At 32.6% G+C, this 72,089-nt stretch overlaps 2 protein-coding genes across 5 annotated transcripts; both read left to right on the plus strand.

Annotated features, from left to right (window-relative positions):
* The first annotated feature begins 13,103 nt into the window (after positions 1–13,103).
* LOC108326327 (1-acyl-sn-glycerol-3-phosphate acyltransferase 2) lies at positions 13,104–29,688 on the plus strand. Its single transcript, XM_017559770.2, has 11 exons — positions 13,104–13,321; positions 13,589–13,711; positions 14,448–14,487; positions 14,662–14,735; positions 15,007–15,066; positions 15,381–15,458; positions 15,897–16,055; positions 26,843–26,968; positions 27,922–28,014; positions 28,225–28,311; positions 29,126–29,688. The coding sequence occupies exons 1-11, from the start codon at positions 13,250–13,252 to the stop codon at positions 29,363–29,365; spliced, it is 1,152 nt and encodes a 383-aa protein (XP_017415259.1). The 5' UTR covers positions 13,104–13,249; the 3' UTR covers positions 29,366–29,688.
* A 12,456-nt stretch (positions 29,689–42,144) lies between these two features.
* Positions 42,145–59,026, plus strand: LOC108326075 (DNA-directed RNA polymerase I subunit 1). Of its 4 annotated transcripts, XM_052874280.1 has the most exons (22): positions 42,145–42,299; positions 42,391–42,560; positions 43,158–43,317; positions 43,437–43,718; positions 44,691–44,906; positions 45,064–45,234; positions 46,233–46,395; positions 46,836–47,020; positions 47,888–48,151; positions 48,518–48,606; positions 48,741–48,888; positions 50,801–51,019; positions 51,229–51,324; positions 51,436–51,546; positions 51,643–51,787; positions 54,113–54,321; positions 54,894–55,096; positions 55,361–55,559; positions 55,646–55,902; positions 56,604–56,744; positions 56,853–57,639; positions 58,166–59,026. In XM_052874280.1, the coding sequence occupies exons 1-22, from the start codon at positions 42,282–42,284 to the stop codon at positions 58,760–58,762; spliced, it is 4,830 nt and encodes a 1,609-aa protein (XP_052730240.1). In that variant the 5' UTR covers positions 42,145–42,281; the 3' UTR covers positions 58,763–59,026. The 4 variants fall into 4 exon arrangements, with proteins under 4 accessions (XP_052730240.1, XP_017414824.1, XP_052730241.1 ...); XM_017559335.2 differs by having other exon boundaries at positions 51,229–51,546; XM_052874281.1 differs by having other exon boundaries at positions 51,229–51,546; positions 54,113–54,147.
* Positions 59,027–72,089: the final 13,063 nt, after the last annotated feature.

The raw sequence follows: 72,089 nt of genomic DNA on the forward strand, positions 1-72,089 counted from the left end.
CAATTCATGACCGTTCGATTTTAAGTGTGGGTGGTCTTTCTCTTGTGTTCGGTCTTAACTGAGTTTTGTTCTGTGGAGTTCTCAGTTAATGACTGGACGGTCTTGCACTAGTACTCAGACTTGTATTAGTGTTTGGTCTTTCCCTGGTGATTGGTTCTTAATAGTGTTCAGCCTTTTCCTTAACCTTACCTAGTATGGATCGTTCGGTCCTGTTTAGTGGATAGTGAAAGACCGCTCGGTCTTACACTAAGTGTTTGGTCTAAGTTCTTAGTATTCAGTCCAAGCTCTAAGTGTTCGGTTGTTATAGTGTTTGACTCTCAAATTGTATTTGGCTCATGTTTGAGCCTTATTCTTCAAATTGATCGTTCGGTCATATTTATGGGTGATAGTCGTTACCAATCGATTCTATATTGGGATGGTGAGAAATCGTTCAGTCTCCAACATTCACAGGGTGTTCGGCCTTGTCTATAGGTTGTGTTGATCTTTCATGTTCGGTTGTGCTCAAGTGTGGTGGTGGTTTTACTGTTCGGTTTGATTTTACTTAAATGTGTTATGAGTGAAGAAATATGATGGCATTAAAGTATGATGTGATTTGTATCATATGGATATGAACGAGTGTTCCAAGGAGGAATATCTCAGGGATGGTTATTGAATGGTAGAGTATGAATGTGGTTATGCTTAGCTGGCGTTATCCTGATATTCTGTGATTACTCATTCTCAAGTAGAGAGAAGTAACTCGTGTGTGAGAATGGCAGGAGGTCCTAGTCCATCAGGTGAACTTGGGCGAGGTATAACGGACTAACCTCGGGTGGCAGCTATTGTGGGCATCCCAGCTACCACATCACCCGGGTGCAAAAACGTTGTAGCTACACAGAATTCATACAGTCCGGACAATCAGAGTAAAAGTGGTCGGTCATTGCATGTATTATATGTTCAGTCATTGCTGGAAATGTATGTTTGGTTGTTGCATGATTGACATGTTGGTTTTGTTTACTCTTATGTTTGTCTGAAGTATATGTTATCATAGTTAATTAAATTACACTTATTTTCCTGTCTTGTCATGTTGTCCGTTCGGTCGTCCTTGTCATTGCAATGATCACCCGGTGGGTGTGAGCAGAAGATATTGAGGGTTCTCTGGAACATGCACTAGCTGGAGAGGATGGTTTCCGCTAAGAGTAAGACCGTTCAGTCTTGTGCTTGTTTTTGCAGTTAGTATAGGACCGTTCGGTGTAATAAACTGTTTGTAGGACCGTTCGGTCGATACACCTCTTGTATGACCGATCGGTCTGTTTTTATAATTTGTATTAGTGTAGGTTTCTGTAAAGTTTTTAATTTATGGTTATTTTAGGATAACTGTAAGTTAGCTTTATTTCCTGTAACTGTTCTATCTTATTGTAAATGTAAGAACTCTTAAGTATAGTTTAAAGCTATATTTTTGGGATGTTACACACACACACACACACACATATATATATATATATATATATATATATATATATATATATATATATATATATATATATATATATATATATATATATATATTACTTATATATATATATATATATATATATATATATATATATATTACTTATGCATTATTTTTTTTTCTAATTGTTTGGTGTATCGTACCTAGGGTAGACCGAACGGTCAACATTCAGCATTGTTCGGTCCATCCGCTCAGGGTTGTTGGGTCCATCTGCTACGGTTAACCGGGTCAAAAATTGGGCCGCAATTGGGCCAACGCTTAACCTATTATTGGGCCAATAGTCCAGCAGATGATAAAATCAAAGAATATCTAATTAAAGATACTGATAAGCAGGTTATAAACAACCAACCGGATTTTTAGGTAAGTTTGTTTATATTTTAGTCTGTTTTTATTTTATTAGATCCGTGCTAGATTAGGTCCATGAGACAGCTTATAAATATAAGGTCGAGGCCAAATACCAGGTATGCTCAATTCATACTCCAATACGTTTCACTCACACTCAACCTATTCTCAAATACTCAAATAGTGACAATCGTTCACTAAGCATTCAATTAAGAGCCAACACTCTTCAAATCACACGCCTAACTTGGGCGTCGGAGTGCCTTTTGCAGGTACCTCCCCCCTCGTCCAAAAGGAGACCGATCGGTCCACACCAATACCGATCGGGCAACAACAGTAGACTGAAGGTGACTGAGCGGTCCAGATTGAAGAATGACAAGCGATCCAAACGTTCGGAAGCGGAAAAGACACGTCGATAGGTTAGTCTCTTGGTCTGAAAAATATTTGCAGAAACATTTGGTTTCTACTTACTTTTAATATTTTTTTCAACATTTTTTAATATTTTTTTCAAAGGAGAATGTAATCGTCATGCAAAAAAAAGGACTAACATCTGACATTGTCATTTTTACTTTTAACTTGCTTTCAGTTTCCAACTCCCACTCTCTTACCATTGCCACTGTCACGATAATTCTTTTATCTGTTGTTTATTATTATAATGTAAAATGTTATTATGATATTTTTATATAATTATTTTATTCTTTATCTCATTATCACATATATAATTTTATCATTTTAATTGTGATAAGATCTCGTTGATAAGTTAAGTGAATATTCGTAACAAATATGTTAATCTTTGATAAAAATCACAGTTATAATCCAAGAATTAAGATAATCATTTCTCTAAGAATGTAAATACATATAATATGACTTTAAAATATTTATATTAGTTTTTGGTATTTCTTTAACAAAACATAGAAACTCTAAAATAAAACTTAAGCGTATAAAAGTAACAAAAAATGAAAATTACATGAGACTTTTGTCTAACAAGACTCTCTCACTCAACAAACACAAATTTGCTCACCTAGTAAATTTAACATTCTACAAAATTAAAATAAAATTATAATTTATTTAATTTTCTAAATTATTCTTCAATTGTGCTCATGATCTTCATGTTTAAATTATTCTTCAATTAAATTCTCTTCATGAAACATTATAAGATTAAGTGAGACATGTTTTGATCTTGGACTTTGTCATAAATCCTTTGAATTGCAAATGTTTTTCCTCAGTCTTTGTCATATACGTTTCACGAAATAGTTATCTATTATACCGTCATTTTTCAAGAGAATTTATCCTCAAATTCATATCACTTGAAGATTTTTTATCAAATTATATAAAGAAATTTCATTTATTATAATATAAAAATTTAGTGTAATTAACATGAATTTCATTTATCACTTTTCAAAGTTCATGAAAAATTTTATGTTAAATTTTAATTATTATTAGTTTAATATTTATTATTTGTGTGATTTTGTTAAGTGGTATATTATAATTTTTATTAGTGTATAAAGAAAATATTTCATTAGAGTTTTAAGGAATAGAAATAAAAATACATTTAAAATATTTTTTAATTTAAATATATGTTTTGCTTTTATAACTTGTTTAAATATTTTTGAACTTTATCATTTTTTTTCATTAACATCTTAAAATTCAATAAATATTTTGATTTTCATTAAATATTATCATCTACTCTAATTTAAAATACATATAATTATAATATTTTTCAAAAATATTTGATATAGAAAAAGAAACGTCATTTTGATATCAATATATGATAATAATTTATTTTTTCTGTATTTTTATTATTTTATAAAAAATAATTAATTAATATTAAGATAGATAGAAAGCAAATATCAATATACTCATTAGATGGGGATGAATAGGTAATATAAAAAATGTTGGGATCAAAGCCAAATCAAGTCAACCATTATGTGTTTATTTTTAATTTGAAATTCTAAAATACATAGTTATTTTCTTGAGTTAATTACAAAAAATAAAAATTGTACAAATATAGAAAGCCTTCCTAAATGATAAAATAATAATATAAACACGTCACATATCTCCAAACGTGATAATTTATTCGAATTAGAGCAAAAATAAAGTAACTTGAGAACCAATAATTGTTTGCCGTACACGTGGCACAGTAGCATTGGTAAAAGAAAAAAGAAATCTCAAAAAGCGTAGCACAGTAGTATTGGAAAAGCAGTCCAAGTTAATAAATATAAAATTATTAAATAAACATTATTTTTCACATGATGACAATGAGGTCAATTTTGGGTTTTCAGTATAATATGCTCAGAATGAATCAATGATGTAATGTGTAACTAGGTTTCTTAACTTAAACACGTAACACAATTATACTTTCTTAGTAAAAAACAATTTTACCAACTTAAAAATAAATAGACATTATATTTATCATCTAACTCTATTTTAATAAGAATTAATTATTTTCTAGGACGTGGAATAAAATCTCGTAGAGCGTAACACTTGCAATTAAATATAACTTGTTAACGTCAAGTTAAACAAATTTAATTGCATGTATAATGACAGCAATAAAATGTTAATTAAATTATTCAACTCTTCCATTATTCAACTCTTCCATTATTCAACTCTTCCATTAATTTCTTCTTTCTTTTGAAGGAATGATGAAGATTTCAAATGTGTAGTTTCATTTTTCTGAGCATTGATTACGATAGTTCCAACTTTTCACTATAAGCTTAAATGTGTATACACTAAACAATTATATCATAATTTCTTATTTCTTTTAATTAAACTAAATATACGAGTGATTCAAACTAAAATTTAAAACCACGATATGTAAAATAAAAGTATTATATATTTAAGAATATTTATTACTATACGTGTGTGTGAGTGAGGACAGAATTATAATGTAACTTCTACTTTATCAATAAATTTATATAAAATATTAAATTTGTAGATCAAAACATTGAATTTTAATTTTTATAATTATATTATTTTAAAAAAATGAAGGAATAATCAAATAGTATATATTTAAAATATGCATGTGTGTGTATATATATATATTATTCTTAATTTTGATTTATATCAATCAAACATAAAAAATATTTATACTAAAATAATTTTCAATTTAACGCTAAATTTTTAAAAAACGTGATTTCAATAAAAATTATTGTAACAGTGTAACAATTAACAAAAGGTGCACTATAAATCAAAATAGGCATACTGTGTATTTTTAAAATATAATAAGACATAACAATTTTATTAACGGTTTAATTGCTTCCTTTGTCCCCAGTTTGGTTGAATTGTGTCAAATTCATCCTCATTTTTAAAAAAGTTTCATTGTCGTCCTCACGTGGTATAAAAGTGTCAATTGAATCCAAACATAGAATAAATTTGTGTCAAAGTAGTCATTTTTCCTATATCTCTATGTCTTCCTTTCATATGTCACTTCTCTGGAGCTATGAAAAGCCTTAAAGTGGATAAGGTAAAATGAATATCTGTACTTGATTGTATGAAAGGAAGACACAGAGATATAGGAAAAATGACTACTTTGACACAAATTTTTTCTATGTTTGGATTCAATTGACACTTTTACACCACGTGAGGACGACAATGAAACTTTTTTAAAAATGAGGATGAATTTGACACAATTCAACCAAACTGGGGACAAAGGAAGCAATTAAACCTTTTATTAACCTTTTATCACGGTTTACTTTTTGACAGGATTTAGCACGAGCAATATTATATTATAATTCAACAATTGACATTTAAAATTCACTGAGTTATACAAAATTATTTTTTATGAGAGGTAAAATTGATTTATTATGATGAATAAATTGACATTATACCTTTGGCAATGATAATAGATTTTAGCGAACAAATATGTCATCAGACGTATTTTTTTTTACCTATCATAAGTTTATTATGATAAAACTTCGTTTATCAATTATAATATGACAAATTTATTATCATGTATCTAGATTACTAGTCGTAATATTTTATATGTAGTGTGATAGGTAATTGTTCATATGTCATAATATATGTTTTTTAGAATTAAACATACATTGTAATGTATATTATAAAAGTTATTTTTTTAAAAAAAGAATCATGATTTATTTTGATATTTAATCAATTTATCTGTTTTATCATCTCATTCAATCAATTTATAATCAATATACATGAAAATGAACAATTCAATTGAACAAACAAAATGAAATTCATTTCATACATTAAATTATCTAATAATACTTAATACATTACTAATGACAATTTTACAAAAATATCCCTATGACATACAATTTTATTCTCCACTGTTACTACTGTTGCCCCGAGTTGTTGTTTCCATGCTCTAGTATTTTTTGTTTATATTTGAAGATGGATCTTTACGAATATGCTAATTGAGATAAATCTCCTCTTTTATTTGTGTAACGTATGAAGCAGGTCCTATTATCAAATCTGAAAATGAATGGAGCGCAACTTTTGAATGAGATCTTTACCTGTTTATAAATCTTTACCCGTTTATAAATCACAAAAGAGTTGTCACTTCTAAATACTTAGAGAAGGTAATGAAAGTGTCCATTTTGTTTGAGAACTCTCAGGTATGAAATTTATACTTTTTCATACCAGTTTTGTATGATTTGTTTCTTTTCCTGATGTTGAATAATTGAGACAAACAATTTTGCAAGGTACTAATCCTGATACTGGTTACTTGAAAGAAAGGAGTGAATCATTTCCTCAAAATAATCGTTCAAACTGTTTAGATGCAACTGCAAAAAATATACCTGCAGAAGACGTACCTGTAGAAGACATGGATGTACCTGCATAAGACATTATGAAGCTTAAGTGAGTAGGTATTTGAATATAAGGTGTATTGAATGATATAATGAAACCTAACTACCTTACCTTAAGTGAGTAGGTGTTTAAATATAAGGTGTATGGAATGATATAATGAAACCTAACTACCTTACCTGAATTCTATATTTATATTATTTGTTATGAGTTTTTACGTATCACCAGTTTAATTATGTCCAAATCATACCTTAATACATTTGTTTAGTTTATTTGTGTTAAATTATTTTTAAGTTGATTAATTGTATTAGATGACTACATGATCGGTCATCTCGTGTGTGCCTGATCACCATAACCAATTGATCTTACATTGGTCAATTGTTGCTTTGAGAGGTGAGAGTTTTATATTATATAGTAATTTAACATTATATAATTTGAAATATTCCTATGCTTATTTTAATCTAATGCAAAAACTGACCTCGTCACTTGTATACCAAGAAGAGCTCTTAACTATATTAATGATATCTTGGAGGTCACATTAAAGTTGTTATGTGCCACAAACCATTTTGACACACCTCTATTTCAAATGTGAATAATCTCATAGGATTTTATGCTTTATTCTAGTTTGGGTAAAAACTTTCTAACCTAGGCCTAATAAGTTGAGTGAGTTATTGATATCCTACTTTAAGAGAAAAATAAGCATCGAGTGCTTCTCTAGATTTATGTATAAATAGACTTGACCCAAGATGACGAAGAAGACATTCTTTGAAGTTTTTTAATGGACTAAAATGATTTGTAAGAAATAATTTCTTCAAGTTTTTACACAGTGAAGATTTCAAGATAAAAAAAAAGGTTAAAGAACAATAACGAATGAGAGACAATAATTTACCAAAAAATCTTCTTGTATTTCAAGCTTTCAGGAACATTATTCATGTGTGAGAGTAACCTAAATATGGTTTTTATCTTGTATCCATCTTAAAATGTTAACAATTCACTTATGTTTTAATCATACTCCTTGTAATCAAAGTATTATGAGTAGTTGTATCTTAAATAATACTTATGTTTTAATCAATAATAATTTTATTCAAATACAATCTTAAATAAAAGTGATTATATGTAAACGAATATAAGCATTTTAGAAGGTTTTAATACATGATTAAATATTTTTTCTTTATGTGTTTGACTTGATATTCTATCAAATATAGTACCTAGAGGTTGTAAGTATTTTGAGTAAAATTTAGTCATCCATCTACAAAATGTTTCCAAAATATTTCCAAAATATAATTTATTGTATTTTAATGCACTTAGGGAATCAAGGATTTTAGGTTCACAATAAAATAAGTTGACTTCTTCTATTAACACACATCACATGTGATCTTAATTGGAGAAGTATGAATTAAAAAATGTTTTTTTTTCTTCGATTAAGTGTACTACATAGAATTTGATTATAAACAAAATAGTGATTTTTGTTTGCAATATTGAAAACTCGGTTTCATCACTTTTGAACTTCTTGAATTATTTAAAATTTGGTTTGTTGGTCTATTCAAATTTTAGTGTGTTCCCCGTTTAAGTTTTAGTATATTTGCAAACCTTAATATAAAATAGGCTTTAAACTATGTCAAACTAGCTTTTTCAAAAACGACAAATAAACTCTACAAAATACTTTTGGCAAATAATAAGTTAAACTTTAAGTTTTAATTTTATATATATATATATATATATATATATATATATATATATATATATATATATATATATATATATAAATTTTGCTCAAAGGCTTTTTCTTTCTGCACTGTTATAATTTCTTGGTGCACCCCCATATTTTTCATTATTGCCAGTTTACCTTAAAAGTGAATTTTGGAATTTTCAAAATAAGATTTCCAAATGAGGTTTCTGAATTGAGATTTATGGAATAAAATTTCTAGAATGCATGAAATGCAATTTGAATTAGAATTTTCAGAACAAACTTTTCAGAATAAATTTTTCAAAACAAACTTTTCAAAAAAACATGAAATGTATTTGAAAAAGGCTTTTCTAAAGCCAACTTTTTACTGCAACGCCATTGTTTCTCTTTTCTTCCTCTGTATGCTCGCTCTGCCCTTGTTCTTTTGCATCGACGGTGGTGCAGCGCAACAATAATGGTGAGTGTAGAAAGCAAAAGCCTAAATCAAATTTGTTTAAACAAATTTTGGCCCAAATTTATTACCTATTTTTGTTTAGAGTATCGAACGAATTAATTTTCTTAATTGAATATATAATAAATTACAGAATCATGTGACAATGTTTCAACTTAACAAGTAAATCACGTGACAATGTTTCAACTTAACTAATAAACGAGTACTGAAGTTGATGTTGATACCATAAAGGAGTTAAACAAAAAAATTTAATTAATTAGGCACCTGATTTAAAAAAAAATTAAATACCATTATTTAAAAATCAACCATAGAAACTTATTTAAACCTATTTAAATAAAAAATTTGAATTTAAAGCATAATATTACCTTCCCAATTTCAATCTATATTTCGACAGAAATTTTAATTAAATATGTAAACATGTTAAGTTTTAATTTTGTTCCGCATAATTATGTAACCTAATATGCATGTTGTGCATACTAGTAAGCATTATTTTATATTATATTTGATTGTTTCTTCCATATAATAAAAAAACAAATAAAAAACACGCTATACACTATTGTAATTATAGATTAAATATATTTTTATATCTTAACGTGAAAATTAAAATTAGTTGAAATTTTAATTTAATTTACTCCTCGATTTTAAAATGTGTGAATTTAATTTTTTAACCAAATTTTGTTAAATTTATTTAATATTTTAAATATATTACATAATAATATTCAAGTTATTTATATGATATTTTTTCTCAATAGTTTGAAACGCATTTAAAAAACTTAAAAAAAAATAAATTAAACAATTACAAAAATAATAAACTAAATTAATTCAAAATTTAAAAAAAAAACTAATTCTAATTTTTACTAAAAATTAACAGAAAAAAACCTATTTAATTTGTTAACTATTAATAATTAAAAGTCGAAGTCATGATAAAAAAAAACATATAATTTCGCACAATTATATGTAACCTAATATCCACATGTAGTAGGAATTGTTTTATTTTATATTTATTGTTTATTCAACATAATAAAAAAAAGTTACATACTCTTTCAATTATGTACTAAAATATGTTTTTATTTTTTAAGTAAAATTAAGAATTAGTTTTTGTTCAAAATTTTGACTTAATTTAATCCTTCAATTTTAAAAATATATAGATTTAGTTTTTTTTAATTAAATTTTATTAAGTTTATTTGATGTAACATCCTAAAGTATAGTCTTTAATCATATTATAAACTATAATATAATCTATAAACTTACAATTATCCAAAACAACTATAAATTTTGAACTATATATACAAACTAGTACTCAAAACTATTACAATACTATTCTAAAGAAAACTAAACTACGGGATCCCCTCCATCCAGTGCCTACTCTAGAGATACATAATCTCTCCCCGCTCACACCCACAGGATGTTCATCGCAAAGAGAAGAACACCGCACATACAAAACATAATCATAAACAACAGGGTAAGCTAGTTTAAAATAAAAGAACAATCATTTTTTTTCATCAACTACACTACATACAATTATACATAGTCATTCACTAACACAACACACTTTATGCATGACACTACAATGAATTTACCGTCCGGACTTAGAATGATTGTCGAGTTATGGCGGATTGTGCACTTGTGGTGGCTTCTACTGCTTTGCAAATCCATTGCCAATGGATTTCACCCTACCACACTCACAAGGTTAGTTTGTTCCACACCTTGGAACATACTGGAAGCCCCCAAGACTAAGACCTCCTGCTACTTCTCACGACATGAATCAATCCTCTCTACTTGAGAATGAAAGACCATTGAAGTTTCAAGATAACCCCTAAGACTGAGCTCCTGCATTCATTCTAAACATACTTGAACCTCACCAAGAAGATTCACTTTGGAACTTACTTTCACAACTTTGAAACCACATACATGGACCAATCGCTCAACGACCACACTCGTTGGGCGACCCCATAGTTCTCTCGCTCAATGACCCAACTCATTGTGAGAATTAAAATGACATTAATCCTAGACCCCAACCTCTCACTCAGCGACCCAACTCGCCGTGCAGTAAACAGACAGTGATCCAGACCCCTAACCCTCTCGCTTAGCGACCCTACTCGCTAGGCGAGACCAGAAATAGTGGCCCAAACCCTTGAACCACTCGTCCAGCTACCCAACTCGCTAGGCGAATCCAAAGACAGTGGTTCAAACCCCTAAATCACTCGCTCAGTGGCCCAACTCGCTAGGCGAAACCAGAAATAGTGGTCTAGACCTCTCAACCACTTGCCCAACGACCCAATTCGCTAGGCGAATCTAAAGACAGTGGTCCAGACCCTTGACCTCTCGTTGAGCAACTCCACTCGCTCAACGAGTCTACATAATTATGATGTACGAAAACTGCATAATTATTACCCCAAACCACACTTGACCAAATTGATGTATTTTTTCCAAATTCTAACCCTCCTAGATCTTATGATACACTTAATTATGCTCAACCAAAGTTGTCTAAACAGTAAACTCATTTTAAACAAGTGGCTACAATATTTAGCCCAAAACTTACAAAACATCAACTTAGAGAGTCAAATTGAATTCTACCATTTGTGGCACAATTTCAAGCAACTTAGGGACTCTAACAAGTCCCAAATGACTTACCAAGACTCTCTAAATTGACCATTTGAACACAGAACTCCTAACTCAAATTTTCATTAGTTCATGCTTGAACATGACATCAAACAACTCATAACCAACCTCAATTGCACCAAATTAGTTCATCAACCATTTCTCACAATTTCACTACCTTAGACCTCATCTTGAAACAAAAATTGACCTAAAACCAAGAGTAACCATTTCCCTCAACAAGTTAATCAACACAATTCACTTCATCAATATCACATCCAACATCAATAACATTTATAAGCAAATCCAACATTGTTCTAACTATTCATCATCACACAAAGCATCAATTTCACCCAATTACTACAATTTTCACTAACACAAAACAACATTTGCATTCAAACAGTTTACTACTCACATTCCATCAAATTTACACCACATACTTCAATTAAAAGCAAATATCTATCTTCCCTTACCTCTAACAAACTTCTACAGTTGTAGAATTTCCCGACCGTAGCTTACACCACAAGGAACTCCTAAAAACACCTACAAATCACTGATTGGTGATTGGAAAGAGATCTTAGAACCTAAATTGAGTCAAGAATTGAAGAACGAACCAAATTGATACATGCAACAAAAACCCCTTGTAAGATCAATAATTAAGAAAATACTACATAAAAGGGAACAAAACTTACTTGCTCTACAACAAACTGATCGGTTTGAAAGGTAGCCCTTGTCGCAAGAATCACCTAAACACCTCCTGATCGTTGAACAAATTATTTAGAAATAAGAAATTGTAGAGAGAAGTGAGAAGAAACAAATAGAAAAGAGTTTAGAGAGATAAAATGTTCTTAAATTAATGAGACAATTAGAAAATTCTATTTATATTATAAAGTTATTTTATAATAAAATACTTGATCTTATTATTTTAATACACCTACTAACACTAATACTTTATTTTTTAGGTTCTTATATTTGATGTTTTAAACACATTAACAATTGTTTATTCTCTTTGACACATTTTTTTTTCAATATTAATTAAAAACGTGCTTAAAACCTTATCAACAGAAAAATTAAATTCACACCTATGGTAAACTAAATTAATTTAAAATATAGAAAAGGCACTAATTTTAATTTTTACTTGAAGTTAGAAATAAAAATATATTTCATTCTTTAATTATTAATAATTAAAAGTGTAAGCATGGATAAAAAAATCTTTACTTTAAGGTGTACATAGACAAATAATTGTATGGGTCTTGTGCATGTAATATTTTCATAAAATCAACAAAGTTATTTTCTTTACCAATGATTAATTCTGGAACCCCTTGTGTGATTCTAATTCTTTGTTAGTTGAATATGAAACTTTGTTTTGACAAATGATTGATTGTGAGATTACAGTTGGTCAAATTTCTCTCTTATTTTGTTTAGGTGGCTTGCGATCCTTATATTCTATTATTCTAATAACTTGTTTTTATTGGATTCATTATTTTTAAATGTCCTTAAACTATTCTAATTCCAATGCCGTATATTTTATCAATAAATCAATTTTAATTAATAACATACTATTTAGTGATGTTCATCTTTATCATCAATCTGATGAAAGTGACTGTATTGAAAAATTAAATAAAAAATCACCTTAATAGTGGAAAAAAATATTAAATCTAGAATCTAACATTTAATTTGTACCTATTTCATATGATAACATCGAGTTTGTATAATTCAATTATTAAAACATGTAGTTGTATTTGGAATTAAAAAAATAAAAAAAGTAACTAATAGAGAGCACGTTATCAGAAGCAGACACAGTGGGATACACGCACCTAGGTAGCCATAGCAAGCATCAGCGTAAACAAGATCGACAACAGTGCAAGCAACATCATCAATATCATCGACAAATCGAAGTTTCAGAAATCCGCTGGCTATGACTGCTGCTGTTGTCGTCCCACTGGGCCTTCTCTTCTTCTCCTCTGGTCTCATCGTTAACCTCATTCAGGTCATTCCTCATTTTTTTTTCTTTCTGTATAAAACAAAATCCCTATTCTTTCACCATGAGCCGACCCTTTTCTCACTGTTTTTATTTTTTTTATTTTTTGCATTTGCGGTTATTATTGGAGATTCGATTCGCCCCTTATTGTTGGAACCCTCTTCGTTTTGTTTAACTAGAGAGAAAGTGTTTTTCACTGTCTATTGTTTGTTTACCGGTTAATTGATGATAATTGGTACTATGGGGTGTTGACAAGTGGTGGTGTGATGCTCTCAGGCAGTATGCTACGTGTTTGTGCGGCCGGTGTCGAAGAATTTGTACCGGCGGATGAACCGGGTGGTGGCGGAACTGCTGTGGTTGGAACTCGTGTGGATTATTGATTGGTGGGCCGGTGTTAAGGTGTAGTTTCTCTTGTCTTGTTCATTTGATTTAAGGTCCACTAGTGCAGAGTGTTTAGTGCTTTGCTTGCTTGCTCTGCTAGATGATGTGGATTCGGAGTACTGAATGAGTTTACCTGGCATGCAATGCTGGTGTAAAAGTTTTTATAGTCTCAAGTAATCAGAGATTATCTTTGGTATGACTTTTAAAGTAGTTACTATAAATGATGGTTTGTGACTGGGTATGTGTTGCTTATTTTTGCCGAGTTATTTCTGGTCAGTTTCTTGAATTGATATTTGAATTTTTAAAGCTTGGTATTTATAGGCGGGTTTACAATTTGACCCTAAGATTCGTTTAAATAAAGGTTGTTTTATTGGGGAATGAACCTGGTCATGATGTATGGGATACTCAAAAGTGAAGTAAATGAGAAAGTTGATGCTTGGCTTGTATGATATGGACTTTCTACTGAAATGAAGCTGTTCTAGCTCGTGTTCATTTTTTTAATGGTGGAATTTAATGGAGCAGACAGAACATAATTATTTGTTGTTCAATGCTTTTGATCGCCCTGTCCCGGTTCTAGTCTTATTATTTCTACTAATTTCTTTGAAGCATATTACAATTGTGTAAAATTGATGTTTCATCTAAAAGAAAAAAAAATATAGTAATTTGAAAGGCATAATACGTGAATTTGAGTTAATTTTTCTTATTGTTGGATTTGGAATAATCAAATATTTCATTTGGAACTTTCTATCTTCAGGTCCAAGTATTCACAGATAGTGAAACTTTTCGTTTAATGGGTAAGTCTCCTGTACTGTGCATTTGTTGCTCTAGGCTTTCTTACCTCTCCCCTCTTCATTCTGTTTCTTCTTGTGTTGTGCACGTATTTTGGAAAGGAAAAGGAAATATATATGGTCTCTGCATTTTTCTTAATCTAAATCACTTGAATTCTGATTCATTCTGGAATTTGTCAGGTAAAGAGCATGCTCTTGTCATATCCAATCACAGAAGTGACATTGATTGGCTTGTTGGATGGGTTTTAGCTCAGGTGATTGTCTTAGTTAGTATGACCTCTTTCACTTTCATCACAAGAAATTTAATACTGGAATTTACATATGTATTGGAATCAGTTGCATGTTTTATTTGTCATTTTGAAATGTTTAATATTATCTTACTAGGACAAAAGTACTCATAGTTGGGGCCTACTTATAGGTTTATTTCACCATAAATGTGATATTCTTAGATTTAAAATGTGTTTCTAGACTCATCTAGGTTTTGCTTCAACTACTGAATGATTATTGAACGTTATTATTCTTCAGCGTTCAGGTTGCCTTGGCAGCACTCTTGCCGTGATGAAGAAATCCTCTAAATTTCTACCGGTATGTTATGTGAGAGCTTGTTGAATGGTACTTGTTTTCCAATCCTTATGTTTTAATGCTTTGATTAGGGGTGATACAAATGATATGATTTGAAATTGGAATGAATTATGAAATGGGGTTTTATTGTTTGTATATATTGATAATAATGGGATGGGATGTTCTGTTTGGTGGTTTGGTTTATCACACGATCTATGTCTGCTTCAGGCCTGGTTGGACATGGAAGCTTTTGAACCTACTTGCATTTTTTTTTGGCTTCATTGATAATATCAGCATTTGTGTCAATGTTGATCTATCATCTAAGTTCAAATGTGCAGGTTATTGGTTGGTCAATGTGGTTTTCTGAATATCTTTTCCTGGAGAGAAGTTGGGCAAAGGATGAAAGCACGCTAAAGGTATGAGATACTCTAATGTAATTGATATTTGCACATGTTATTGTTTTAATTATAGAAATAAGGAACATATCTTATATAATCAGTAGTACACAGAGTATATATGTATTACTAAGAGTGTTTTTGTTTATTCTTGTATCATATCTTTATTATTAACGGATATCAAATCTTTTCTATATATTGTATTAATTCCTTTCTCTCAAACAAATAAAACATTATTGTACCAGAAACACACTATATCAGTTTAATGTCTCTCTTTTTCGTATAGTTTAACTGTTATATTAATGTCTTCTCATCCATTCACCAAGACGTAAAGTTACTGTAAATTCTCTGTCTATCTCCTGTCTATCTCCTGCACTTTCATCATCCTCTCTCTCTTGGTGCATTAACTGCTTTTTTTATTTTGCATCTCATTTGAGTCTTGCAATATTGTATTTGCAGTCAGGCCTACAGCAACTGAGGGATTTTCCTCTTCCCTTTTGGTTGGCTCTGTTTGTAGAAGGAACTCGCTTTACACAGGCCAAACTATTAGCTGCTCAGGAGTATGCAGCCTCAGCTGGATTGCCTGTTCCTAGAAATGTTTTGATTCCAAGAACTAAGGTTGAATATATACATATACATACATATATATATATATATATATATTTCCTGATTTTTTTGTTCGTCTTTTTTCCTTCCCTTTTTTCTTTCCACTGTTTGAAAGTTCTGCATGATTCTTGTCTAGCTAATTATCTGTCTCAACTACATGCTAGCATATTCTTGGTGGGATTTTCTGTTAAATCATTTCTATTCTACTGCTTATGATTAGTTGTTATCACTCTACCTGTCAAGGGTGGCCAATGGGATTGTCTCAATTTTTAGTTTTAAAGTGGAGGGACTATATTAAAACAAATAAGCAAATAGAAGACAGTGTATTCAACCTACATTGTTGGGCTTGTAGTGATGTATATATAGGATACAAAGAAGAGTCAAGGCACTTGCCTAAAACCCTAACCCTAAAGCTGGGAATACACAAAGGAAAAATTAATAAAAATACTTGAGAATTAAACTATAAAATAATTCTAGAGGACTTGATTGATCCCTCTCATAATCTTCTATTATAAGAATAAATTGATACAAAAGTACATGATAAATAGAGTAACCCTAGACACAATATAATCATGATAAATAGGGTAATCCTAGACACAATATAATCATGATAAATAGGGTAACCCTTGACACAATATAATCATGATAAATAGGGTAACCCTTGACACAATATAATGATGATAAAATAGGATAAATATCCTAACACTCCCCCTCAAGTTGGAGCATACAAATTGTATGTACCAAGCTTGGAACAAATAAACTCAATCCGAGGACCCCTTAATGACTTGGTCAATACATCTGCGAGTTGATCGTTTGACCCAATAAACTCAGTACATATTTCTTTAGTCAACAACTTTTCACGAACAAAATGACAATCAATTTCTATATGTTTAGTCGTCTCGTGAAACACTGAATTTGATGCAATGTGGAGAGCAGCTTGATTGTCGCAATACATCTTCATAATATGGATGTCATAGAATTTAACCTCTTGAAGGAATTGTTTCACCCATATAAGTTCACATGTTAGCGATGCCGTTGCCCTATACTCGGCTTCAGCGGTTGATCGAGCTACTACATTTTGTTTCTTACTTTTCCATGAAATAATGTTTCCTCCCAGAAAAACACAATATCCTGTAGTAGACCGTCTATCAATAGGTGAACCTGTCCAATCTGCATCACAATACCCAGAGACCTGAATGCTTCCTTTATCTTCATATAACAATCCTTGCCCGGGAGCCTTCTTTACATACCTTAGAATGCGAATGAGAGCATTCCAATGGTCAACACATGGAGCCTGCATGCTCCAACTGCAAAGGATAGATCTGGCCTTGTAATAGTGAGATAAATCAGTTTTCCAACCAGCCTCCTATACGTCTCTGGATCGGAGAATAATTCACCTTCTTCTGTCCTTAATTTCTGATTTGGGTTCATGGGACTGTCTACCGGTCTACAATCAATCATGCATGTTTCTTGTAATATATCAAGAGCATACTTCCTTTGGGAGATTACAACTCCATCTTTTGATTGCGCTACTTCAATGCCTAAGAAGTATTTGAGACTTCCAAGATCCTTGGTTTGAAAATGTCTACACAAGTACTCTTTTAGTTGAGATATTCCAACATCATTTCCTGTAATGACAATATCATCAACATATACTATTAAGTAAACACATTTCCTGAGAGAAGAATGTTAGTAAAAAACTGAATGGTTTGCTTCACTGCGTTTTAGCCCAAATTTTTGAACAATGGAGCTAAACTTTCCAAACCAAGCACGTGGGGATTGCTTGAGGCCATATAGAGATCGATGCAATTTGCATACCATACCAGACTCCCCCTGAGCAACAAACCTAGGAGGTTGCTCCATATAAACTTCTTCCTCAAGATCACCATGTAGGAAGGCATTCTTGATATCCAATTGATGAAGAGGCCAGTGACGAATGACTGCCATGGCAAAGAAGAGGCAAATAGTAGTCATCTTGGCTATAGGAGAGAAAGTGTCACAATAATCAAGACCATAAACCTGAGTGTAACCTTTTGCAACAAGCTGAGCTTTGAGTTGATCAATTTCACCATCAGGGCCGACTTTAACTGCATACACCCATCGACAACCAACCGCCTTTTTGCCTGGGGAAGGGGCACCAACTCCCAAGTATTACTGTGGTCAAGAGCCTGCATTTTTGCAATCATAGCTTGTCGCCATCCAGGATGATCGAGTGCTTCTTTCACATTCTTGGGTATAATAACAGAGGACACTGAGGATAAAAGAGAAAAATAGGAGGGCAACAATCGATGATAGCTTAGAAAATTATAAATGGGATGAGGGTTTCGAGTGGAACGAGTACCTTTTCTGAGGGCAATAGGCCATGCTGAATCATTTTCACCAGGAGGCGTGGGAGGAGTGACGAGGGAGAAGAATCTGAAGTAGGAGATTCACCATTGTTTTGGGGAGGTGGACTATCCATTGGGGTCCTGTGTGGGATGATCTCAGTATGTGGAGAAACGGGTGTAGAAGGATTGTGATCGAGACTTGGAATGACAGAGACAGTGGAGCTATTTGAATCAGCCATTGGAATAGGAAGGACCTGTTGGAGGATAGAAACATCCTGAACAGATGGAGAGAAGTAAGGAGTTTGTTCAAAGAATGTGACATTGGCAGACATGTAATACTTCTTAGTTTTAGGAGAGTAACACCGATATCCTTTTTAAAGTCGAGAATAGCCTAAGAAGACACATTTGAGAGCGCGAGCGGAGAGTTTGTCTAGACTTGGAGACATGTCATGAACAAAACATACACAGCCAAACACTTGGGGAGATGTATGAAAGAGAGGATCATTAGGAAACAAAATGGAGAAAGGGACTTTATTATCAAGAGAGGAGGAGGGCATCCTATTAATAAGTGTTGTAATTTGAGATAATATCTTTAGAATCTTCCTAATTAGAGGAAATAGATATATAATCTTTATTTTATTTTCTTTTCCTAGTTTCCCTATTTCCCTTTTTAGGAGAATTAGATTATTACAAATAGAAAGTATCAGAATGTATTTTTTACGATTGAGAATAATAAATCAGTCTTATTTTCCACATGGTATCAGAGCTTGTTCGATCCGCTTCCGCTGTCTTTGTTGTCTGCCGGCAGCCAGCCACCATGGCCGTCAGCGGCCCCCTAAAAGTCTCTTCTTTAACATATGTTTTTAATGGGCTCCAATTGCCCTAGACAAGTTCTACCTTAGAATTCTAGCTTTTTCTCCAGTATTACCAACACGTCTGTCCTTCTGATAAATGCTACACAAAACTGTGCTTCCAGAATCTGGCCTAGCTATAAGCTATACTTCCAGAGTTCAATCTGACCTAGCTATAAGCTATACTTCCAGAGAGTTGAATCTGACCTAGCTATAAGCTATACTTCCAGAGTTCAATCTGACCTAGCTATAGGCTATACTTCTAGATAGTTGAATTTGACCTAGCTATAAGCTATACTTCCAGAATTTGTCTCACAATGGGATTCAAACCCATTCCCTTTCGGACCAGTAACTGAAACTGGTGCTTTAGATCTGTTGATACCCAATCAATTTTGGCTCCTTTTTGACATTCTTATTGGCTGCTAGTTGAATCAAAGAGACCGAAAGTCTCTTCGAAGAATCCAAAAAAGGCCATTGCCTTCGCTGCTTACTCCATTGTGCACCACCGCTATCCGTTGCCAGTCATCGTCTACCGCCGGCCACCGTCGCAGTTCCGACTGGTGACCAGCGGATCTGGATCGTCTCATCGAGCGCGACCTTACCCTGGTGGTCGCCGTCTCATACCCCTCTACACGCGCCTCCTCTCTCCGTCAGATCTCGTGTGTGTGTGTTTGTCACACGCCGCTGTTCCGGTGTCGGAATCACACTGCGTCGCTTCCGATCGACTCGTCGGACCTCCTCCTTTATGTTCTGACCCTCCATAGCAGCCATTGTTGTCATCTTTGTTGTCTCCACAACTACCTCCTTCAAAAACGCAAACCTCAAACCTTAAGCTTTCCCTCGGGTTCGGTTTTTATTTCTCTTTGTTCCGCGAAACCCTACGTCGTATTTTAGATCTATTTTCATCTCTCCTTTCCGATCCTCTTAATTCGTCTTCGATTAGCGATTAAGGATGGTGTCAGACGCTAGCAAGAAGAAGGCTCCTCAGAAGAAGGCTGCTGCCTTTGCCGTCGCCGCCGCTTGCTGCACGCTTCTGCATCGCTGGACCTCCCTCTCATTTTTGTATTCTGGTTTAGTGTGTGCGTTCTGGTTTATGCCTCACCAAATGACCAGGACCTTTCCTCCTCCTATCACCAATGGGTTCTCACTTCGTTTCTGTTTCTCAAGCAACAGTGCTTTGTTCCGCAGTCAGTTCGCCGTCACCGCAGTCATTCGTTGTCACCGCAGTCAGTTGTTGCAACCTCTGCAGTTTGTCGCTGCCACCTCAATAAGCTGCTTCATTTTCTTTGATCAAGAGTTTTCGCTGTTTTCCATGAGGGGAAATATTTTTCAGCCCCTGCCGGTACTTCTTGTGATACAATGTTAAGTATCACCATTTAGGAGTAGTCCAGCAGAGAACTTTGGACCTCCAACCTGTCTTTGGCCTTTTGATGCCATCATAAGTCCCAATCTTTGGTATTTTTGGTTTCCGCCAATGCCTTGTTGTAACAGCTCACTGAGAGTTGTTTTATGAGACCACCCGCTGATTTGGCTCGTTCGATGTTAGGGGTTTCAGATTTGTCCTCAAGTATGGATCAATTCTCACCAGTTCTTCCTCCTTCACGTTCTGTCATTGACGTGCATATGTCGTTCAGTTGTGAGGGGAAGAAAAGTTTCAGCCGCCGCAGGGTAGTTAGTCCCTGAAGGTTTGTTGCTATTTCAGCCGCTGTAGGATGGTTAAGTCCCTATAGGTTTGTTTCTGTTAGCCACTGCAGACAGTTCAGTTCCTGCAGGTTTGTTGTTCTTCAGGGCAGTTAAGTCCTTAAAGGTTCGTTGTTGTTAGGGAAGTTAAGTCCCTTAAGGTTTGTTGTTGTTCAGGGTGGTTAAAGTCCCTACAGGTTTGTGGCTGTTAGCCTTTTAGTGCCGCTGCAGGGTAGTGTAATCCCTGCAGGTCTATTGCTGTTTAGGGCAGTTAAGTCCCTGAAGGTTTGTTGCTTTTTAGGGTAGTTAAGTCCCTACAGGTTTGTGACTGTTAGCCTTTGAAGGCCTCCCATATGTTACTCATGGAAATCATGTTCTTGAAGTTTTGTTGTTGTTCGCCACTATTGATGGCAATCCAGTCCCTGCAGTTTGTTGTTGTTTGCCACTCAAGGCCCTTCATCTGTTCTTGTAGTTTGTTGCATTTTGCTGCTGCAAGTCATCATCCATTTTTGATGGAAATCTCCCTCGTCCATTGCTGTCCAAGTTGAAGTTTCATGGTGCTAGTTCGCCCTCGTCCATTGTTGTCCAATTTGGTTTATTGACGTTCTCTACAATTGAGTTTGATTATTCCAAGCTTGGTTCATACAATCTTGTATGATCTAGCTTGAGGGGGAGTGTTGTAATTTGAGATAATATCTTTAGAATCTTCCTAATTAGAGGAAATAGATATATAATCTTTATTTTATTTTACTTTCCTAGTTTCCCTATTTGGAGAATTAGATTATTACAAATAAAAAGTATCAGAATGTATTTTTTACAATTGAGAATAATATATCAGTCTTATTTTCCACAATAAGATAACATGCAGTTAAGATGGCATCCCACAGTGATGGACAGGAATATGGGCACCAAGCAAAAGGGTACGAGCAGTTTCAACCAAGTGTCTATTTTTTCGTTCTGCTATACCATTTTGCTGCGGTGTATGAGGACAAGTAGATTGATGTAAGATACCATGGGAACTCAAGATGGCAGAAAAGGAAGTCCCACATTGACTAGAGATAAGGCCAATTTATAGTTTATAAGTGGGTGCAAACCTCACCCTACAAGCCGTTTTTGTAGGGTTGAGTTAGGTTTAAAGTTCACTTCTAACATGGTATCAGAGTCATGGTTAGAGCCTATCCTAGCGATATTTGTTGTTTGCTGGGCATATTGTTCCACCCGCTATCGGACCACTCATTAAAAATGTCTAATCCCACGCTTGAGATGTATATACCTCGGTGTGAGAGGGTGTGTTGGAAGTCCCACATCGACTAGAGATAAGGCCAATTCATAGTTTGTAAGTGGGTGCAAACCTCACCCAACAAGCCGGTTTTGTGGGGTTGAGTTAGCCTTAAAGTCCACTTCTAACAAAAATAAAAATAACATTACATTTCAACACTTTTTAATGATTTAGAATGGTGATCCTTTGGATAATACCTCTGTCAAATATATGCTAGGTTAATACAAACAATTGGTCATTGATTTATCTGATATTTTGAGGATTATGAAAATTGTGTTTCATGTGTAACATAAGTTATTTATATTCCCTTGAATGTATAACCCTCTTATTTTGTGGAATATTCTTAGACGGCTTTTTCATCAAAGTTGATTTAATCCTAAATCAATTTTATTGCTGTACCACAATATAAAACTACATTTCAATAAGAAAACCTGAGCTGCTTGTTTAAATCAATATAGGGTCTCCTCATTTCAGTATTTGTTTCACATTGTATTATTGGCGTCATGATTTCTTGACTTTTATTGTAAATTTGGCCTATCTCCCAAATTAGACAACGTAGGGCAGAAAAATAATTAGGGTTTCTACATAAACATGTTTATTTGGGTTTTCTTGAAATGATCAATCATATAAAAACAAGAAAATTGGAAGTTCATGGGGTTTTCAAAAGGTAGGGAAATTCACATGTTGTTCGATGGGGGTTTAGGCTCAGTTGGTGAGTGAATTAATGCAAAAGGTAACGCAACATATTGTGAGACACTATTGTTAGAAGTCTCACATCGACTAGAGATAATGTAAAATATAATAATGGGTGCAAACCTCACCTTACAAACCGGTTTTGTGGGGTTGAGTTAGGCTTAAAAAGTTCACTTCTTAACATGATATCAAAGTCAGGTTAGAGCCTATCCTAGCGATATTTATTGTTTGTTGGGCATATTGTTCCACCCGCTATCGGACTACCCATTAATGTCTACTCTCACGCTCGAGATGTATATACCTCTGCGTGAGGAGAGGAGGGGGGGGGTTGGAAGTCCCATATCGACTAGAGATAAGGCTAATTTAGAGTATATAAGTGGGTGCAAACCTTACCTTACAAGCCAATTTTTTGGGATTGAGTTAGGCTTAAAAAGTCCACTTCTTAACAACTATGAGTAAAGGAACTACGACTATGTTTCCTTAATTGACGTGACTCACAACAATCTAGATAAATTGGACAAACCGGGAACAAGTTGCTTCAATTTGGCAAGACTGAGATGATCCAACTAAGCATGAAGAAGAGATGGAGACTCCATAACTATGCCAACATGTGTAGAAGGGCACAGATAACAAATGCCATGAGACTCGGTGCCAATTATTTGTCCCGAACTTCGGTCCTGTAAACAAATAAAATTTTTGGTAAAAGAAATAACACAATCAAGAGAACAGGTTAGACAAATAATGGATAATAAGTTAAAGAGGGTCCAGGGATATAAAGAACATTATCAATGGTTAAAGATGGAAAAAGATTAATAGCACCAACACCATGAGATAAGACCCTAGACCCATCAGCTATTGTAACCATAGTTAAATTATCCAAAGAGGATAAAGAAAAAAAACATATTTGTTACATAAATGGGATTTGTGGCACTTGAGTCAAGAATATAAGGTCCAAGGAAAGAAATTTGAGTTAGGCCAACAAAAGATATACTTGTGCATGCAAATGAAGCAGTGGAACTAGAGTTCTGACGATTCTCATACCATTTGAGAAATTCATTGAAAATAGCAAATTGGCCTGTGTTATCAAAAGAGGCAGCAAAAGAAGCCATGGAGAGAGAAAAACCCTAAAAAACCCAAGGTTCTCCAATCAAGGCAACAAGCACAGATCCTGAAAGAGAAGGAGGAGGCGACTTAAGTGCAGTTGTTCGCTATCCAGATGATACGTTTCTATCCTGGAAAGAGTACCCTCGTTTTTGAATTTGATAGGCTGTACCATAAACAAAGAAACTCAGAGAATAATGCGGAAATAAGATAGAGACTATCAAAAGCTTTAGGCTTTAGATACCATGTTAAATATAATAAAACTAGATATAGGATTAATCTCCTTTGTGTAAAAAATACACATAGGGTAATAAAAATGAGAATGTGGACTAAGTCCAAATAAAAATGAATATGTAAAAGTAACATAATTAACATAGGGACTATATTTCCATAATTAACATAAAACGCAATATATATAAGAATAAGCATCAAACTATATACATATGTGTGTGGGTGTGTTTTACTTGGGCCACGGAGGCATTATGAAAATATTCGCCAGTTTACCATTGGAGTTCACAAATAATGTAATGATTTCTCCAAAAAGAATATTTTCTTGGATTAAGGGAAGTCAATTTTATATTCTTAGTATGTTTATGAAATCCTGATTTGGAGGCAATGTGCAAAGCTGCTATATTATCACAAATGAATTCCATAATTGATCTTATTTCACAAAATTTCACAATATTTGAATTGAAATACTAATGATGTATCATAGAAGCAGCTATGTTAGGAATTGTGAACTGTTTCCTCTTCTGAATCATAAGATTCACGGACTTTAAAAAATTGTAATATACTTGAATCACAAAACTTTCATTTTACGTGTGGTCTATTTGTAGGAAGACTTTCATAATAGTTCCAAGTAATATCAGGCTCCCTTTTTGATTTACCCATTATAATGCAAAAGTCCAGTAGAAAACTCATTCAGCAGTAGCATGTGTAAAGCAAGGGAAGGGAGCAGCACTGCAGCACCACATTGTTCGGGAGTAGAAGGGAATATTACCAACGTTTATAGTTTATTAAATAGACACAAGGAAAAGACAAAGATAATTGGGTGATAGGTGTAGGCAGAGAAGAGAGATTATGGCTGAGAGTCTAGAAGTGAGGAAGAGGCAAAATAATAAGTGGATATGGCTGGAGGGAAAAGAAAGACCATTTTGCCTCTCTTCCTGCTCAGATTTGTGCAGAATTACAAAGCAGATATAGGGATTTTTCAAACTGGGTTGCATGACCCAACCCATTTCAGAGTGTGATTTGTGAGCCATTCCACCCACAATTCAGTGCACTGAATCAAACCAGAATTGTGATTCATTGATTCTGAAAGTGCTTTGAATGACGTCAGATTCAGGAGGAACAACGCTTATAGTTGTGATATGTATCGCAGGGGCAGAAAATGTATCATATCGTATGATACTAATAGTGTATCATATGATACTACCATGCAAAATTTCAATTGTTGAAGTAGTTTCTTCAACCATGTTAGTTCACACATATGACTAGCCAGAGCTAAGAAGAGTATCACTTGGTCCACAAGAGGTTTGAGCTAATCTGAAGCTGGAGTAGAGATTGATGTGTCAATGTAGGTTCTAGAATTTTGGTTTAAGGCCGAATTCAAGCTCTCAAAATTGACTTTGAAGTTGTGGACTACCTAAGCTTTATAGAGCTTTTTAAGTTATATCAATAATTAATGTAGAACTAAACCACCACTCTTTAGGCTACAATTCAAGGTAGTCCCCATTGAGGCCACAACTAAGGTGGGCTAGGAGTGATTGCAATCAAAGTAACTTTCGAACACTCTCCTTCACACATAGGGCTACCGCCTGGAGTGTGGCAAATGCATGTGGCCCAGCAGTGATCTAAAATAGGTCCTGATACCATTTTAGGATTTGGGTTTAAGATTCGATTTAACTCCACAAAATTAGCTTCAAAGATGAGAACTGCTCTAGCTTTATAAAATATTTGCAAGTCGTATCACTATATGATGTAGCACTAAATCACACCCTTGAGGCTGCAATTAAGATTCCCCCAAAGAGGCCATAACTAAGGTAGCTTAATAACAGTATGCTGAGTCAGTATTGGGCTTTTCTGGTGAGGTGAAGAAATGAGAGTCCTCAAAGAAAGTGACATTTGCAACATTTAAAAGCAACACATTGGAAGGTAACACACAATATCCTAGCTGAATCGGAGAATGTCAAGTTATGTTCACTTGTTGAACAGGCTGATAATTTATCAAAATCTGGAGAAAGATAATTAACAACATAGGTAGAACTAAAAATGCGAAGATTATCTGTAGTAAACAGAATGGAATAGAATATTTTATTATTAAGAAAATGAAAATTGATTTATCAAGTAGCCAGTGTTGAGAACAACGTTGCCCCAAAGTTTTAAAGGTATACCATGTAATAAAAGAGCATGGGCTGTGTCAAAATTGTTACAAATTTTCTTTTCTGCTATGCTATTCATTGTGGAGTATGTGGACAAATTGAATCATACCACATGTGGCCATAAAAGAATTAGCAAATGCAGAAAAACTATTCTTTTGAATTATCAAACATGTATAATACAACTTTTTTTTTTGTCCAAATTGGGTTTAAATTTTGTTGCTGAAGTTATAAAAAGTAATGAAAAACTATAGAAATTCTTCCGTTAAAGATACCCAGTTATTTCTTAAAAAATATTGAGCAAGTGACAAAGTAGCTGTACTCTTCGATGCAACTGACTTTAAATTCTAGTTGTTGCTGCCCTTTGTTTTATTTTGTTTTAGAAACATTTAATATCACATATATGACCTAATAATGCTATGCATTGTATTAGGTTTTGTTGTTCGTTTCTGTTTGCTCTGAAGTATTTACTCAGCTATGTTGCTTTCAGGGTTTTGTTTCAGCAGTAAACCATATGCGCTCATTTGTTCCTGCCATTTATGATGTAACAGTGGCAATTCCCAAGAGTTCACCTGCTCCTACAATGCTAAGACTCTTCAGAGGAAAATCTTCAGTGGTGAGCCTATCAAAGTAGACATTTAGAAAGAACAAAATAAAAGTAGATGCTATCAAACATGAGACTTCCACCAAGTTTCTCTTAATTTCATTGTCTTCATTATTCTCCTACAAGTAATTAATGTGCAGGATATTTTGATTGCAGAAATTAATAATGTCACTATAAATAAGAATTAGCTCAGGAGGCATAAAAAGGAGTGCATTTCCTGCTTGATGCGGGTCTTGATATATAAATGCCTTTCTGATCAATGTGTGCTTTGGTAATTTGGTAGCCATGAAGAAGGCGCATTAAGATTAGGAGTCCAATGCATGTGGATAGAATTGATTTCTTTTTTCTTCCTCAAATTGTATGCTATTTCCAGAACATATTTTTGTAGCATGTATGGAATAAAATTTCATTTTCTTTCTTTTGTTTTTGGTCTGATGGTATGTGAAGGCTAACAATGACTATAGTCAGAAAAGTTAATCAAATGACCATTGTAGGACACCTGATAATCTTATTTAACAGAACTTTATCCTGGAGATTTTGAGTAGGCTTATTTGTATTTATGGAAAACCATGGTATTGCCGGGGAATTTGGAGGCACTATTCTTGGTTGTTAAAGGAACAAGAGTTTTGACTTTGCAATTTGGTACTTCCGTTTTTACTTTAAAGAATAGCAGAGCTTTTAAGGATCCATAGTTTTCTATGTAGCCACCTAAGCGATTTGGTGCGTATGTTTTTAGCTTTTACTTTTAAGAATAAAGAAGCTTTTAAGGATTAAGAGTTCTGTGTAGCTTCCTGACCGAACAATATGCACTACTTCCTTATCTGTTTTTTCCTCAGTTTGCTTTTGTTCCGCAAGAGGATTTCTTATCTTTCTGACATAATCTTTATATATATATATATATATATATATATATATATTTTAGAATATATAGTTTAATTAAAAATTTACTCATTTTACCACCTTAGGTGCATGTGCATATTAAGCGACATTTGATGAAGGATTTGCCGGAAGAAAATGAAGCTGTTGCTCAATGGTGTCGAGATATATTTGTGGCTAAGGTGTGTTATTTGAATTTTTATCTGTTAATTGAAGCATGAAAGCCACTCTGTAGTTGTCCAAGTTTTTTTTTATTGATAACTGTGTAAATAATGTTACCATATATTAGTTCCCATTGTCTATTTGCAAGAATGTTTCGGTATATTTTGTAGCTTCTAATTCTCGTTGTACACTTTTGCACTTTTTTCGCCCTTATTCCTCTGGGACACCAGGATGCATTGTTGGACAAACATATAGCTGAGGACACATTTAGTGGCCAAGAGCTGCAGGATACCGGTCGACCTGTAAAGTCTCTTGTGGTGAGATACTTCTTATCATGTCTAACTTCACGTTCCTTATTTATCAGCCTTCTTCTATTGCATAAATTTTACACTTTCTGTCCTTTTCATAGGACCCAAATCAGAGGTAGGCTGGTCTTGTTATATAATTCAATCTAGAATGTCTCCAGCTTTAATTTGTTTTTCACAAAAATACCCTCTCAACTACAAGTATTTTTTTAAGTTCAATATACTATAAGTGGAATGCATTAAGATCTTTAAGTTCTTTGCCGTCTCTAACTCATGTATAAAAGTATTTGAAAAAACTTTAACACACATATACCAATAAAAATTAAAACAATAAATATTTTAACGATGAACATTTAGCATAATAAAAAACTAAAAAATGTTTACAAAGCAATAAAGGTAGGTTTTATTAACATTAACTTTGTTAAAAAGTAAACTTTAAACCTGATTCAACCCTACAAAATCATATTGTAAGGTGAGATTTACACGTGCTCCCACATCTCGAGATATATACATCTCGAGCATGAGACTTAACATTAGTGGATGGTTTGATAGCGGGTGAAATAATATGTTCAAAGGATAAACTTTAATCTGGTTATGATACCATGTTAAAAAAGGATCTTTAAACTTAACTCAACCCCACAAAACTAGTTTGTAAAGTGAGGTTTCCATCCACTTATATGCTCTAAATTGATCTTATGTTTAGTCAATGTAGGACATCCAACAAAGGGAAATTCTAGAAAAAATATATAAATTATAGACAAATTTAATACTACTAGCTACATATAAATTATTTTTTTCCTCATAAACTATTTTACTGTTGGAACAGGTTGTCATATCTTGGGCTTGTGTGGTTGTAACGGGGGCCATAAAGTTCCTTCAATGGTCTTCACTACTATCTTCCTGGAAGGGTATTGCATTTTCTGCAATTGGTTTGGGAGTTGTCACTCTACTCATGCACATCTTGATTCAGTTCTCACAAGCTGAGCGTTCAACCCCTTCCAAGGTTGCCCCAGCAAAGTCCCGGAATAGGGAAGAGATAGAGGCTAGGGATAACAAACAAGACTAGTTCACACAGGTTATCTGAATATTCTATACATAGATAGGGAATTCATCAGAGGTCATATCTTGAACTTGAAAATTGCACTTCAATGGTTTATCAAAAAAGTTGCATTAACGTGTCTTTAGGTACTCACTATTGTTTGTTTTGGAATTTCACCTCGTATGTGTTCATTACTGCGCATATACTACTCATTATTTTCAAATTAATTAGGATGAATTTGTATAGACAAATATATAGGAAAGGCGTACTAAATCCTACCTAACATCGCACTGTTTTGGGCACGTGTACACTTTCTGTTATTATTGTGGTTATTTCTTCTCTTGTTCAAATTTCTAAGTGTCTTTGAACTGTTATCTGCTCTTTTATTTTTAAAAATTATTTTTGAAGCAATACATTGTTATACTTTTAATTAATTATTTATTTTAGTATAATGTAATGATTTTGTTGCTTTAATTATGCACATGAGTTATTGCTTTCTCCTTAAGATATTATCAAATCCGTGTATAAAAGTGAACAATATCTTCACTTTGAGGGTGCTTTGGACTCTATAACTTTTTTTACGCCATTATTTTTAAAGTTTCTGAGAGGTCTAGATAGTATGGAAGTGAAAAATACTTTTTATCACTTTTTTTTTGTTTCTCAATATTTAACAATGTTGACACAATTATCGAAATAAATTTTAACTATAGTTTCAACACATGTATTAGGAAAAGCATGATATCAATTTTGGTCCACAAGAATTCTGTCTAATTTCTTAGCAATACAATTTCCCAATTGACGTTGATACCAGAAAAACTTGTAGTCCTATGTCTCGATATCCATCAAGTCGTAGGAACTAATCATGCTCAAGAAAAGTGACAACCTTATACAAATTTATCTCAATACATCTCTTAATACTTAACATCAGCCATAGATGTGAGATATTAAATTGGCGACCCATAAGGTAGTCTAAAAGGCCACCCACAAATTCACTTAATGTTTTTTTTTGGAGATTCAAATTGACATTGCCTGAGTAATATATCATGATTTTGAATCCAAATAAGCTAGGATCCAAATTCTTCTTGCCTTATTCCTCCACAATTTATAAGCTGAAACCCCAAAGAAAACCAAAACACGGATTTAGGAAAAAAGAGCAATGAGTTTTTAAAAAAATAACAATGATAAGTTTAGATAAACACCAACTATTTAACACATTTTCAACCCTTGCATTAATTGCCTTGGGAATATTTCGACTCAATCTATTTATTTCATAATCATTTCAAAGTAAAAGAAAAAAGAAAAATATTCATTAATACATTTCCGTATACTTGGATGACATGTTATTAGGCATTAAATTGTCTTTATTTTTAATACTTTTCCACCACAAATTCAACATAGGACTAGGACTAGTTGTTTGGGTGAGGATAAGCAAAGTAACATTTATAATATGCGTTTCAGGTATAGGGTTGAATGTCCACTTAAAACATTCTCTTGTTGCTTATTCCTTAGTTGTCTTCTTTCTATTAGGATAATTTGTTCTTCAATCGATCATATGTATCTATTAAAAATATTTTGATACTAAAGTGAATTTAAGTTTGAGCGGTTAAGTGGTTAAAGCTATAATAAATGTGTGGTAAAACTCTTAACAGACCTTTGATCTATATTTATACTTTTGTCCATGAGATTTTTTATTAGGGTTCGTCGAATCACGTTCAAATTATGTTTAAACCTGACTCTTGACTTGTTTAGATTAACTAGATAATTAACTGATGTTGATCGCGTGACTGATCAGTATCTTCCGGGTGTGGACAATCGGTCATGTTATTTCAATCGGTACATATCAGGCGATACATATAGTACATAGGTCGAACAAGCCTTTAGCTTGAATTAAGATCACAAGCAAAAAAAGGTTTATTATCGCTCAACTCAACCTTGAAAATATGATTGTTAGTATTTGATGGTTATGCCTTCCCGTGAACCGTGTCGATGCTTCACGAACCGCTTGATTCACCTTTGAAAATGTAACTGTGTGGCAATGAATGTGTGTGTTGCCTCGTGAACCATGATGTCAGCTCTAACATCGAATGTGAAGTGTCGCATATCTTTTGTCGTCAGAGGGTGTAAGATCTAACGGTCATGAAAGGGCCACATGTACCCAAAGTTTTCTATAAATAGGCAATGCTACTCTTTCCAAGGCATAGAAAAGTAAATATTTTCGTACAAGAAGCCACCTAATCTCAACAAAGTCAACTATTTGTGAGTAAAAGGGAGACTTGCACAAGAGAATAGAAGAACTTTTGCTATCATTGTATCGTTACACTATTATTCTCTCATAAGCTTACATTGTGTAATTCTATTCATAGAACAAAAGAAAGAACTTCATAAGTTCTTAGATTTCTTTGTATTGTATTTATCCTCTTGCTGAGATTATCAGAATTTGTACTTCTAAACCAACATAAATTGTGTTTAGAATTTTGAAGAGAATTAAAACACTTGTACTGTTTAGCTTATGAGAGTTAAACTTTCTAGAAATTATGTCTAGGATTGATACTAGGAGTTGTTATAATACTTGAATACCAGGAGTTGTTAGAATACTTGAATACCAGGAGTGGTTAAGCTCAGACTAGTCAAGATTAACTATGGTTATTAAGAGTGGTGAGAATACTTGGTGTATACCAAGAATGGTTTGTACTCAGTTGTTATCTTGGATAAGATTAATCGAACCTTTTAATAGTTCTTGAGAAAGATTGGACGTAGCTTAAGGTTGAGTAAACTAGTATAAAATACTTGTATTATTGCTTTATATGCTTAAAATGTTTTCCTAAATGTTTGTTTAAAAATACAAACATCTAACAACTATTGCAGACTGTCCTGTCTAACCTTTGTGATGGTTATTAAGCATTAATATGCGAAAAAAGTTTAGAAAAACTATTCAACCCCCATTTTCCAGTGTTTTCCTGTGATTTCAGCCATGACCTGACTTCTTACAAGCATTGTTTGTCTTCCTTCATACTACATCCTACTTAACAAAGCTTTGTCGGTTGACCTTGGAGTTATAATGTTGTGCCATCATCCGCTTGCATGCTTTGACCATTATTGTTGCCTTTGTTCGTCACCGTGTCGAGCTTTGCCCTCATTTAACACCCATCTTTTGTCAAATGATATCTTTCTCAACCTACAACACATTTATCTCTTCTTAATATTTCCTTTGCATATCATCCATCTACCTCTACATCCTTTTCATCTTTTCCATCCAGTCCATCTAACATTTCCTCTAGCGTTATGTTACTTACTATGTCTCTTGTGGTTACCGTATGGGCTTGAGAAGTTTTTGTTTGATCCTAATATAGGTGTCAAAATGTTTCGAGTGTAGAATCGAACGACCACTTAAAACAATTCCCTTGTTGCTTATTCCTTAATTGTCTTCTTCTTGTTTAGATAATTTGTTCTCCAATCAATCAGGTGTACCTGCTAAATATATTCGGACGCTTAAGTTAACTCAAGTTCAATCAATTAAGGAGTTAAAACTATAATAAATACATAGTAAAATTCTCAACAATCATACTCTTAATCTGTATTTATAGTTTTGACTATGAACTTTTAAATAGATTCAACCTAATTACAATCCAATTTTATTTAAATATCATTACTAACCTATTTAAATTAATTAAATGAATAACTTATATCAATCACGACCAATCGATATTTTTTGTGTACCGATGATCGGTCATATAATCACATTATTTTAATCAATAATTATTGATTTCTCACTGTCAATACCCAATTTTGTTCGGATAATTAATTAATAAAAAGTTTAATATATATATATATATATATATATGATAAAAAATAGCGACACTCGCCTTTAATATGAATTATATTCATAGTAATTTTCTATGTTTTTTCATGAATGATCAGTCGTTGAATTCTTCCTTTATTTACGATAATAAATCTAGTTATTTTATTCTGTTTTTTGACAATCTTAACTTTGATTACTTGGGTAATAATTTTTTTCCTATTGCAATTAGGATTATGACAGTTTTGAAAAAAAGACAGAGGAGTCATCTTCATTCATAATTTATTCGTGAAAAAATACTGTAAAACTTCTGAAAAGAATAGTGTCAAATAAAATTTGGGACCTGGAATCAGTTAAGTAGACAGACGTGGTTTTTAAAAATATTTAGTTTCCCCTAAAATAAAAAATGTAGTTAAATATGTATGAAAAATATTAATGAAATTATTTATTTGAGTCTATCCTAAATGTTTTTATTCATTTATAATTAAAATTCAGGACTAGTAATTTTTTATAAAAAAATGATTAGTTAGTTAACATTTTTTTACCTTTGAATTTTGAGAATTTTACTTTTTTTTTAATATAATTCACATATAATGTGATAGGCTGTACCTGAAAGTCTTACAACGAAGACAATGTAAACTATATATCGAAATTGTAGACTCTTGCATGTCTTTTATTTAGAAGAAAATATTTATTTTATAAAATTTCTAATATTTAAACTAACGATTGAATATAAGATGATACGATTGATTGTATATATATCATAGTACAAAACTTTCAAAATAACATAATTCCAATTGGTAGTATAAAACTATTAAAATAAGATATACATAGATAAAAATTTACAAAAAAACTTGAGGTTACTAGAACTAAAGATTCTATCTTTGACGGACCAAAAACTATCTATTATGTTACTCTTCTCTTCCTACCAATCGCTGAATTCTCTTAAATATGTCATCCCTAAGCTCACACAATTTAGGTGATCATTGCAAAAGAGAAAATATACTCAAAGGCAAATAACACAAAAACAAGTGGACTTTAAGCCTAACTCAACCCCGCATCTCGAGCGTAGGATTAGACATTCTTAATGGGTGGTCCGATAGTGGCCTGATAGCGGATGGAACAATATGTCCAGCAAACAACAAACATCGCTAGGATGGGCTCTAACCATGGCTTTGATACCATGTTAGAAGTAGACTTTAAGCCTAACTCAACCCCACAAAATCGACTTGTAGGGTGAGGTTTGCACCCACTTATAAACTATGAAATGACCTTATCTCTAGTCGATGTGGAACTTCCAACACTCACCTTTCTCTACTTGAGAATTGATGATCATTAGAGTGTTGGAATAGACCAACAATTCAAAGCTCTATACATTCATATAACAATAACAATACAAGGCATCACCATGTAACCCCTCCACGAGTATCATGGAATTACGTCCATCAATATCATTCACATAATCAACCATATATTCATTATCATCATATCTCTCACATAATCATATATATACTCCTATGCATAATCATATACATAATCTTGTTTTGAATTCATATTATAAATCAATTCATACTCTACAATAAATAGTATAAACCAATCATTCAAACACTCACATACATGGAACACACTTTAAGAAAATACTTAGAAACTTAGTTGTGATATTTTCGCTCAGCCACCAAGTCTGCTCGCTCAACTAAATGTATTTACTAGCCCACTCGCTTAGCCACCACGACTCGCTGTGCGAAAACAGAAATAGTGGATTCTACTCGCTAAGTGGCTACCCTCGCTCAGTGAGAAGTGCTATGCTCACTCAGCTAGAATCCATTCACTCAACGAGACTGTATAATTTGTAGCACCAAAATGGCAAAATTTGCACCCTTCAACTACTCATGACCTATCCTATGCATCTTTCTCAACTTCTAAAACTCCTAAATTGTATTCTAAACTTAAATGGACCTAAACAAATGTATCTAAACCAACATAAACTCGTTTTTAAACTGATCGACCATAAGATTCCACTCCAAAATTAACCAAAACCTCACTTTAGAGACCCAAATTGAATTTCACAAGTTATAGCTCATATTTGAGCAACTTAGGGGTTTGAACAAGTTATAATTGACTCAAAGACAAACTCCAACTACTCCAAAATACCTTAAAACATTCACATAAACATTTCACCTCTCAAGACCCCCAATTTGCACCTAAAAACCATCCAAAACACCACCAATTGTATATCATATATTTCTAAACCATTTTTCTGCTAAATCACCACACAAATAAGTTTCAAATGACCATACCATAGAGCCTAAAACATTATTTTTCCACTTAGACCAATTTGTCTAAAACTCACCTATTATTTTTTTTAGGGTTTTACAACTATTCATATTTAAATTAATATGTACTAGATATAAGATGTCATGTATAATCATTCATATATCTTAACTACATTATTATATTAAAAAAAAAACAATACCGGAATAAATCTGAACAACCATATTTATACTCTTCCAATGAATTTGATTTACTTAACATTTAATATGAAGTAATTAAATGAAAACTAACAATATTTTTCTATCTTTGCCTAAAATGCTAAAAATTATATAAAAAAGTATGTATGCACGGTCAAGGAACCAATAGTATTACAAAATAATGTTGTTAAACCCCTCTCCATTAAATTCAAAATCAATCTTAATTAGATGACAAAAAAATTAAGTTCAGTAGACCAGCATGTCAGTTTGGCCAAAAAAGGCTATTGGAGACAATGTTTTTAACTCTGAAAGTCTGAACCAAGTCGGTCCACAAAGCTTGCTAGTCCTGCAGCTTAGTTGGGACAGTTTAACAATCCGACCTCATTAAAAAAAAATTAAATCTGTATCAAAATATTTCATATCAACACAGTTTGTCGACCAAGCTGATACAGTTCGATCAAAATTTGACTAAGATAAAAAACAACCTGGACTTCAATATGAAATAAACTCAACATTATCTTATTTTCATGTAAAAAATAAAATTTTTTAGTCTGTTTTCATATGATATTAAAATTTCAATAACAAAAACATATAGATGAGCCCTGCGAGTCTAATAACATGACAATAAACTAATCGAATTGTAAAATTCAATTCATTTTTAATTATCAATCAATTCAACCAATTTTTGACAAGCTAATATCAGTTGGATTTAAATGGATAAATTAACGTGTTATCCGTAATCTTAGCAATAAATTTACTATTATAAATATAAATAGTGAAAAAATTGAATTAAAAATAATAAATAAAAACACTTACTTATATCATGAGTCAATTCAATGAATAAATTTAGATAACCAGCTTTTAAGATATTTTAAATAGATAGATTATTGCATGTTTTAGGAATGAGATTTAAAAAAAAAAACAAGAGTAAAACGATAGACATTGACATTCATTTAACATACTCATAAGGATAAAATAGTTTTAAAAGAGTAAATTTTTGTAATTTAAAAAAAAAAGTAAAAAATGATATTATTTTTCAAAGTATCATTTTCATTTTCAAAATTTGAATATCTATTCTTAATATTTTATAGTACAAATTTTAAGGTACCAATCAGTATGGCATGCATGATGAAATTTTTAAGGATTTTGAAAATAAAAGAAAGATATAAAAGATATGTTATATAACAAATTTGTTATTTTATTTATTTATATATTTTATATATCAAACAACATGTAATTAAATATTAAATAATTATAATATTTGAATTTTATTTTTTTAAATTTAAATAATGATATCTTTTTACTTTATATAAAAATATATCTTAAATTAAAAATTCTCTATATATTAATTTAAATAAAAGAATAAAGTAAATATTCTCTATAATAACCTAATATTTCCGTACATGTAATAGGAAAGTTGTAATTACTTATTCACATTTTTGACATAATTTCAAATACAAAAAACCCTATATTTTCTAAAGGAAAATGTTATGTCGACAACTAATATTTGCCAACAATTTGACAACGCCAGGTGTCATCTTTGCATTGGCCAAATTTAATAAAAAGAAAATAGAGAGAGGTTATCAGACTAAGGGCAAAATTTGAAGAAAAGTTTACAAGTTTAACATTTTTGGTTTCGCGGTTTTCGTTTTCGTTTTTTCGCTCTCACTTCTACACTTCTTTCATCCCTTTTATCTTCTCTCTCGATCTAACATCTATCTTCTCTGTCGTTCTAACCCTATTCTTGTATCTTTTTTCTGATTCGAAGTCTAGTGGCGGTTTGGGTGTCATGAATTTAATTCTTTTTACGTTGTGTGTGTTATAATGAATAAAGTTGTTATATTGAAAAAAGAACACAGAATATTAATAAGTATTTAAAATGTAGGCAATGGTTTCAGAAATGAATATAAGTTGTGGAATTTGTTGACCAAAAAACCATACAAGTGAATTTAAGGGTCATTACTGGTTGGGAGGTTATGTTTGGTGACCCCAAGAAGTGGGGAAGAAGTCATTCTTACTGAGGGGACTAAGTTGGACAAGTGCAGAGCTAATCTGTAGAAAAAACATTGTCGTAAACAGTGGCCTCGTAAATGATTACACGAGAGAAATCATTATTTTGTACAGAAAGTTGAACTGAAGTAGTCAGTTGTGGTGTCTTGGGTGATCATTGGCAAAAACTGTTAATTTAAAGCACAAGTCCACTCGTATTTACTTGGTGTTGGTGTTTGACTGGTGGTAGAGGGTGGTAGGTGATGGGAGGTGACCCCAAGAAGTGGGGAAGAAGCCATTCTTACTGAAGGGACCAAGTTGGAGAAGTGCATGGCTAATCTACAAAAAAAATACTGTGGTAATCGTTTACAGTGGCCTGGTAAACGATTATACGAGAGAAATCACTGTTTTGTACCGAAAGTTGAACTGAAGTAGTCAGCTGTGGTGTCATGGGTGATCATTGGCAAAAGTTGTTACTTTCAGGCACAAGTCCACTTGTATTTACTTGGTGTTGGTGTTTCAGTGGTGGTAGAGAGTGGAAAGTGATGGGAGGTCACCCCAAGAAGTGGAGAAGAAGCCATTCTTACTTAGGGGACCAAGTTGGACAAGTGCAGAGCTAATCTGCAGAAAAAACACTGTGGTAATCGTTTACAGGGTCCTTGTAATCGATTACAATGGCAAAAAAGGCCTAAACTTGATTACCATGACATAATTAGAAAGGTCTTTGAGTCTAGATTCCAACAAAACAAGAATCAACTCATTTAGAGTTCGGTGAAGAAAGTATGAGCAAAAGAACAAGCAAAGGTCAGAGTTGGCAAGAATATATGAAACGCTAACTTGAAAGAGTAAACTGTACCAACTCAGATGTCCAAAAATTACAAATTAGTAGTCATTGGAAAGCTTTTTGAGTCTAGTTTCCAATAAAAAAAGAATCACATCATTTGGAGATTGGTGGGAAAAGTTATGATTAAAATAGCCAGCAAAGGTCAAAGTTGACAACATGTTATCTCACTCAAATTGCCTTTGGCTACTTATGTGCGCACAGGTGGCTCCTGTAGCACAAATTTTTGTACAAAACTAGACTTTTGTTCATGTAATCGTTTACAAGGCTCTTGTAATCGATTACAAGGCATAAAATAGCCTGCACTTGTTTCAGCACTTGAACCAACTTGGTCTTGACACCAACATTGGGTCTTTCCTTCACCATGGACTGCCCAAACCCTAGTTTCCTCCCTCTACTCACACTTAAACACTAAAAACAACTCTCATCAACTGAAGAAATATGGAAACATAACGTAAAATGTCTTTGGCTACCTGTGTGCCCAAAACTAGCTCTTACAGCACAAATTTTTGTACAAAACCAGATTTTTTTTCGTGTAATCGTTTACAGTGTCCTTGTAATCGATTACAGTGTCAAAAAAGGTGTAAAATTGATTTCCAAGGCATAATTTGAAAGGTCTTTGAGTCTAGATTCCAACAAAACAAGAATCAACTCATTTGGAGTTCGGTGAAGAAAGTTATGAGCAAAAGAACAAGCAAATCTCAGAGTTGGCAAGAATATATGAAACGCTAACTTGAAAGAATAAATTGTACCAACTCAGATGTCCAAAAATTACAAATTAGTAGTAATTGGAAAGCTTTTTGAGTCTAGTTTCTAATAAAAAAAGAATCACATCATTTGGAGGTCGGTGGGAAAAGTTATCAGTAAAATAGCTAGCAAAGGTCAAAGTTGACAGCATGTTATCTCACCCAAGTTGCTCATCTCATAAACATTGTTTCTTTCCTCCATCATGGGGTGCCAAAACATGACTTTTGAACAAAAAAATCGACTATAAAACATTATTACTTTTGTGAATACTGGGTGCCCAAACATGACTTTCCAGCCTCTACTCACACTTAAACACTAAAATCAAGTGAAAACCAGTGAATTTATGCCAAAAAACTAAAAATTTTGACTATGGTCACCTAAGTTACCACAACTGACTCCTCCAGTACAAGTTTCTGTACAAATCTTTGATTTTGTTCGTGTAATCGTTTACCAAGCATCTGTAAACGATTACAAGTGTATTTTTTGGTGCAGAAGTTTCAAGACTTCATCTAAGTTGTTCATCTCATAAATATTGTTTATTTCCTCAATCATGGGGTGCCCAAACATGACTTTCCAGCCTATACTGACACTCAAACACTAAAATCAAGTGAAAACCAGTTGATTTATGCCAAAAAACTAAAAAATTTGACTATGGTCACCTAGGTTACCACAACTGACTCCTCCAGTACAAGTTTCTGTACAAATCTTTGATTTTGTTCGTGTAATCGTTTACCAAGCATCTGTAAACGATTACAAGTGTATTTTTTGGTGCAGAAGTTTCAAGACTTCATCTAAGTTGTTCATCTCATAAACATTGTTCATTTCCTCAATCATGGGGTGCCCAAACATGACTTTCCAGCCTATACTCACACTCAAACACTAAAATCAAGTGAAAACCAGTTGATTTATGCCAAAAAATTAAAAATTTTGACTATGGTCACCTAGGTTACCACAACTGACTCCTCCAATATAAGTTTCTGTACAAATCCTGGATTTTGTTCGTGTAATCGTTTACCAAGCATCTGTAAACGATTACAAGTGTATTTTTTGGTGCAGAAGTTTCAAGACTTCATCTAAGTTGTTCATCTCATAAACATTGTTCATTTCCTCAATCATGGGGTGCCCAAACATGACTTTTCAGCTTATACTGACACTCAAACACTAAAATCAAGTGAAAACCAGTTGATTTATGCCAAAAAATTAAAAATTTTGACTATGGTCACCGAGGTTAGCACAGTTGACTCCTATAGTACAAGTTTCTGTACAAATCCTGGATTTTGTTCGTGTAATCGTTTACCAATGAGTTGTAATTGATTACAACCGTGTTTTTTGGTGCAAAAGTTCCAGGACTTCACCTAACTTCATCATGTCACAAGCATTGTTTCATTCCTCCATCAAATATATCAGTACTAATCAAAGTGGCCACTTTATTCATTAACAATTCAAACAAAACCATATTTCACAATGAGAATAACAAAGGAAATTCAATTAACATTAATAATATGTACAATTTTGTATTACTTTCTCTTAACATTGAACAAAATATATTCCAAATTACAAACATTTGTTCATCTATGTACAATTTTGTATTACTTTCTCTTAAGAAATCTATACAAATATCACTCATATTTTATTCTAAGAAATCGAGTGTAAGGAGTCCTAAACACTCTGCTCTTGTAACACCTTCGTGACCTTATCCTCACGTAAGTCTTCATTGGAGGTGGATTGGTGGACATGCCTCTCGGGGAAAAAAAAAATCCAATGTTCATGGACAGTTCTTCACATAAAACACTCTGTCCACCATCTCCGCAATCAGTGACCGGTGCTCCTCTGTCAAATGCTTGTTCAAAGTAGAAATATACTTTGTTAAAAATAAGTGACTAACCCTCAACTACATCAACAACAAATAAAATAACCAAAACATAAAAGCCATAAAACAAAAACAACAAAAAATTTAACAAGGAAAACCCAAAATCCAAACCGAAAACGCAATGTACAAAATGAAGGAAGAATGCATTTACCTTGCTCGTCGAAGGATCATGGTTACCGGAACTTGCCATTTTGCACAAACACTCAACAAAGAGGACGACATTAACCAAAACGAAGAGATGTAACAAAAACGTAGAAGGAGAACAACAAGGAAGAGTGACAACCACAAGGAAGAGGGAGACCGAAAACCAAAAGAGAAAGCTAGAACGAAGATGATGAACGAGAAGGAAGAAAGAGAACATTGATTTCTAATGAAATAGGACAAGGGGTATATTTGAAATTCCAAATTTTCTAAAGCTCTCATCAATTTCGATGTCACAATTTCAGAAATAAAAGAAAAAAAATTGGACCAATGCACTATTGACACCTGGCGTTGTTAAAAATGTGTTAAAATTTTGTTGTTGGAATATCACGATCCTTTTCTAAATAACACTCATTTCAAACAATGATGCATTATTTAATTATTATAAATTTAAATACAAATATTCTCATTTTTAATTATATTTTTTGTCTTTCAGATGTAAGTGGTATTTTTTATTATAATCAATTTTATGTTGAAATATTTCTGAAAAAAAAAGAATAAATTATTATTATTATTATTTTAAATTAAAAAGATCATTGCTATAGGTCCAAATTGTAAGAACCTATCATATTTATAATTTATAATTTCATAATTATGTAGTAATTCTTGAAAGAAACCCATTTTTTATCAGTTCATATTTAGAAATGAAGTAATTTACCAGTGTTTATATTTTAATTATAATATTATAATAAAAAAACTAGGAAACTAGGTTCCTTGTTATTTTTTAAAGATAAATTAAAAGTGAGAAAGTAAATTTTCAAACTTTATATTCTTATAAAACTAAAAAATATTCCTTTTATGAAACACTTTTCAAATGTAAAATAAAGAATGATCTCATTTAAAAATATGCATAAGATTGATAAGATTATTATTATTATTTTGGGGTGTGATCTATTTCACGTAATAAAACCCCTCATTCCTTAAACCTCTCAAATAAAAACCTATTTCTTCTTCTAACACTGAACCTTTCTTCTTCGTTTTGTATCTTTCTCCGATAAACCCTTGACGGTACCTGCTTTGACGGCGCCACCATGGTGCTCTACACCGAGGTAACAATCCTCTCTGAATGTTAACATGATCCTGAATAACAGTGTAACTCTCTTCTTTCCTATAAATTTGTCTGACTCCGTGACCTTGCAGAGTGCGACGAATTCCGTTAAGGCGGTGGCGTTCAGTTTTTTAACGAGCGACGACTTGCAGCGGAGTAGTCTAGTGAAGATAACGAATCCGATTTTGCTAAATGCTTTGCTTCACCCTGTGCCTGGTGGACTATACGATCCAGCTATGGGTCCGCTGGATGACAAGTCCCTGTATGTTCATATTTCATGGATTTTCACTCTATTATTTTGATCACAGATATTAATTGTTATCTGTTCAGACCTTGTTTGTTTAAGTTTTTTCATGAATACTTGTAGGAGACGAAAATAAGAATGTACAAGAAAATAAATATTTTTAATTTGTAATATAGTTATATAGCTTGTAGAAGTTTTCTCATCTTATTTTAAGGAAAAACAAATGTGCACTTGTTATTTAAGGTAGAAACAAATTATGCAGCTTGACATTTTCAGAAGCACTTTCACGTTTCTGCTTAAGCGCCTTTAAAGTTATAAGGGATTCTTTGGAAGTTAGTAATCAAATACTTGTCTTCAATTAAAAATCTCTCAGAGACTGGAATCTAATCCATACAGACATGGTTTTATCTCTTTTTAGTGAAGAGTTTGATTGAGCTTTTATGTTTTCTTTTTCTCTGGTTCTAGAATTGTTTTTAATCTGGTTGGGGAGATAAGTTGTATGGGGTAGTAGTTGATCATTTTTTGATGACTGAAGATGTTTAATTGAAGTTGTACCTATGTTTCTTGGCCTGAATAAAGGTGGGTGACTGAGACATGCCTTTTTGTTTGATGTAGTTGTAAGTCATGTGGTCAAGCTTCTAAACTTTGCCCAGGTCATTTTGGTCATATTGAACTTGTTTCTCCTGTCTACAATCCTTTGATGTTCAATATTCTTAGCAGTATTATACAGAGAACTTGTTTCTCTTGCTATCATTTTCAAGCTAGCAGAAAAGAGGTAAATTTATGTTGATTTGTTGATGTGATTTGGTAGTTTTATGTGTTTGTCCTTATACTTCTGCTTTTTGAAAGATATTTATATTGGCTATTGTTTGGTTGGCTTTACGTTGATGCAAGGTGGATATGCGTACTACCCAATTGGAGCTCATAATGAAAGGGGATATTATCAGGGCCAAAAGTTTAGACTCTATTAATTTAGATGAATTCACACACTCAGGTGATGGTGATGAGAGCCACCATTGTAGTGCCGAGCAACAGGGAGAAAATTGGACCTCCCTTCAATTTAGTGAGGCAATGTCTATTCTAAAGAAGTTTCTGAAGCGACAATATAAAAAGTGTCAAAATTGTGGAGTTGTAAATCCTAAAATCAGTAAACCAACCTTTGGATGGTTTCACATGGTAAGATCATCGTTTCTTTTTACTTGGTCTATTTTCAGAAATTAGTTTATTGCAGAATTTAAATCATTGTAATAATAAAAAATAGTTTGTTGTCATTTAGCTCCAAGTTTCTTTCTTTTAGATCGTTACGCAAGCTCCAAGTTACTTTCATTTAGATCTTTACGCCACACTTTCTTTAGATGTAATAATACTTTGGTTATATTCTTTCAATATTGTATATTACATATTGCACATATATTCTTTTATATATATGCACACGGACATTTATTATGTAGAGCGGGTGAGTTGGGTTGGCTATGTATGTGACTCTAACCTTACTGGACATTTATTATGTATGCTCTGTCCTCAATGTGGGATATATCATTCCGCAACTATCATGCTACCTTAGATTTCAATAGATGATTATTTGTGTCCTAGCATTATTACTAATAGGAAGCTACATACTTGCAATACTGTGCCTGCTTTATAGCAGGGTTTGATTAGCTGTGCTTTACCATTCTCAATCATTATGTTTACAACTGCTAGTTTTTCCTCTTTTGTTTTCGGAATATGATGTCTTGGTAAAGTTAGAAATTTGAATATCATAAAGTGCATATCTCTGCTGTGGATATTGCACTTTCTCATAGGCATGTTTTTTTCCACTTCTTGGTTTTGTTTCTTGTAAGGATTTCCATTTTCAAATATTAAACGAAAATTTTTGTACAGTTTTAGAACTGTTATTTTTTTTGTATTTAATTTGAATGATGACTTGGTGAACTTTGAAATTTGAATACCACAAAGTCCATATCTCTATAATGTAGATATTGCATTTTTTTCATATAAGTATTTATGTTTATGCTCATGTCATAAGAAACAGATTGCCTTGTCCATAGGTCCATTCTTGTTGGTATTTCTAGCTGCTTTCTCTAATTCTTACATTTCTTTTCATTTCCTTTCCATTCTCCCTTTTTGGTTTCTGATTGATGGCTCAAGAATGTCCTTTCTGCTGATGCGGCTAGAGCAAATACCATCAGAGTTGTGGAAAGTGAAATAAACAATGATGACATGTCTTTAGGTGGTGGGGAGACTACAGATGAAGAAGATATATCATCTGTTGGGGCTGTTAAAAGAGATAAAAGAAAAAAGGGGAATTTGTCTCACAAGCTAGCTGCACAAAATAAACTTTCTGGGTCGTTGCTACCATCACAGGTTGGTTTCATGTAAATGTTGGCCTAATGGGTGTCTTTTATAGCGTATTCTGTTTTGTAGGACAAGTGTCTGCTTGCTAAGGGCATGTTTGATGTAATAATAGATGCTGCTTGAAAATGTGTGTGGATCTTTTCATATAATTCTTTTCAATTTACAGGTTAAAGGTATTTTAGAGCTTTTGTGGGAAAACGAGGCCAGACTCTGCTCTTATATCAGTGATATTCAAGATCAGGGGTTTGGAAAGAAAGCTGGTCACTCAATGTTCTTTCTAGAGAATATTTTTGTTCCACCAATCAAATTCCGACCCCCAGCTAAAGCAGGTGATGATGTAAGTATGCTTAAGAGATACTGTTAGCAAATTTATAGATTTCTTTTATCTGATAACTATGTAACATTGGTTTGATAATAAACTTCATTATGTTATATTGGATTCTGATTATTGTTTCATGAGGAAAAATACAACACATGTAGATGGTCTCCTATTTTTGGAGATGAGTTTTTAAGGGTATTTCTTTATTTTAGGATGTTTATGTTCTATTTTTTTGTTCTTTTCTTTTTGTCCTCAGCAATTCGCATATGGTGACATGAATGGCTGGGAAAGTCCAGCTTTTGAAAAAAAAGAGCATTTAAATTTTGTTCATTCAGTTCCTTTACATCCTCAATAGTTTACTATAATTGCTATTCTTAAGTGTTTTTCTTCTCTTTCTAAATCATCTTCATACTGGTCTTTGGTGATAAAACCACTTTGACATCTTACCCAACAGATTAACCAACTTTTAATTCTAACGAATGTAGGAATGATTTCATATCCTAGAATTTGCTTGTGGTGCTTAATGATATAGCTGAGTGTAGTAAGATAAGATAAAAAATAGAGTAGTAAAAATTATAATACAGCTGGAAATTAGTGGGCATACTGGGAAGGATAAGATTAGGGATGATAATGATTATATGCAAGTGCAATTTAGATTAGCATCTGTTTAATTAAGGATGGAAGAAACTCACTTGGGGTGGTTTGTCTTGTCAAAAGAAGGCCTGTGAATGTTCCAATGTGTAAAGTGAATCAAATGCAAAGTAATATGATTAAAGGTGATGTGACCCTACCAAATTTAGGGAATACCATTTTTAAAGACCTTATTGTTCATGAGTTGTTGAAAATTTGGCTTTTTCAGATCGGCCAATTTATCCATGTAGCTGAATCCACCTAGTGTGAGACTTGTTTGTTGCAGAAATTAGGATTGTAGCTTTTGATTTTGATTTTATTTATTTTCTTATGTATTGCCATTTTATCTTATACTTGTTTTAATTGTGTAGTCAATGCTCATGTAGGTGATGGAACATCCTCAAACTGTTTTACTGACTAAGGTTTTACAAGGCAACATATCCTTAGGAGAGGCCCATATAAATAAGTTAGATCCCTCTAAGGTGCTAAGCCGGTGGATGGATCTGCAGCAATCTATTAACTTGCTATTCGACAGTAAAACTGCTTCTGGTAAGAGTTTCTTATTGTTTCATTTTCTTTAACCTGTTGAAGATTTGAATGGTAATACGGAGCTGCCTGTGTTTAGGTTGGTTGAAATTTGTCAATAAAGTCATTGACCAATATTATTATTAATAGATAATAAAGCAAATGCAGAAAATGAAAATAAAATTAATCTTATAAGTGTTAATTTGTGATAAAAATAGTAAAAGAGAGCTTAATTTTCTCTTGCCTGATTCATTCATTTATATTGATTCTTACATGAATAAAATAATATAATGATCTAAACATAGGTGTCTAATAGGTAATACAAAAGACGAGTTAACCTATACTAACATATTAATCCCTTCACATATGTTAAGCAATGCTGACATATATCTTCTTTATGTTTTGATGAATAATGTTGTTAATGATTCATACGTAAATTTTTGTTTTCTTCTTTCTTGGTCTAGGCCAGAGAGATGTGGCTGCTGGCATTTGTCAATTGCTAGAGAAGAAAGAAGGCATCTTTCGCCAGAAAATGATGGGAAAGAGGGTTAATTTTGCATGCCGTTCTGTCATATCACCAGATCCTTATTTGGCAGTCAATGAAATTGGGATACCCCCATATTTTGCAATAAGATTATCCTATCCTGAGGTAAGGGTTGGAACTAGGGGCATCATTGAATGTCTGTGTTTGTTATATTCTTTATTTTTTAATACTGTTATACATTTCTGATGTTTATTCATTTTAGCTATAAGCGTATAGTATCACATGTATACTGCATACACTTGTGAAGTGTTCATGTTTAATTTGGAGGGAGACATGATGGAATAGCTTGGGTGTGAAGTGGTTAGCTTTCGCAGAACATATGTTAGATTCTTAATAAACTTAGTAGAACTGTTTTTTTGATGAAGAGTAAAATCAGTAAGTAGGTGCTACTTTACAAATACCAATTCCCATTAATACTAAATGCATTTAACTGATGCATGAACTGCATGTCAGAATATTTTGGTATTGTATCTTTCTTTACTTCATTTTCTTCATATATAATATATAAATCTAGTGATCTTGGAGAAGGAAGCCATCTTTCCCTTGGACCCATATAATTTAAAGAAGGTAAATTGATACTGAAAAGTAACTGTTCTCCTATAAGTACAAGGGTTTAATCATGCTATGAAATGCAAATACAGTTTAACTCAGTCATCCGATAACAGGTTACCATTGTTATGGATTTTAAGATTGTGGTTTGTAATTGGATAATATTATAAAAGTAATTTACACTGTCGTTGTATAGTCTTTTTCTCTAAATATAACTGCATTAAACTTTGGCCTCATTATTCTTACCAGAGCACCAGAAATATAGAATGATAAATTGCTCTAGAAAGAAATGAAATGTTCAGAATTTATATAACTGATATTATACTACAATGGCCTTATTGGAAATTGAGTAGGTTATTACTAGCCATTGCCTTCATATTTCATTTTGTTTCCTGCCAATGCCTTTATGTTAATACCTTTCAGAGAGTGACTCCTTGGAATGCCATGAAGTTAAGAAATGCTATCCTTAATGGCCCTGACTCCCATCCTGGTGCTACACACTATTCTGATAAACAAGCAACAGTCAAGCTTCAACGAAGTCCGAAGTTGCTTGCTATGATATCAAGAAAGTTACCTTCATCAAGAGGAGTTATTTTGGATCAAGGGAAGATTTCTGATCAGGAATTTGAAGGGAAAGTTGTGTATCGCCACTTGAAGGATGGTGATGTTGTGCTTGTCAATAGACAGGTAATGCATTTTCTCATCTGATGTTGTATAGAAATAATGCAATCTATATTTATTGTGGAACTGTCTTTGATTCCTTTAATGAATTTTTGTGGTAAAGAAAAAATTGAAAATCTAGTATCACACCAGAATGCTGGATGTATGCTTTTGATTATTCTCATCCACTATTTGAAACTGTCAAGTTAATGTGGTTCTTGAAAATGTGTGATTTGAGTTAAAGTTCTGTTTTTTCATAAGTTCGCATTGGTAGTATTGCTTGTATAATTTTTTACTGTATACTGCAACATGGAAAAATAGTGAAGATAATATTGGGAAATGTGTGATATGGACAACATTCTGCCGTGAATTGAACTTTATATTCTATTGCAGCCAACACTCCATAAACCTAGTATAATGGCGCATATAGTTCGTGTTCTGAAGGGGGAAAAAACTGTACGGATGCACTATGCAAATTGCAGGTAATATGTAGCTTATGTTTGAGATTTATGTGATTGTGCTATAAATTATGTTTCAATACATTTGACTATATCTGACAATCATATAGGGTAGCTAATGTCAATAACTTTTTCTTTTTTCTCCTTTGTGATCTCAGTACTTATAATGCTGATTTTGATGGCGATGAGATTAATGTACATTTTCCACAAGATGAAATTTCTCGGGCTGAAGCTTACAATATTGTAAATGCTAACAATCAATATGTGAAACCTACAAGTGGGGATCCAATCAGAGCTTTAATTCAGGTATTTGCATAAATTTATTTAAAAAAGGCAGATCCATGCTGCAGGGCATAATGATCGCTCCTTTGTGGGGTCAGGGGGTGTTTCCCATAGTTGTATCCATGATCACTAGGTCTCTTATAGTAGAATTAAGTTTGCATAGCCGTCAGTCTTTGTTAGTAGAAATGAATTAGTTTGTGCAGCTCAGTCTTTGACAGCTGTCAGCTATTTCTAATAATAGGTGTTGTTGTAAACGGTGTCTATGAATACAATTTTGTACTCCTATTATTGTGTGAGATTTGATAATAAAATTCAATTCATTCTTAAGTTAAAATCAGTTTTTCTAAGATGGTATCTAGAGAAATTTTTTCAACGATCCACTTCATAACTAGAGTTCGTTTGATGATTCATCTTCTTCGTCTCTAGTCGTCATCTTTGATCACTTTCTTGGCAGTTCTCTAGTGTCTTTTCTGTCTATGTTTTGTGTATTGATCCACTTCATAACTAGAGTTCGTTTGATGATTCATCTTCTTCATCTCTAGTCGTCATCTTTGATCACTTTCTTGGCAGTTCTCTAGCGTCTTTTCTGTCTATGTTTTGTGTATTGTTCTTCGTTACTTAGCATTTTTGTGGTTTGTGATTGCGAATTGCTCACTCTGGTTTTATTTATTGAATTACACTTTGTGACGTCTGTATTCCTATGGCTTCCACTTCACATTCATTTCCAACCTTAATCACTTAAAAACTTGATGACTTGAATTATCTTCATTGGCGACAACACATTGAAATGGTAATCAAAACACATAAGTATAGCGATTTGTTGTAAATCTGGTGGTTCCGCTTTGATATCTTACTGAACATGATCGTACGGTTGACAATGTTAATCTTGAATATGAGGCTTATGATGTTCAAGACCAAACATTACTTGTTTTGCTTCAGTCGACTCTTTCGAAATCTGTTCTTTTTTGTGTGCTTGGCTCCAATTACTCGTATAAGGTTTTGGAGAAGATTCATGAATATTTTAGTCTTCAAACTACATCTTGTGCACGACAATTGCGTATTGCAATGCATGCTGTTAGACTTGATTCCAAAACAATGGAAGATTATATTCTTAAGATTAAAATTTACGTTGATGAACTCGTTAGTGTTAACATTCCCGTCATGAAGAGCATGGTGATGCTATTCTTGAAGGACTTCCCTCCAATTTGCTCTAGTTGTCTTTTTTATTTAAAGTAAGAAACTCACATCGTCAATTGTTGAAATTGAAGCTCTTTTGTATGGTCATGAAACATGACTTAAACACACATTGCCAACTTAGTCTCACTGTCACTTCACTATACTGAAGACTTGTATAGTTGTGGTGGTGGTAATCATGGAGGCTCTCGTATTGGAGTTTCTTCTCATGCTAGAAATTTGGTAGAGGTCATTGTGGCAAATCTCCCTATTTTCAATGTCAAGTATGTAGTTTAGACACAACCAATGTTTGTTATTTCAAATATGATATTTTTTATCAACCTCATGGATCTCTGGACTTCATTGATCTTTCAACAATACATTCCTTATTCGACTGGCTTATATAAAACATCAAATTCTTGGGTAAATCCTAATAACAAGCCTACCAACAATACTCAACTTAGTGAAATGCTAATGAAGTCAAATTCTAAAGGAAATGCCAATACCTCTTAGATACTAGATTCTGGTGCAAGCGATGCCTATAAATACAATTATGTACTCTTATTGTTGTCTGAGATGTGATACTAAAATTCAGTTCTTTCTAAAGTTCAGTTCAGTTTTTTTAAGCGTCTCAATGTAACAACATTGTTTCAGAGCCTCATCACCTTCTATTTGCTTATTTAATTATTCTTACATTATTTTCAAAACTTTTCTTCTTTGTGTCCTAATATTTTTTTCCTCCAATTTTGCACTATTTTTCCAGGATCATATTGTGAGTGCTTCTCTTCTTACCAAAAAGGATACTTTCATAACTTATGAAGAGTTCAATCAATTACTCTATAGTTCTGGTGTATCTATGGCTGGGGTAGGCTCCTTCTCTGGCAAACACGGGCAGAAAGTTTTCATGACAAATTCTGAGTGTGAAATGTTTTTGTTTCCTCCAGCAATATGGAAGCCTGAACCCCTATGGACAGGAAAACAGGTTGCTATCTGTTAATCTTAGACTTAACACTTTCACACTTCTGATGTTTTAGCAAATTACTTTCTGGATAAACTGGGCAGAAAGTTTTTCATTTTCGTTTAATGTTGTTTTTCCCTTGTATTATTTCAATATGATTTATTAAACTAAGGAATCAGTATGTTTGAATGATATAATGGTTTTATAAATTTGGTCTCTTATGTTTTTTCTAGGTTATCAGTGCATTGCTATACTATATCACCAGAGGTTCACCACCATTTACGGTTGAGAAGAATGCAAAAATCCCATCAAATTTTTTCAAAACTCAGGTCAGGGAGGGTGAAAGATATACACGTGATAAGTCAAGAGACAAGGATTTGCCTGATGAGGATAAATTATTGATATATAAAAATAATTTGGTGCGAGGTGTGGTTGATAAGGCTCAATTTGGTGACTATGGTATAATACATACAGTGCAAGAATTTTATGGATCGAATGTTGCTGGTAACCTACTCTCAGCATTAAGTCGGTTGTTTACTTCCTTTTTACAGGTTACTGATCAATTTATTCGTTTTGCTATTATTATACTTTTGTCAGTAGTTATTTAGCATGCATTCTTGCATGATTCTGATTTGTTTGTCTTTCAGATGCATGGGTTCACATGTGGAGTAGATGATCTTATGATAATAGAAGAAAAGGATGTTGAAAGAATGAATCAACTAAGCAGTTGTGAGGAAATTGGTGACATTGTTCATCGGGAATTCATTGGAGTAATGAATGGTGATAATATAGGTAATTGAAATAAAATCATTTTATACAAAAATGGATTCTAATATAATATTCTATTTCAAGATATGATAATATTTTTTAGATTGCTTTAATTTATGAATTGCTGGTTTGTATTTAATATATGTTACCCCCTGAATTTAATACTATAGTATGTTGAGTGCCTTGACTTTATGATGTCTGCAACTTAAACTCTTATGTAACTCTTTACTTTCTAACTCCTGATATAGTGAAGTTCCTCAGGCAGAAGTAACTTGTCTTCTGAATTATTATTCTTTCCTTTAACGTGTTTCCTTGAACGATTCATGACTCTAATATCTTCAGTGCTGTAGAATACATTTCTTTGAATTGAAAAAGGTAAAATTATGACTGTTGTTATATTTGAACAACTTTCATAAAGCTGCTTTTTGGGTTTATGTACCTAGTCTAAAATTTGAGTGTTATAAGATATACTTTTTCCTTGTAATGCACTCTTCCTTTTTCCATATATATAAAATAGGTTTAATTAAGTTTCAAGTCCCTCATAAATTGAATATTTTCAATTAAGTTCCTATCATTTTCTTTTGGTCTATTTAGTACTCAATTTTTATATTTTTTAATTGAATCTCTACTGTTTAATTTTTTTGTTAATTGTGTGATGTGATTGTTATTTTGTTCTGTCATCTTGCTTATTTCTCTCAAATTAAGAAATGTGAGGTTTTGTGGTTAATATAGAAGAATATTGTAGTTAATAGAAATATTAAATTGCAGGTGGTCAATTGAAAAATAAAAAAATTGAGTACTCAATTATACATATTCAAATTTACGTGGGACTTAAAACTTAATCATGTCTATAAAATATACATAACTTCTATCACATCCAAATTCAAGTTGGTATCAAAGTCCCATTGCTTGGCCATCACTATCTTATGTCTCCTACCGCTGCTATGACTGACAAATTTAAGGATAGGTGTGCCTCAAGAACTGCTTATCATGGTTTGTGTCCATTGAGTTATGGTTCTTTGGTCATGGATACCATTATCATTTGGAAAAGGAAATCAATGTGGTTTGGAATGAAGATAAACGTCCACGGTAGAAACAAGGTTTCCTGTTATGTGTTGTTTTATAGTAGTTAGTGGAATAAGATGTCTTAGAAATATTCTGATACAACTCAAAGAGTAGCCTATCTCACACAAGCTAGTCATGATATGATCTCACATGTAGCAAAGGGTTGAGTTGCCATAGAAGAATTAAGGAGATTTGTTGTAGTTGATGCATTGGAGGATATCAACAGAAAAATTGATAAGTTATACATGGTTTTAATTTTGAAAAGTCTACACTCAGATTTTGATCATGCATGAAATCAAATTTTAGCTGGTGATCAGATTCATTCAATGGACAACTTAGTCGTTAGACTTCTTCAAGTCACATTGTTAAAAGATGAAAATTCAGCTGAAGTTATTAAAACATAAGGAATGTGATAAGACTTTAAGGTGTATGTTAGGAAGAAGGTTCAAAATCAGAACTTTCATGACAGTTAAGGGTGGTTGAGCAGTTTAGGGGTGGTTAGAGGTAGTTATTAAGTTTAGTAAGGGCAATCTTTTAAGGAGGAAATGGTTCCTCCTGGTGGGTGGGTTGTATTTTCGTTTTTGGAATAGGGCTTGTCCTGTGTAGAAGGGATTTACTTCCCTTGGAAGCTGTTGAATGTTTCTGTATTATGTTTTCTTTAATTAAAGTATTATCTTACGTTTTGCAGTAAGATTTGAGTGCTTATTTCTTTACTGAATCTGAAAATCTGGTTTCTTGTTCCCAAGAAACCTAATAGAATGGTTGCACTACAAGGAAGAGGAGGTCGTAGCACCAATAATAAACACTTATAAAACAAACTGAATTGGACTAGTGTTAATAATCCTGTAGACGGATGGGTTGCTGTTTTGCAGATGCCTGAGTTCTTAAAAAGTTTAGTCTTCTACTGAAGAGTATCCTCTAATGCATTTATTGGCAAACTATTTTTTATAAAATTACCTTGATGCAAAGGGGAGATTATTTTGTGGGTTTGGGATGTGATAAGTTTAAGGTCCAGTATGACTACCATATATAGTCTAGCTGAATCTAATCCATCTTTGGCTTGTTTTGTGTGCCTATGTATCTTAGTATATAAAAAATTCAGAGAATTTGAGAGGATGATAGTAAACTGAAAAGTTTGTTATTGAATTTATGAATACTCGTTTCATATAGTAGGTTGTCAAAGCATACATGCTTATGCAATACTAGAAAACTGAAGGAAAACTTTTGCCATTTGATTTTTTCTGTGCGAAATTGTAATATGCCTTAGTATATTTTTGATTTCAGATACAACCACAATGCAGTTGAATATTGAGAAAAAGGTACGCAGTAATGGAGAAGCAGCCTTAACATACTTGGATAGGAAAATGATAAGCAATCTTAACTCAAGAACAAGCTCAGGAATATTAAAGGAGCTACTATCTGAAGGAATATTGAAACCTTCAGGAAAAAATTGTATTTCTCTTATGACTACATCTGGAGCTAAGGGTAGTATGGTAAGTGTACTGTTGTCTAAATGTTTGTCTAGATACCTCTGTTTCGTTAGTTGTGGGTGTATTGTTGTATGATTCAGAGCACTGGAGATACTGCATATGCTTTGTTAAAAAATCTACGAATTTTCTATGAATATTATAAATGGAGCTTGGCTCAAGTGTCTTAAATGCTACTCACATTTAAAGTCCTAAAATTTTTGTGCTTAAGATCCTATTGTAACCATTATTGTGGGCTACACATTTTAATTACGTTTGTGCATAAGAAGATCCTATTGAAACCATTATTATGTGCTACACATTTTAATTGTGACGAGAGTGAAACCATTATTGTGTGTTTTATAGTTTTTGAAATACAAGATCCTATTGAAGAGTAAGTAGATTATTCTCAACATTCCAAATTATAAAAAGAATAGCTTGAAGTTTATCTTTTTATTTCTTCTATGTATTATTTCTGTATGTTTTCATTCATTTCCATTTGTAGTTTACAAGATTGTAAATTTATTGCGGTACAAATCACTTATGCATCATGTTTATGGCTTAGTGATTTGAATTTGATTTCATATTCTTTTGAACAGGTGAATTTCCAGCAGATATCTTCTCATCTAGGTCAGCAAGAGTTGGAAGGAAAACGAGTCCCACGCATGGTTTCTGGAAAGACCTTGCCCTGCTTTGCTCCCTGGGATTGTTCCCCTAGAGCAGGAGGGTTCATTATTGACCGGTTTCTTACAGGCCTTCATCCGCAGGAGTACTACTTTCATTGCATGGCGGGTCGTGAGGGGTATAAAAATTACTTTTCGATTACATGATAGAAAAAAGTTCATTCTATTGTCTATTTTTCATTTTTCAAATTCAAGACATAGTAGATAGAATGGCCTCCTAATTTCAAGATTCATATGTATGCTTCTTAAGAAATGATGATTAAGATCATTTCACATCATTGTCATTTGCACTTTTAGAACAATAATTTACGTGAGTAATAATACTAGGGCAACCTTGAAAGACTGTTCAGATCCCAGCGAATGATCTCTATTTTGCTCCACAGGTTAGTTGATACTGCTGTCAAAACATCTCGCAGTGGGTACCTGCAAAGATGCTTGATGAAAAACCTCGAGTGCCTTAAAGTATGTTATGATCATACTGTCCGAGATGCTGATGGTTCGATTATTCAGTTTCACTATGGAGAAGATGGTGTTGACGTCCATCAGACTAGCTTTATCAACAAATTTGAAGCGTTGTCAACTGTACGAGTGTTTATTATTTTGAGAACACCATAAATTACACCTACAACTTGTAGCTTGTTCATATGTTTCACTATTTTTATTTTCAGAATAAAGAATTGGTTTATAGCAACTGTTGCCGTCAGCTAGACAGATCAAGTCCATATATTAACAAATTGCCCGATGCTCTCAAAGGAAAAGCAGAGAATTTCTTTCGTGACTCCTTAAAACAGAGAAATCTTGGTTTGAAACGACGAGACCTCTTAAAGTTGATGGAGCATAAGTATGTCTCTTGTCTTGCTCAACCAGGTGAATCGGTTGGTGTATTAGCTTCTCAGTCTGTTGGCGAACCTGCAACACAGATGACGTAAGATTTTTTTACATTGTCATGGACTTTGATCACTTGGGGTGCTCTTTATTTACAAACTGTTTCAGTATTAAAGCACATGGAGTATGAATTTGTTAGGAGAACGATTCTTTTATGATTACTTGAACCAGAGTTATCAAACACACAATTAGTTTTAATTGTAAGGTTGGATGTGGGTGAACGAAATTCTTAGTTGAGCACTTGTGGAAGATGAATACTGGAATACCTTCTTACAACTTCACCTGCATTGAATATAGGATAAGGGGATAACTATTTGACAAAGCAAGTCATTTGTGAAGTTTTTTCCTTTCTTTGATGGTTTGTGTTTGATATAAACTCTAAAAAAGCTTTCAAAGGGTTTCAACTTGGGTGTAATGAGTTTATGGAATGACTTTGCCATGAGGTGAACTAATTATATCTTAATTAACAAGTATAAGCTTGACCTTTATGGTATTAGAGAAGCTGCTGTGCTTTCTGATGATCACATATTGAAATTCTTGTTGCAAAATCTTGAGATTTGGACAACTTTTGGTATGTATTCCTGGTGAAGGTTAAGCAAAGCTAACCTGAACAATGACTTCTTTTGTGTATGGTGTTTATATAGGTTTGTTTGTGTTGTATCTATACAATTTTTGGTAATGATAAAGTAAGTTGTACACGGGTGTGACCAATTACTTGTATTTTTGGCTTTTTTTTTCCAGTTTGAATACTTTCCACCTTGCTGGTCGAGGTGAAATGAACGTGACACTTGGAATTCCACGTTTGCAAGAAATTGTCATGGCTGCTTCACGTGATATCAAAACTCCGTTTATGACATGCCCCTTGAGACCGAATAAATCTATGTGAGATACATTGCCTATTGTTTGTGCGTAAATTATTTTTGTTCCTGAAAACTTATTGCTTTTTGTACACAGACATGTATAGGTTTTTTATGCGATTGTTATTTGCAGGGAAGATGCTATTTGTCTTGCCGACAAATTGAAGAAAATCACTGTAGCTGACATAATTAAGAGTATGAAGGTTTCTGTTGTACAAGTAACAGTTCATGCCGGTCAGGTTTGCAGTATATATAAACTTGTGATGAAGCTATATAAACCTAAACAGTATCCAAAATACACTGATATTACCCTTGAAGATTGGGAGGACACTTTGAGAGTTTTCTTTGTGAGAGAGTTGGAGGATGCTATTGAAAGTCACATGGCACTGCTTTCTAAAATTAGTGGCATAAAAAAATTCAAGACAGATCCACAATCAAATTATTCAAACAGCTCAGAAGATGGTCATGGCAATGAATCAGAATCAGAGACAAAAGGTAAAAATAAGGATGATGATGATGATGATGGTGTTGTTGAAGACACTGAGGGGTATGAAGATCTTGGATCAGATGCGCAAAAGAGAAAACGGCAAGGTACTGATGAGGTTGATTATGAGGATGGTCCGGAAGAGGAAATGCATGATGGTGAGCAGTCAGAGGAAACTGAAAATGACGAGGATGGCAGTGATGTGGACGTTAATGAGAATGATAATGACATGACACTTGATGCTAATAATTCTCAAGGACTTGAAAAATCATCCAAGTTCAAGCCCATTGTTGAAAAAAATAGTTTGAAACGGGAAAAGAAAAAATCTAAAGCAATAACAAAAAAATATGACAGGGCAGTTTTTGTGAAAGCTAAAGGGATGCATTTCGAGATCCACTTTAAATTTACCGGTGAACCTCATATTTTGTTAGCGCAGGTACTTTTAGCTCATTTTTCTTTACTATGCTGTATAAATTTTGGGGTTGATGCCTTTCTACACTGCTATCAAAGTTTAGGTTGTTATTTTCTTAAAACTAAAAGTAGTTTATTTTTATATTCTTGGGTAATATAAATGCCTAGAAGCAAAGTACCTTCTACGCTGGTCAGGTACCTTGGGCATTATAAATGCCAAGAAAAACAGAACCTTCTTCTACCAACACTAAAATTAGTTTATTTTTATATTCTTGCCATTTTGTAAATTATTGATTTTTGAAGCTAGTGTTAGTTACTTTTTCATTTGAAAATCTTGGTGACGTTAAAAATGTGCTAGCATGTTTTGAAGAAAAAGATGATATGTGGCCATTCCTCAATCTTTTTCTTATCCTATGTATATGTTCTAAGGAAACTGTGAAGTGAACTATGGTCTAGAAGCAAATAGGGCTGCTGTTGCCCAGTTGGGTATATATATGTCACTCCCTATTTTTCGTATAAAACTTAACTGTTTTCAACTTAACTATATGCAGATTGCTCAGAGAACAGCCAAGAAGGTTTGCATTCAAAATTTTGGAAGGGTTGGTGAATGTAAAGCTATTACATGTAAAGAAAGTGGAGTAATATACTATGGTGAAGATGGCAGGAATAGGGATGATATTCCTGCCTCGATGAAAGAAAAAATACCAGCATTGCAGACATCAGGGATACATTTTAAAACATTCTGGGAGTTGCAAGATGATCTTGATGTTAGGTATATTTATTCAAACAGCGTTCATGCTATGCTAAGTGCTTATGGGGTGGAAGCAGCCAGGGAGACCATCATTAGGGAAGTACAAAATGTTTTCAAATCTTATGGGATATCAGTAAATATCCGGCACTTGACACTCATTGCTGACTTTATGACGCACTCTGGTGGCTATAGTCCTATGAACAGAACGGGGAGCATAGCAGACTGCACATCCCCTTTCATCAAAATGTGCTTTGAGACAGCTTCCAAATTTATTGTTGAGGCAGCTTATCATGGGCAGGTGGACAACTTGGAGACACCATCTTCCCGAATTTGTCTTGGTTTGCCTGTGAAGGTGGGAACTGGGTGCCATGATTTGATACAGAAGCTTGAGATATGATGTAGCTGGCATGTTCTTCAGCACCAGACCTTTGGCCCCCACATGCCTGCAGGTCATGCCAAATTTTGATACCATAACTGTACTACTAAGACAATTTCTGAGTCCATTTTTGTCTGGTTCGAAATTAAATTGTTTGAGGTAGAAGTCGCATAGTTTGAAATGCCATTCATTGTCCCGTATGTACACTTAGGTGCTATAATGACTAGTGTTCCTGTGGCCTTGATTTTCCGGTTGTTCTATATAATTTGATTGTTTTTCTTCAACAATAATAGTCTTGTCTCACCAAGTGAAATAGGTTTCAACTTACGACAAATACATGATGCCATGGTTTTAGTATTTACTCGGTTGTTCAATGGTAATATATATATCAGTGAGGGTATAATTGTTCTTTTGGTACTTCCGGTACCTTTTAATATATATTGCTTTGGCTGATAAAAGGGGATAATTAATTTGGTAACGTGATCTGATTTTGGAGAATCATTACTTCCTGTGGTAAACATATACTAGAATAATGATGTTCTTATAGGGAAATTATGTTAACTCATTATTATACAAAATGTTTCTGTGTATATTTTTTTTCCTGTAAATGATAAAGGAAGATATTACCTGAAAGTACTGGATTTAATCAGCATTGATAGCATGAAAATGAGTCAAATCAAATTTAATGACCAAAAAACCCAAATACCTTCTAATGAGAATCTATTGTTCTAGATGATATCAAATATAGCATCAGTGATTTCACTACTTGGAAATTGTTGGAATGCGGTTTTAGCTGGAGAATGAGAAAGAATAGAACTTTAGAGGAAGGAAGTATTTATACAATTGATGATTATGTTTGCTGTCTGATCCAAAGTTTAGGACAATCATGATGATTTTATTTAATATTAGTGGCTCATCACAAAACAATGGTTAGGATTTTACTGACATTTAATTTTATGATTTCAAATAACTCTTTAGAATTTCGTAAATATTAAACTATTTAAGTATTCGAAATGTTTCTACATGGTTATAAAATTATCTCCATAATAAATTTTTCTAGAACATGCTGCCAAAATGCTTCTCTAGAACAACCTAGCATGTTTATAGAAATTAGGCTTGTTGTTAATGACAACGAAGACTAGCAAAATCGAGTTTATAGGTCATAGCTAGCGCATATCAGATCATGATCTCTCTGTTGCAGATGAAAAAAAAAAAGAAATTATGATCTCCTTGTAATATATACGATGTCTTTTGAGACATGGCGTATTCTCTCTGTAATGATTATGATTAGAAACTACTGATACTAAGAACAGTTTGGCTAGTTCTATGGTATGCATGATATTTAATAATTTATTTCTCCTTGCAATTTTTAAGAACATAAAATAAACGAGTCTTATGATTGTTTCACTATTCTTTTAAAACGGTTAAAATCATTGCTTATATAATCAACAAAAGTTGAGAACTGTCAAGTCAATTCGTTTAATGTTGAAACAAGATAAGAATTGATTATAGTTTGAAAATCCCATAAATCAATCCGGTAAAAGATGCACTTACAATGTCTACAAACTTTTCTCAACACAAGCCTAAGACTTTTAGAAGTAAACATTGAACAGTTTTTGTTTATTTTATCAGAAATCATATTTTTCATTATCATATATATATATATATATATATATATATATATATATATATATAACAGACAAAGACACGTTTATTGAAAAAAGTGTCTAAATAAAAAGTGTGCGTGTGTATTACAGCTCCCAAAAAAACATTTGGAAGATTCAACACAAAGTGACAAGTTAGCAATTATGATCTCAAAACAGGTTAACTGTGGTCTGTCCAAAGCCACCGAATGAAAATGACACTATTTTTGGACTGTTGAGAGGGAGCAGTAATGACACTCGAAACTGTTGTCCCTTAATTTATCATTTTCCCTTCTTTCTCATCATATCAGAGAGCCAGCAAAGAAACTGAGATGAGAAAATGCATCAAACTGTGTCTGTTTTGTATTTATAATTCATCACCAACTCAGTAGGGTCCTTCTACATCACAATCCTTCTCTTCATTCCTGATGCTGATTGTCTATCTAACCTTTTCTACACCCTTTCTTCATCATCTTCAATCTTTCGTTTTTAATATGACAAAACATTGTAAAATCAAAAGAATTAATGTTCCTATTTAACTACATTATTCCTTGTGACCTGTGAGCAACTGAAAACCTATCCACATGATATGTATAGATAAACAATGTTTTAGTACACTCAAACAAAAATCCATCCACAGCTTTTTCTTTCTTTTGCTTCTCAAACTCATTAATTATAAGAGAAAAAACCAGACAAACTTTAAGAAACTTTCTAGTTATACCATTCACTCAGAAACTCACATGTATAATAAATTCGCTGACTTTTACATAAAGAAACTGTATTTTAAACATGTCAGATCAAAACAACAAACTTATGTGAAGCATTTTGATACTAGTTTTTTCTTTGAAAGAAACTATTCAATATTTAATGATTTTTCTGTCTTGGAAATGGACTAATGCAGCTAATATGAAGAATGACTATAACCTTAACACATAAAGCAATAATTAGTGTATATAAGAAGACATAGATTGTGTTTGTAACTCAGAAAAATGCATGAAGTTTGATTGTGAGAGTAGATTTACATGAATGCAGTGAGGCATAGTCTGTGATAAAGTAGATATATAATAATAGATGAGGTAGGTGTGTATTTTGTTTGTTTAGTATGGTGTTGATGAGTCCTGAATGATGCTTGATGCATGCATGCCTGGTGGAGTGAATGTCTCTCTCAAGAACAGTGATTTCATTTTAGGGTGTACAGAGAGAGAAAGAAAGATGATGTCAGAACAATGTGTCTACAGTGACTCTCAATCATCTATGGCCATTCAAACTTCCAAGATTAAGTGCCACAAACACTCCTAATCTATACCTACCACACAATATAATTATAGGATCTGTTCCATTCTCCCTTTACTTTTTCTTTTTTAGAGAAACATTTTTTTTAAACCAATGCTACCTAGACAAGAAAAGTTTTACTTTTTAATTTTGGAGAGTGGATTTTTCAGATACTTATGTGTACCACAAAGATAGAACATATGTGACTCATAAAAAATAATTATATATATGCAATATTAGATATGGTGTCTACTTTTCTATATTCAATGAATGAATATTGTCCCCATAATAATTCATTGGTGAGAAGTATTATATATATATATCAGCAAGATTTGGAAGAGTATAGATGAAAGGACGAGAGAATAAAGAGAGGAATGAAGATGAGATCTTTAATTTGAAATTCAGGGATATTTCATTAAAAAAAATTCAGGTAATCAAGGGATTTATGTTATATTTGACTTAACCAACTTCTATTTTTTTTATTAATTAAAAGTTTGTTTGACCTTATTAATAGTGTTTTTGTAATTTTTTTTTAAATAATTAACTTTTACTTTATTTATTTACTATCTATTTTTAAAAATATTTATTGTTTTTTATTATTTTGTAGTTGATATTTGGTTTCATTATATCTTTCTCTTTGTTCACTCATAAAATATGGATTTAATATTTTTTATTATTTTAAAATTACAAATTTAGTTTCTAATGAAAAGTTAGAGTTTTCACACACTTTTGTTTTGTTATTGATTATAAATTAAGTTTTTGTGAGCTAAAAATATTCATTCAGAGAAGTTGTACTTCAGGATGAGTTTTTATTATTACTAATTTATTGTTACTATAATTGTTACTAAAAGCATAAACTTATTTTTGTTCTATGTATGAGAATGAAATTGAAATATGAGAAAAAAAAATGCAATGGTACAACGTTGCATTATTCTATTCACTACGTACACTAACAGTGTATAAATGAAAAACAATTATGATTCAACCACAGTCAAATGTGTTTTTCAGACTAAATATTTTTTCATATATTTTAAAAATAATAATAACTAGTTTTCTTTTTTTACCTAAAACTAGTATTTTTAAATAATTATATTTTTTTAAAGTTTATTTTTCAATTTTTTTGGATGTCAATAATTTATTAATAGACAATGACAGGTAGTTTTATATGTTTAGGTTTTAACATAATTGCAAGCCAAAATCAGTTTTCGAATTATCCACATGAATTAAACCAAACACTTAAGACATTTTCTCTGGCTCTATAATTTTGTATTTTGTAACTTTATTTGAAGTACACATTATTATCTTTCCTTCTTTAAAAAAAGAAAATGAAAAAAATTACAAACAATCACATTACTATCCAAATCCAAAGAAAATGATCCACTTTAAAAAGTAAAACAAAAATTGAAGTCATTAATTTAAAATTAACTATTAAACCTATACTTGCACAATTTACTATGCAAGTACAAGCACCCTTTTTTATTATACAAGTACATGCACTTAATATGCTATTTTTTTTTTCACTCTTGGTTGAAAGATAGCAACTAAAACTACTTGAGATTCATTTATGAGAATGGTCTCTTTCAACATACTTTTTTTTTCCACAAGTGCAAACCAGATCAAACTTGTAACTATTAAGATACATCATCATTTTGAGAATCACATTGAAATATTTCTCAATTTACATCATGTAGATGTATATATCTTTTCAAAATCTAGCATCACATGCTACGTTTCGATTCAAACCACTATAATTAAGTGTATAAGTTCCAAGAAATATTAGGAAGGAATTAAGGAACACTAAATTAATTTAAATCATGGACTCTATTATTAATTCATGTTATGATCATAGGAATTAGACATTTCACAACTATATATATTATAGTTTTGAAGGTTTTGAGAAGACAGGATGTATAATTAAATTGATTATCGATATTCTCTTTGTAACATGAACATAAGGTATTGTAATGTTATTGCAATAATATTATAAGATGACTCGTGGTGTCTTGGAAATAGAAAGGAAGAAAGAAAGCATGCATGGGATCTTGGTCAACACAAATACCCCTTTTCCTAAAAAATGTTTTATTGTGTCCCCTTTTTAGTACACAATAATTTAACTTCTATCTTTGTTAAAGGTATACCCTAAAACTATGCTATACACTCTATTTTCTTACATTATTTTTTTCATCGGTCACAAACCTATGCGTATAGTGCTTCCCCCACTCCTTTTATCCTACTATAAAGTTCAAACTTACATATTTTCTCTTCTCAAAACTACTTTTATGTGCTCTCATATTTAAAAAAAAACTAACTTTGAATTGGAGAACTTAAACTTTCTAAGAGTTTTGAGCATCGTGGTGGTGTCATCTTCACCTCTCAAAGAGAGAGAGAAATAATATGCATTTGTTTTGTTGAGAAAAGGAAAGAGTGTACTAGGTGAAGGTGACATTTTTAGATTTCTTGTAGTGAGATAAATCTGAGAAATTAACCACTTGTAAAGTATTAGTTGTTTATGTAAAGATTTGCACGTTACTTTATATTTGTATATTTTATTTTTGTATATATTATATAACTTTTTTGGTTTTATTACGTGGAACTTTCAAAATATTAGATTTTAAGAAATATGAATGTTTTTGTTCATTAACAGTTTAATAAAATAAAAGGGATATATACCTATATTATATTACAAACTTTTTAGATATTTGATATTTGAAAAGATTAAAAATATTTAATGAAAGATCCTAAATAATTTTTAACCCCACATGAAAAATGTTTTTACTAAGGTCATTTTAGATTTGAACATCACTTAATAATTTGACATAGGTTGAAAAAATAGACTCTAGTTGATATTTATAATATCTTTCCAATGAACAAGATTGGCCGCATGATTTAAGTAAGGCTATAAGTTCCTTGTCATATGGACCGACAAATACTACTTTGGACATTGCACAACTATATATATATACACTGATTCAATTTCTTTTTTTAAAAAATCATTTTTTTACACTTAATATAATTAATATAATATTAATACTGCTAAATGACATTTTTTTACCCTAACCATAATTAATGTAAAATAAATAACTTCTACACTATCATAAGTACTCGGTTGTGTTTGTAGAAATTGGTGGAAAAAAATGATGAAGAACTCTTTGATGCATCAATTATTTTTGAGAGTCTCATCTCAAGCCATGCGTGTGAAATTAAAAAGTGCACATCATAATTCAAAATATTGAATGTTCATAAGAGAACAGTGTTATATTTACCAAATCATTAATGGTGATAGCCACTTTTCAACCTTCACTTGCTTGTATTCGCACGTCATCTATTGTACCTTCTTCACCAATGAGTGATTTTTTTACTTCACATCATTCTTCTTTTTTAGAATAAAAAGATCATAAGTTCTAACATTAGTACCAAATATTTATAAATGTGAGGAAATAAAGGTTGTATTATTTTTCTAAAACCAATCTCAAATATCTATAAGCTTTATATCTTACAATGATTAAGATTTTCAAGCTTCTACAAAACAAGAGGTGTTGGAAATTTTTGGTTAGAATAAATACCACCTTCAAAAGGTTATTACCACAACACAAGTCAATACAAAGATAAAATCATTGATTTTGATATTATTGTTTAATTTTTGTTACTAGAATATACTAAGGAGATTTTCTATTTTGAGTTATAAATTGTTCATATAAAAAACTTAACATCACATTTAATAAAACTTTAAGATTTAATATTTATGAGTTTTCAGTTTTTTTATATATCACTCAACTTTTTTATTTTTATTCATATTTAAATTTTCAAAAAACAAGATGCTTTTCAACCATACACTACTACCATGAAGGAGAAAGAGTGGTTGCAGACAAAATTTGGCAGCTTGACACTATTATGGGTTTGCGTGTTAATATTAAACATTTTAATCTCTAGTTAACATTGTTATTAAACAATAAAGGCATTCAACTAAGGTTTTTTGGGTACAAATTGTTGTACAAGATATATTAATTAGTTGACAATGTGCACGTGGACAGACATTGTACTCTTATTAGGTCTGAATGTGAATAGTAATAATGTCATTTCCTATAAGGATAAGATTGTGTTACAGTGTAGCACAAGGGAGAGATAGGGTCATAGCATGCATGTGCAATATGAATGTTCATCTCAAAGAGAATGTAACAGGGAAATTTAGCATAAATTTGTAAGTTGGAAGTCTGATAAACATGGGAAGAAAAGAAGAAAAAAGAATGAGAAAGAAGAGACATAGAGTGAGCAGAAGAAAGTGGTCCTGAATGTTACAGCCATGCACGCTATCGAGTGAATAGGGAGATGAATAAATAAAGCCTAGATTTATGGTGTGACTGACAAACATATCTCATACCATCACCAATGACCACCAACTCATCACTACTCCATCAAATTCTTTAGGATACATGTATGTTACAACACTAATATTCTTTATACAATTACCATAGTATAGGAAAAGTGTGTAATTATTTTGTAATGTATTTGAGAAAAATATAAAAAAATACACAAAATTAATTTGTAAAGTGATTTTTATAAGGTTTGATTTTATATTCTTTTTTATATTTAGTCGATAGAAGATATGTGATATAAATTGAAACATCAGACTAAATATTTGATGGTAATTTATGACATAGGCTTAATACCTATTTTGTTCTCTAGTTAGTTTTGTTTAAAATATTCTTACTTTTTTTAGATGTTCAAAGTGATTTCTTCTTTTGTAAAAATTGTTCAATTCGGTTTTCTTAAAATATGTAGTCACGCGTGACAATGTTAAAAGTTTTTATTTTATTTTTTATATTTTTCTTTTTATTTTGTTTTATTGTATTCTTAATAAATTCTCATCTTCTTTTTAAAAACATATGTCTCGTCTATGAGCCGAGTGCAACTAGACCAACAGGCTGAACCAGCCCAAACAGTCCACATCGTTAGCCACCGCTGCTCGTACCCAAACCACCATTGGAAACTCCAAACCAAACCACCATCGGAAAACCACAAACCGCAACCATCACCCTCCAAATGAAAAAAATTCTAGAATTCTAAATCAAAACTCTAACCCCAAATCGCGAGATCAAAACCTGTAGAGAAGAACCAAGAACAAAAATCACAAATTTAACCCTAATCGTTAATCTCATCCAAGCCCCTACCATCACGAAGACGCTGGAGGAAGAAATTCTCGTGTCACGAAATGTCGCGCCTGTCCCCAAAAGCTCGCACTAAAGACGTAGAAGCACCAGTTGTCGTGAAGAAAGCACTGCGTCTGAGCCATTGGAAAACGCCTTTCCTTCCCTACGAAAGCAACCCATAATAGAGAAGAAGAAATGAACTTGTCCTTCTAGCCAATCACGACCCCTAACTAGCAAAGGAGAAGAAGAAACCTCCTACCTACCCATCGCTCCTTGAGACGACGAGTTTCACTCGAAACGCCCAATGTGGCGCCTTCATTATCCGAATCACCATCTGCAACATTATCTTCTTACGGGCGAAGTACACATGTGCCACTTCCTGCTAGTCTCCTAGAGAGCTTCCTCGGCGATGTATACAACGTCACTTCCCACCACTCTTCTAGAAAAGTATACAGGTATCGCTTCCCACTATTCTCCCAGAAAGCTTCTTCGGTGAAGTTTACCTCTAGTACAACTATGTCGAGCCCACCACTCCCCGCTGCTCTCCTAAAGACGATAGCTGGAGTCCTCAGGGTCAGCTCCCAAAGCCCCCTCACCTTTGGTCGAGACGCACACTTCTCATATGTACTATCACATCACATATGCATGCATCAATCTCACAATAATACATATTCTATTTCTTATTATCAAAGAACCACATAACTTAAACTCACATCATTACTACATGGAATATACAATTAAGACAATGCCTAGCGTAACTTAACACACACCTATATTAACAACATTATCATACAAATATAAATTGAACAATATGTATGACATATATATTTAACACCAGAGATCCAAATATTATATGTATCCGTTGAAACTTTATTTATCACAAACCACACAAGAGTAATTGTACCATATCGCAATTAAAATACACAACCGTAATTATTTTTAAAATAAACCATTTCAAACTTGAAACGACAAAAAACTATTCTAGCTTTATCCATTTAAAACATCAATGCATAAAAATAACTTTCAAATGTCCAAACAAATTTCAACTATGTTTAAATAAATCACCTCCCACAATTAACATCAAACTAGAACATTTATTTTTGTCTTTGGTACTAGGACCATGGCCACCAGTAGCATGAACAGTGCCTACAAACCCATAAAGCTCTTTAACATTTCTATTTTCATTATTGATCCAATGATATCTCGTCTTCCCAAAAATCCAACAATTGCTTTATCAAACCATAATTGGAAATCTGTCATACAGTCTAATTTAATGCTCTAATTAAAAATAATACGTGGGATTTGATTCCATGACCTTGTAATGTTAATATCATTCGTTGTGTGTGTAATTTTAGACATAAAAAAAAATCTAATGGTTGTTTTGAGCATTACAAAGCTCGTCTTGTAGGTGATGACAAGTTTCAAATTGTAAGTGTGGATTATGATGGGACACTCAGTCTTATGGTGAAACTCACAACCATTCACACGATTCTCACCATTACTCTCTCCAAATCCTGGCTCATTCATTAGTTGGATGTTCAAAATGTCTTTCTCCATAGTGATCTACATGAGACTGTATAAATGCATTAGTCGTTCAATTTCCATGATCCTGTTCACCTTGATCATGTTTGTCGTATGAGGAAATCCCTTTATGGTTTAAACCTAGCGCCTCGTGCCTAGTACTAACGCTTTGCTAACTACGTTTTTACCATTAGGTTCCAACATAATGCTTTAGATCACTCTCCTTTCATTTACTGACGTGGTTCTTACATGACATACATGCTCCTCTATGTTGATGACATCATTTTCATCACCTCATCCCATGACTTTCGCAAATCTATCAATGTATCGTTAGACATTAGACTGATGGCCTATCTATCTAAACTAAAGGGCACCAATGAGTAGTAGAGTACTTACTGTCGGCACGACAAATATTGTCGTTGTCTTGTTTATCAATAAGACAATTGTGGTACCTGAATGCTTGATGGAAAACTCGCCTAGAAATGGGTGGTGGGATCTCATCCTTTCTATTTATGCTGGGAACTTCAATCAAAGCCTAAGCCAGTCACCGGGTAGAAAAAGAGATAATTTGATCCCTATTGAATGAAGAAGGAAAGAATCGATTCTAAGCACATCAACTGGACACTTGAATTGAAATAACATTGATACGCTGTCGTTGAAGCTATCAAATTAATACTACTTTTTAAGGAAACTTCAGTATTGCCAAGTAGTATTCAAGAAAGTAGATAGGGTTAAAGTAACCCTGAGTCGCTTCCCAACGAATATAGAAATGTTTTTCAATATTTGAATCTTATGAATGCAATGCAATGCTTAAGAATAAAAGTGAGAAATTATGCTAATAGAATTAATGTTTGAAGAATATTTGAAGAATAAAGAGGAAACTTATAAACAATTATGATGAGATAGGCTAACTCCACTGCTTTTCCAAGATAGATTCATCATCGGTTATCCACAAATCATTGTTCAATTAATTATTGTTCAAGTTTCAAATGTAAGTTAACCAAAGTAGATTCTCAATCAAATGCAAGACCTTTCTAGATTATTCACAATGAATTCAACCAAAGTACATTCTCAATTAAATTCTATTGTGTTTAATCATGTATATTCTTAAATCTCCTATAACCAACTTAAAAGTTAATTAATCAAAGTAAATTTTCAATTAATTATAGTTGAAATTATTACCACCAATCAAAGTACATTCTCAATTGATAGCAAAAACTCGTTTAATCATATGAAAGTTCCTAAATTTAATTAAAGTAGATTCTCAACCAAACCTAGAAACCCTTGAACTCATATGATTAATATGCATGTAGATTCAAACACCTTATGATGCAAAAATCATTGCTTTTAATATGATTGAGAGATGAAAGACATAGAAAGACAACAACTAAAATTAATAATCAAAAGAAATAATTGCATTAATTCAACTTAATCCCAGAATCCATAATGAAATTACAGTGGAATAACCCTAGAAGCTTAGCCCTCCATGGATGAAGTAGAATACATGGCAAAATAAAAGTGAGAGGAGTGGTGGATGAATGAGTTATGATTTCTGTCTCCGTTAGGTCTCTTTATATAGGTTTGATTGGACTTGAACTCTGAATTTTCTATTGATAAGATATTTTATCTTATATATAATATCTTTCAAATATTCAACAGATTTAATCAGTTTTTGAGAATATTTGATAATATTTTTTCTAGATTTAAAAAAATTTGGCAAATATTATCTTTTGATTCTTATTGATATATTTAAATAAGGTAATTATTTAACAATATCAAATAAAATATCTTAAGATATATTTTCTCCAAATTATCTTTTAAAATATCTAGTAGATTTAAACTTGTCCAAAATTACATTTCAATCCTTTTTATTTTATTCAAAATTGCACAGAAGTCCAGAAATTTCCTCTAACTGCACTTTAGTAATCTCTTTCTTTTCAAAATTGCATAGGAGCCCTGTGTTGACTAGATCGGACCAGCTTTGATCATTCAATTTCATGCTTTAAATGAATAAAATTCTAACTTCAGCAGCACAAATAAACATTAGAACATTCAAAATAATTTATGCAACTAAGAATCACATTTTAAGCATATTTAATTCTCAAACCCAATAAATCCAATCATCACAAATTCATTTTAAATCAATCATTTAAGCACAAGAATCTCATCAAAAATTTGAATTTTAAAACATAAATGTGGGCATAAATATGCACTCATCAAGCGTAATAAAAGAGATCAACATCTTCTTGTCCATCTCTTCTTTTCTTTTCTATAAGAAGAGGTAGGAAGTTACTTGATCAACCAATAATCTTTCTCTTTCTTTCCTTCTCCAGCAACACCTATCAGTACAACAACTTCGTACCTATCCCTATTGGGGGAGGCTTAAGCTATAGCAAAGTCTTCTACTTTACGCCCTCCCTAAGCAGACCAAGCTTCGTTAGCTTACTGAGACTTATCTCTGAATTTGCTATGGTGGATCTTGGTCCTTTAAGTTATTTTATTGGGATTGCTATTACAAGACATACAAGTGACATGTTCTCAATCAAAGCACTTATGCTAGTGACATTATTGCATGTGTTGGCATGACTTCTTTCAATCTTTTTGCTACTTCGGTTGATACTAAGCAGAAGCTTAGTACATCCTCCAGCACATCGTATGAGGATCTCAATATGTATTGGAGTCTTTTCAGTGTCCTATAGTATCTCACCTTCACTCGTCCTAACATTTCAGATGTTGTTCAACAAGTTTGTCTTCACTTTCCCTCTGCACTGATCACATGCTAACATTGAAATGCATTTTGCAGTATGTTTAGGGTACCTTACAATATGGTTTACACTTCTATCTGATATTTACTGAGAAACTTATTTCTTATACGGATGCTGATTGGGGTAGATTCCTGACTCCAAAATTTCCACGTCTGATTATTGTGTGTTTCTTGTTGGTAACCTCATCTCTTAATCTTCAAATCAACATACTATTTCTTGTTCCAGTGCGGAGAATGAATATTGATGTGTTGCAAATGTTATTGTTGAATCTTGTTAGCTTCAGAATCTTCTACTAGAGCTTCATTTTCCTCTCCCTTAGGCTACTTTAGTATACTGTGATAATGTTAGTGTCATTTATTAGTAATTTGTGCAACATCAATGCACGAAACATAGAGATGAATATTCACTTTGTATGGAAAAATGTAGCACATGGTCAAACACGAATTCTTCATGTCTCTTCTTTCCACTAGATTGTTAACATCTTCACCAAAATCCTACTTCAAGTTCTTTTTTATAATTTCTAGACCAGTCTAAACATTCGTGAACCTCTCACTTAAACTACGAGAGTGTGATAGAATCCAAATTACTCTTCTAAAACTAAGTCAATTAACAATTAACCTTTTATAATTAAGTTAACTAAATCTCTATAATTAAATTATTAAATATTATGTAATTATGTTAATAGTTGCATTCTTTATTTAAATCATACTTATATACACGATGAAACACATTCAAATCATTTTTTTTCTTATTATATGTACAATAAAATTTCCACGTGCTTAGATATTACTTATATATTATTATTTAATCTTATATATTCAATATGCACCTCTTCCATTGAAAACTGCACATATTAAAAGTGCGAATAGATATTTTTAACTTTTTAACTATGTATTCTAACTGAATCTTTGAATAATATGGTTTTTAAAACATAGCTTTCAGTCACATTCTTTACTGTTGGAGAAAATTTATTAAAATCAGTCTCACATCTTATATGACA

Source organism: Vigna angularis, chromosome 3, assembly GCF_016808095.1.
Source record: "Vigna angularis cultivar LongXiaoDou No.4 chromosome 3, ASM1680809v1, whole genome shotgun sequence".
In the NCBI taxonomy this organism is placed as follows: domain Eukaryota; kingdom Viridiplantae; phylum Streptophyta; class Magnoliopsida; order Fabales; family Fabaceae; genus Vigna; species Vigna angularis.

Bases quoted from the DNA above. Each gene is read 5' to 3' on its own strand.
- LOC108326327 (XM_017559770.2), top strand. From the start codon at position 13,250: ATGACTGCTGCTGTTGTCGTCCCACTGGGCCTTCTCTTCTTCTCCTCT. The intron at 13,322-13,588 runs GTCATTCCTCAT...TGATGCTCTCAG, and splicing joins TCATCGTTAACCTCATTCAG to GCAGTATGCTACGTGTTTGT. The intron at 14,488-14,661 runs GTAAGTCTCCTG...GGAATTTGTCAG, and splicing joins TGAAACTTTTCGTTTAATGG to GTAAAGAGCATGCTCTTGTC.
- LOC108326075 (XM_017559335.2), top strand. The intron at 46,396-46,835 runs GTAAGAGTTTCT...TTCTTGGTCTAG, and splicing joins CGACAGTAAAACTGCTTCTG to GCCAGAGAGATGTGGCTGCT. The intron at 51,020-51,228 runs GTTGCTATCTGT...TGTTTTTTCTAG, and splicing joins CCCTATGGACAGGAAAACAG to GTTATCAGTGCATTGCTATA.